The sequence below is a fragment of the Dermacentor albipictus genome, chromosome 1, assembly GCF_038994185.2.
Source record: "Dermacentor albipictus isolate Rhodes 1998 colony chromosome 1, USDA_Dalb.pri_finalv2, whole genome shotgun sequence".
NCBI classification, from domain to species: domain Eukaryota; kingdom Metazoa; phylum Arthropoda; class Arachnida; order Ixodida; family Ixodidae; genus Dermacentor; species Dermacentor albipictus.
The window spans coordinates 38,994,603-39,066,368 of NC_091821.1; the positions used below are offsets into that span (position 1 = coordinate 38,994,603).

General features: G+C 45.3%; 2 protein-coding genes across 5 annotated transcripts; one reads left to right on the top strand and one right to left on the bottom strand.

The window, feature by feature from the left end:
* Window positions 1–13,599: 13,599 nt before the first annotated feature.
* On the bottom strand, window positions 13,600–23,773 carry mRpS24 (mitochondrial ribosomal protein S24). Of its 2 annotated transcripts, XR_010564017.1 has the most exons (4): window positions 23,639–23,773; window positions 21,877–22,075; window positions 14,963–15,372; window positions 13,600–14,046 (listed from the first exon to the last, which is right to left on the bottom strand). XR_010564017.1 is itself a non-coding variant. In XM_065430762.1 (3 exons), exons 1-3 carry the CDS (start codon window positions 23,666–23,668, stop codon window positions 15,083–15,085), a joined length of 519 nt encoding a protein of 172 aa, XP_065286834.1. In that variant the 5' UTR covers window positions 23,669–23,773; the 3' UTR covers window positions 13,600–15,082. The 2 variants fall into 2 exon arrangements, 1 of the variants encoding a protein (XP_065286834.1); XM_065430762.1 differs by having other exon boundaries at window positions 13,600–15,372.
* A 325-nt stretch (window positions 23,774–24,098) lies between these two features.
* Sar1 (Secretion-associated Ras-related 1) lies at window positions 24,099–54,983 on the top strand. 3 transcript variants are annotated; one of them, XM_065430763.1, is made up of 7 exons: window positions 24,099–24,256; window positions 24,765–24,821; window positions 29,847–29,966; window positions 35,437–35,502; window positions 36,173–36,276; window positions 48,245–48,376; window positions 53,789–54,983. In XM_065430763.1, the coding sequence occupies exons 2-7, from the start codon at window positions 24,779–24,781 to the stop codon at window positions 53,900–53,902; spliced, it is 579 nt and encodes a 192-aa protein (XP_065286835.1). In that variant the 5' UTR covers window positions 24,099–24,256; window positions 24,765–24,778; the 3' UTR covers window positions 53,903–54,983. The 3 variants fall into 3 exon arrangements, with proteins under 3 accessions (XP_065286835.1, XP_065286837.1, XP_065286836.1); XM_065430765.1 differs by having other exon boundaries at window positions 24,136–24,310; XM_065430764.1 differs by lacking the exon at window positions 24,099–24,256 and adding an exon at window positions 24,338–24,459.
* Window positions 54,984–71,766: the final 16,783 nt, after the last annotated feature.

The following is a 71,766-nucleotide window of genomic DNA, read 5'->3' on the forward strand; positions in this document are numbered from 1 at the left end:
AAAAAAATAAGTAAATAAAGACTCGCAATAATGGCGTGCCACGCTGAACGGTGGCAGTGCACTGCTTATTCCGATTTCTTCCAGAAATGTTCGGGAGAGGAAACATCAACTGAATTGGTCACATGGGAAACAACAATGAACAAAGTGAAGCAAGAAATGCAAGAATTATTTCTGAGAATGCCAAATAACCAATTGGTTTACATTTGTCTGCTAACAGTTTCCACATCATTTATAGGCCCACTGCCGGTATAATACAACGATCTGTCTCGTTCGATACAATTTCATTCGATTATTCATCTCTGGCGACATGTCGGTTCCGTCAAAAGCGCAGGCGGGGCACCACCACTCGACCCACAGACGAAGCGCACAGAGGGATGAAATTGAAATAAAATTGTTCATTTTAATCAGGCACAAGTCCGATCCCCGATGATGTTCCTTCTGCCTGTTTGTTCACTTGTTCGTTTATTTGTGATGACACTATTGCCATGACAACATCATCGGCTACATATCACTTAGTTGAACAGACCCACCAAATGCAAAACGAAGAAAGTCACTGAGTTGGGCTTCTCCACATAAATGCCCTTATCGCGGATCAGCTATCTTTTCAGGGCTTTTTTGGGTGGTACGTATGCATTGTTAGATACGGACCCTTTTCCTGGCATCTTTCGAGTTCACCACACCACATCGATTCGCCGTCGCACCCAATTAATGTGCGCAGAAGCGCGTCTAACACGTTCCCGGTCCTGTCAGACAAGTTGGCGAACCGTCACCCGAGGCGCCGCACGTCCAGACCAGTTGGCGGCCCCCACCTCTATTGTCCCACTGCTTGACTTTTCCCGAAAGTGCAATGGGAGCCTGGCACGCTTCCAGGTAATCTGGCTCCCGAGATAAGTTGTTTTGCAGCTCTGAAAGGTCGCTCGAAAACAAACCGTCTCCCCTCCCCCCGCTGAGCGCTTGCAAACCCGGAGGCAACGTCATGGCAAGTCATCCCTCGCACAATGAAGCCCTTGGAGCGACCCCCTGAGCCGAATGTGACTGCACTCGTACGGGCGCCTACCATTTGAAGAAAATGACGACACCTGAGCGGGCTCGACGATTGGCCGAAAATGACGTGACCCCGAGACACCGAAGGGGTTAAAAGCCAGAGACAGGGAGCAGAGAGAAGGATTCCTTCATTCATTCATCTCTTTTGGGCTTCTTGCCACGGGCCGCAGCGTCCGACTTGCTGCCCGCCATTAAATGACTGAGAAATGAATGAGAATTAAATGACCAGTTTGTACCGGTGGCTTGGCGCAACATAATACAGTAAAATTTCGATAGGTCTGTTTTCCCGCAGATAGTACCGCAATGAATTATGCTCACAGCAGCTGGAGGTATTCGTAGCCGCCGCTTATGTTTGAGTATGTCATAAAACATGTGAACGTCGGCTTGAAGACTTAATAAAAGCCGAAACAACTGCAGATATGTATTGCTACAGTTGCCACCAGTTGTTACGAGCTGGTACCAGTTGTTACGGGGACGGGGTTTCGGCGACCTTCAATAACATCTGCTTGGAGCTCGAACTAGGTTGGCCATAGGAGTGGGTTCGGCAGGGAAGACGGGATGATGTAAAAACAAATGACAGAAGTTCAATGCATCGTTACGGGTTATCAGTGCGCTCAAAGACAAAAAAGTACAGAAACGTTAGGCGTGGGTGCTCCTGCACGCAAGGGCAGAGAAGATCTGTCCGTGACGTCTCGTTGGCCTTCTTATGCCCTACACCATCCGGGCAACCTCATTCTCGCTTGCTCCCTGGTAGAGGGCCTTGTCAGCACACTGGTCAGCCCACACAGGCGAATACGGAGAAAAAGTAAAGCCAGTTCCACGCAGTGAAAGCTGTCAAAATAGCGAAGCTGGCGGTCTTTTTCTGAAGTTTTAACTCGTATTTAGCGCGAGTTTCATGAAATCCCTTTGTCTCGTTGTCGTCATTTTGCTAGATTCGAGCTTCGGTTCTGGATTGCGCACACTCTTCAGTTGCGGGAGGTTGTGATCAAACCACAGTCTAATACACACCTCGCAGCTGTGGCCACACTCACGGTCGAGGAATTCTCTCTTAAACCGTTCATCGGCACCCTCCGTGAAAAGAATCTCCTGCGTCGACGTCTCTGTTTGGCCTACTTTCAAATTTGGGGTTAGCTTGCCTCCACCGGCGCTTGGCTTGCGCTTCTCGCTCTCGAAGCTCAGGATTTGTACGACGTCGGCACTGCCGCTCTCGTGCGAGTAAAGCCCCTTTACGTGTGAGCTCCCGCTGCCGCACGCGCCGAGCGCAATCCATGAGGCGAAAGGGCGCACGCCGGCGAAACACCTGCTCCTATACACCTCTCCTCCCACTCCCTCGGCGTCAATGCGTCAAACAGTAGTTTGGGTGCTATGTTTGTTACCACGTAGGTTCTGTTTTCCTTTTTGTAAATATTGTTTAAATATTGTATAATCTTGTTTTGTTTCCGTTTGTTCTTGTTCATTATTATATAACTGTTGTTACACTGTGCAATTACCTTTGTTTTAAAAGTCTTGCTGTGAAGATGCTGCCAAGCGAAAGGGGGCTGCGGCTTTGTCAAGCTGTATCTGACAGCTTTTTCTGCGACTCCGCTGTCTGCACCTTTACCAAGGCAGAAATAACTAATTTGAATTTCAATAAATATTCATATTCAATGCAGCGCGTCTATATTTGCACGGAGTTCGATATGTGCGTGCATGCATGCGCAGTTAATACGCCTTCCAGGGAGCTTTGCACGAAAATGGTAGATATGCCCCACAGGAGACGGAGCTTGAAAAAACACCCCCGATGTACCATAAATTTATTAATTCTCAACTGCTTGATTGTTGAATGTCATTAGTTCATTGTGCAAAGGTTGTAATAATTCAATCTAACTCTAGTTCTTCCCAGTCAAATACACGCCAATAGCAGAAATGCTCCATTTGTATGACTGACATTGATTGGCATACAGCTTGAATTATTCTTAGACGAATTCACAATAGGTACAAAAATTGCAGATTATGACATTTCTTAGCTTCGTATAATCACTTCTTTCACACTCCCCAGAGAAAACATCCAACCGAAATGTTTTCCTGAACTGTACAGTCCGCGAGTCGCCTGTGCTTATATCGTCTGGCGATTTTTGCTGTGATGTGACAGGGCCGTTTACAATTAACACGCCGTTCGCGAACAATTTTGCTTGACTCTTTCCGCTGTGCTATTACTACTGTCTAACCCAATATCCACTTGATTAAATTTTGTTCCCCGTTAAATAGTCATTTTCTCGCTAGTTTACCTACAAAAAAAAGAAAGCAATAATGAACGATACAATAGTGTTACAAACATATCCGTTTTTGAAGTATTGAAATATTGTGCTTTTTGGCAAAGTAAATGTAATACTTATGCGATATGTCTTCTTCTTGCGACTTGCACACTGGTCTCCACGTACTCTTTCTCTCATAATAGGGGTCTTTGCATGCGCACCCGTATATATGACGAAAATAAATTTGATTCTGATTTCATAATTCGCTCTAATTACTAGAGTTCGATCAGTCCAGAACAAAGCACGTCTGTATGTCATGGTTGCGGTTTTTCCCCGTGTGATGAACCGCCGTCATCGCTTTTGTATAGCTGGTCTATATTCCGTCCTTACATATATATATATTCGTCCGTCAACCTTTGATACGCAAAATCAATAACAATAAAAAATTGCTGCCTCTCACTTCTTCAAAGCACTACGCAGCCTGTCGGAACGCACTGGCGCGTGTGAACGCATGGCCTGAAGGCTCAATTTCAAAGTGTTCTTCAATTGCTGCTTGAACCACTCGTGAAGACTTTTCGAGCCACGTTACTTTATTATGCTCGCTTTTCTTGTGACCGATGACGAGACATTAAATTTGGCGGCCTCTGCAAGACAAAGCTGCACCTACGCAGCTTCTTAAATGTAAGAATCGCCTCAGCGGCTGTCGGACTGTGTGCATGGTCAAGTGTAACACGTCACTCAGAAACCAATTAAACAACGCATATGCACGTATATGACGCGAACACGAATATAACGTGAGAAGGGACTTTCGGTTTCAGAAAAAAAACGATACATATATATATATATATATATATATATATATATATATATATATATATATATATATATATATATATATATATATGTATCGTTTTTGTATCGTTATATATATATATATATATATATATATATATATATATATATATATATATATATATATATATATATATATATATATATATATATATATATATATTACGCGAAGTGATGCCGCAAGGAAACAGGAAACGACGCATAAAAGCGGGTGCTCGCAAGACGCAATTTTTTCTTCGTTACTGCGAACTGCCGTCGCAAAATACAGTGAAAGGACGAGTGCCCCCATAATTACTCGTTATTACTGCTGACTTCTTTGTCACCGTCGGCGAGAACGGTTTCTGCCCGCCATGTGACCAAAATTATTCCACAGGCAGCACTTCAGAAATAGAATCGAACACGGCAAAGCCTTTCATGCAGTGTGCGACGAAGGCCGCTCGCTTGGCGCGTTTACACATCACCGCCGATCGTCTTGCACAAGGTTTCGAGTAATATGCCGTATTTATGCGGCACTAAGAACCTTTTAAAGTGGGGAGTATAAAGGTGGCGCGAAATGCACAGTGGCAACTCCCAGCTCGCGCGCTCTTGCGCACGGTGAAATCTCAGCGCTAGACAAAGTAAAAGAAAAATAGAACACGTTATGTTCATGTCGCGAAGCCGAATATAATGCGAGGTGCGTTCCGAGGCTGGAAATTTCGGGGGGAAACCTCGCGCTATATTAGCGCAAATATATTAAGTGCGCATCTCTCGTGTGTCGCCTCTTCTGTGGGTCACGTGCTCTCACGCTGCACAACCTCTCCTATAGCCGGTGTCACTGGTAGCAGCACGTAAATACGGCCTCCTTTTATAGTAGTTATTTTATATATTATTATTTTGTTTTTGTACAAAGTAAACACCAACAATGGCCAACTTACGCCAGCATCCAGGCACTCCGGCTACATGTGTCTCTGTGTGTGGTTGTACCCATTCGCTACAATATGTCATTAACTACAAATGCTCAATCAGGTTAGACTCCGTTTATGCATTATGGTATATGTTTTTAACAAGTAGACGTTATTTCGGACGTGCGGTTGTCTCAATTGGACATGTACCATGACGCTCAGTGCGAGCTACAAGGCGCGCAACCGCTTTACCTCGCGCATTTGCGTTGTAGCTCATATTGAGCAAGATTGGAGATCATAGCCCCATATACGAACCAGAAAACATATATTCTTACGCGGAAACTGAAAGTTCGATCACATTAAACGACTTTTTTTTTTCGTATATATGTGCCAGAAGAAGTGCAGGGTAATATTCTACGGGACGTCTTTCATATATAAAATATCCACAATGAGACTTCCGACGGATGCGGTTTCGTATACTGAGGCAGTACATGCATGAGTCGGATATTCTAATGACGAAGCTTTCTTTTACATGGTGCTATAGGTTGCGTGGGAGCTAGGTAACGTAGGCGTATACATGCAGCGCGCAGTCTGCCATTCGGGAAGTGGTGTCGTTCCTTCGTCTTCAGCGATGTATGAAAGCGCTATACGTACGTGAAAGCATATAAAGTTGACAGCAGCTTTGGTGGACAATAAAAAAGAAACCTATATAATAATGCCTATTGTAAGCCGTTCCATGGTTTCAGACAAATTTATAACTATATTAGGTAAAGCTGTATAGGTAAAAACTATACTGAATAAAAAAAGATATTCCAAATAGTCCGTACATTTATTGCGACGCACTATAGCGTATGCCTCCATGTTAATTTTTTCCGCGTGCAAGTGCTTTTGTGGTGCTGCCTCGGGCGTGTTTCTGAATTTCTCATCTTGGGCTCAGATAGATCGCACCGTTTATTCAAAATTTACTGACGACAGACACCGCTGGCTTCCCTTCCGCAAGCGCAGTGTACAACTCCGGGCCATGTCACCCAGCTGCAGAGACTAGTCGAAAACATGGAGGGAAAAGAAAAACGGTCCAAAAGAAAAGTTTCCCGCGCTTCTCCGCCTGCCTGCCCTGGTGGCGCACGTTTCTTTTTCTTTGTTCCCCTCGCAGCTCCATACTGCGATTACCCAGCCATTCTGGCCGGCCTTGGGCTCGGTTCTCCCCTCTTGCCCGCATTCTTCCCCGCCGCTGGACTGTTTTACTTTACTTCCTTTCTTTTTCGCTTAGTCCGAGTCACCAAAGGGTATATGAGCTTGTCGTTGGAAGTAGGTATGCACGTTTGCTCTAACAAGCTTTAAAGGAATCCTTTACACTGCTTGTTCGTTTGCACTCAAATTTCGCAATGAGGTTGTATTCTTTCTTCTTGCATTTTTCACAGACTGTTTAATTAGTATTTCTGCTCCCCATGGTTCATGCGAAAAGGCACCTCCTACCCAGTCAAACCGGACCAGCTGCGAACAAGCTAGTTTAACAGCAATCCAAAGCGTTTTACCAATGCGGACAAATAAAAAAATGCGGCCTTTTAGCGAAACGTGAGTTGAAACCAAGCAGCAGCTCGAGCAAAGTTAAAGTCCAGAGTCGCAGTCTGGTGCTTCTGCAGTGTGCATCAGCTGTGGCAGCATGCAAAATGCTTGTTATCATTTTAGTTATGCACTTAGTGCAATATATTTTATGCTGTCTAACAAAAAAATACGTGGACCCAAAGCTCAATGGGCAACTAAAGCCGGCCCGATGCATTGCCGGCTTGTCGCACCGACAAGCGTTTGGCGCGCTCGGCGTCCAGTCGTGCTCTGACGGAGGCCCAGCCCGTGTGGCCGGCCGCGTGCCGATGCAGCTGGAAGTGGACGTCGGGCCGACTGTTTTCGGAAGTCGGGTGGCCAGTGAAGCCGGCTGCCGACCATTTCCCAACAATCGGCCAAGCATCGGCAGTCGGCTAGGGTTGCTTGGGTACGTATACAACGCTGGCTCGATGAGGAATGCCGGCAGCGGCGTTACCGGCGTCGCACCTGAATGCTGCCCGAGTTGAGGCTGACGGAATACCGTCGGCGTTTGCCAGCGCCCAATGAAAGGATTAGATACATTTAGCTTGACGTTTACTCTCCGTTTCGCTTAGCCCAGTGTATTCAATCCGGTGTGGTATGGCCACTGCTGCTCACCAGGGAGGCCATAAGGTGCGTGCGCACAACGTTCATGCCAGCAGCCGACTGAGCGGAGCGCGACGGTGCGCCTGCTCTGCTTCGTCGCTTATGCAGCACTGCGCGTCTCTGCAGACCTTCTAAGCCTCCACGCGCGGACCGCGCATTCGACGTCGATACCATGACAGCACCACAGCACGAACGCGCCTAGAGTGTCCGTATAATTGCTATCGCAAGCAAACATATGCGTATACATAGCATTAGAGGAGGACCGCGACACCACCTTGAACTGTGGACAGGGGAGGCAAGAGTCTGCGTTCCATATTACGGGTATGCTTTGCCGCAATACATAATTTTATTGCGGCAAAGCATTTTGCATAATCTGTGTTTTGCGGTGAAGCATGCCGGAAATGACAACGTAGCGCGCGCCGAGAAACAGCTCATTCACGAGGAAGATACAGACAATGGTACAGCGAAGGTGCTGGACCAAGGGTGGCCAAATTACGGCTCTAACTTGCACCTGCGAGGAGCCGCAGCCCCTCGCAGGTCCAAGTGCCGCTCGCAATCACTGCCATTTGAACCCCACTCCCCCATATTTCTGCCTCTAAAAACTAGCTTCCTTATTTATTTATCAATACCCACGGCGCCCGTAGGCATAACAGCAGGGGGGAAAGCAAACAAAGAACAAATAAATAATGCAGGTAAAACAAAATATGTACCCGGGGCACTTTCATACTCGCACATGCACTCACCCACACACACAAAACACTATCTTACTTCAGTGGGCTTATTGAATTCGAAAATACCTCGTTTGCGGGAATCGTTGCGACATCAGATGGTAACTTGTTCCACTGACTTATGGTTCTGGGAAAAAAATGACATTTTAAACGCGTCAGTTTTGCAAGCTATTTCTTTAATCTTATTTTCATGGTACAGCCATTGTAAATGTAATCAGGCTTGCAAAAATATTTCCCAGTGTTTGAGAGTGGAATATGCTGTGGAAAAGTTTCCTTCGGAGATATTCCCTGCGTTGCTGTAGTGGTTCCCAACCGAGGCTTTCTTTTGCTCTTGAAACACTGAAATTCCTGGTAAATCTCGTCGCCGTCATTCTCGCAACTTATTTCCCTATTCACCTCGCACAAACATTTTCAACATTCATTTTTTCCATGCACAGTCCAGAAGTGAAATGCCTTGCCTGCCAGTGTCTTCTTATCAGATACGGTCACAACATTTGAGCAGGCTGTGTCCACCCCTTAAATATACTAGTGTGGTGTCTGTTCTACCTTGTTATTGTAATGTGTTCATCCATTCTTGTTCTATGCGAGTGTCATTTTGTTTTTGATATGTTTGGACAATGAAAAACTAATATTTTATTGTCTGTGCAGAATCCCATCTGCTCGGTCTTATTTAAGACAGCCAGTGTACCTGTAGATAACAAAAATTTGAACAAACAAAACGAATGGCTATACTTTGAATTCTTTCTAAACTGTTCACGTCACGTACCGACCGTGGATCCCACACAGCACAAGCATTATTCTAGAAGAGACATGCAGGTGCCAGAAGCTAGTTGTCTCCACCTCAAGCATGTGGCCAAGAATCCTCTGCCAATATTTGGATCCATCTACTGCTGTGAGGCACTCTTCTCAACAACGAAGGTGGTAACATCAAAACAGCATGCGAACTTTATGGACAAACATCTAACTGAGCTGCCCCGAATTACAACCACGTCATTCGAGCCAAACTTCAAGGTGCTTGCTTTAGGAATGAGAAAGCACAACGCAGAGGCACAATGAGCAAACGCTGCATGAGTGGGTTTCTCCGTTCTTACTTTTTTTTTTTCATTGAACATATCACTATCGAGGGTGATAACTACCCGATTAAGCAACCCTTTGGCATTTTTATCACAAGAGGAAAGCCACTCAGAAAATAAAACTTTGTCAATGTATTCCTCAAGATTTCCCTAGTTTCATTCCTGTTGGCTGGCAATCCTCTTTTCAAATAACCGAGAAATAGCACATTGCGCTGAAGCATACCAATAGTAGCAAGGACAAGCCACCATGCAGTAAGGCACCTTGTGTATTGCAGTGAAACATAATGAGTGGCAAATGCAAACAGGGGATGCAGGGTCAAGCACTTGCATTCTGCAATTCTCTTCACTTACTTGTGTGTATTGAATTGACATGAGTCACCATGACTAGCGGTTCAATTCGGCCCCCTGCATCTACTCGTAAGCCTCCTCCGTTTGTTCTTTCCTCCTTTATGCTCTACTGCTCCCTATAGGGGGCCCTCAAGGGTCTGGTGTGCGTTCAATTATACATGCGCACACACGTCTATTTGGAAAGGCCAAGTATTTATATAATATTTATAATGCTGCATCATTTGCTGAAATGTCTGTGGTGACAAGTTTTTCTGAGACCCTTTAAAAATGGGTCAATTTCCCATGATAAAGGAAGAGGTGAATAGCCCTCAAATGGAAATAGTTTTTCATTCATCTGGTTTTCTTCAAGCACACAAAATTCTCAAGAACCACCTTATTTCCAAAGCCTCAAGGCTTGTTAACATAAACCAGCCGCAGAAAAAGAAGTTTGTGCTCTCATTAGATTTTTGCCGCTTCTTTGGCATAAGATTCATGTTTGTGCAGACAGGACTTCTGGAGAATTCTGCCCGAAGTAGTCATACTCCAAAGTAACGTTGCAGATTTTCAAGGCGCATCTCTTCTGGAACTTTAACTAACATAGTGTCCCCAGAGTAATTGTTGCTGGACTCTTGGTCTTCATCACACTGACACACTCAACTTCGATACCCTGTAATATTGTGTCACTCACAAGTGCTTTGACCACTATTGCCCACCAAGATCCATGATGAACAAATTAATCAGCAGGGTGCATTGATATCACAGTGGCACAATTGTCTGGCATATTGCATTTTCTTCACAATTTACCATTCTAGTGGGGCAATCACGCGAGTTTCACATTCTGTACAACACAGCCATAGTAATTCAGCTCCATTTAACTTAAAAATGTTACCATTGCACTTATAGGTAATGAACCAAAATTACAGCCTCATTCTTTTCATCTAGCCATTCCACTAAAGTGATTTTTGTGTATTTTGAGACTTCGGTACTTGCAAAATGAGGAGGGAAAGGCTACTGTGGTTCTCAGGCACGTACCCAGGGGGGGGCCCGGGGGGGCCCGGGCCCCCCCCGAAATCCAGTGGCATACCCCCCCCCCCCCTCCTCACCCACGCCACCACTCCTCACACATTCCTAAAGCGCCGCCAGATCAATGTTGAGACTTCGCAGCTGTTCATCGGTCAGCATTATGCTGCCTTTTTCACTCCTTTTAGATGGCGGTATAGTTAACGGCATATCTTGTAATGTGAAGGACAGTTTTCTCGTAGATTCCGCACCCGCGCGATTAACTCGAGATGCGTTCAGTTGTCACCATCTATTCAACCGTCACGCGCATAGCTGTTGCTTTTGCTAGTTCAACCTTCTTTGTTTAGGCTGATCCTGGGACCATGAGAGGGATGTGGCTATTACTCAGCTGGTCTGTACTCTCATGGAACGAGTTGCGGCCGGAGAAAACGTCAATGGCGTTTAACTTATCCCTTTGCTTCATTGTTTCCTTGAGTTACGGCTCACCCCGACGCTGACAGATGCCCGGAACCATATACACGTGATATGGGTTAGATAAGGTGAGAAATAAAATAATGTGAAAGAGCGTCCATCATGAAACCCTGCAATAACCCTTAAACCCATAAGCAAGATGACTGTCACCCGTTACCTCGTCTGTTTTTCCCTAACTGTATAGCACTTTTCGTGCAAAATTGGCAACTGGAAACAAAAATCGCAAGGAGTTGAGAAATTAAGCGATCTACTAAGGGAGAGAGCCAAGGCAACAACCAAACTGCAAGCAAAAGCGAATAATTAAAAAGTTAACCGTTGTTTATGAGAGTATTTATGGATCAACATCTTTTTATTTAAAAAGGAAGTAGAGAAAACGCCGCCGGAAGTGGAGAACAATTACTTGTTTTGAATGACGCTTCTACAGTTATTGGTCGAACCACCTCACGTAGCGACTTTTCTGCTGTGCTTATGTGGGTGTTTTTCTAACCTTTCGCAGTGAGCGCAGTACGTCTAGAACCGGAGAGTCCTGCGCTCTACGCGGTTGTATGGGACTGGCGGCCGCACAGTGCTACGCAATTCGCGGAACTGTCAAAACTGATCAACAAGGCGAAAATAATTGATATTCGAAACTATAACATGAGAAAGACTGAAGAATCCGTAAAAAAATGGACGCAGCCTGAAATCAGTAAAAAAGAAACCTGGCATACGACAAACCATGATGTATGCACTAAAAGATAAGGAGGATATTATCATCAGCAATCTCGAAGATATAGTAAAAGCAACGGAAAATTCTAAGCTGACCTGTATACAGTACCCACAGGAGTCACGATAGTTCAGTTAGAAACAGTAATGAACAGGATACAGAAACTCTCCTATAACTAGCGATGAGGTCAGAAGGGCCCTGCAAGACATGAAACGATGAAGAGCGGGAGGATAAGATGGAATAACAGTCGATTTAATCAAAGATGGAGGAGACATAATGCTTGGAAAACTGGCAGCTCTTTATACGACGTGTCTATCGACTGCAAGGGTCCTAGAAAACTGGAAGAATGCAGACATTATACTACTCCACAAAAAAAGGAGACGTTAAAAAATTGAACAATTATGGGACCATTAGCTTGTTCCCAGTATTATATAAAATCTTTACCAGAATAATCTCCAGTAGAATAAGGTTAACACAGGATTTTGTCAACCAAGGGAACAGGCTGGCTTCAGGAAGAGATAGTTTACAATGGATCACATCCATGTCATCAACCAGGTTACCGCGAAATCTGCAGAGTACAATAAGCCTCTCTATGTGGCTTATATAGATTACGAAAAGGCATTTGATTCAGTAGAGATACCAGCAATCGTAGAGGCACTACGTAATCAAGGAGTACAGAACGCTTACGTAAAAAGCTTGGAAAATATTGCTACATGCGTGAGGTATTTGTTTGTTTGAACGGGGCGCGAAGGCGCCATCACTCCAGAAAAGAGGAGGAAGAACGAACTGGGCTCGCGCTGTGAATCTAACCGGTCAGCGCTGCAGCCGTTGTTGTAAATATAATCTGTAAATAGTTTCTCGTCTTACTGACTCGCCTTTCGCGTTAGAATATCTACGAGGTTCTACAGCTACCTTAATTCTACACAAGGAAAGCAGGGGTCCGACAGGGAGACACAATTTCTCCGAAGCTATTTTCTGTGTGCTTAGAAGAATTCAAGCTATTAAACTGGGAAGGCTTAGGAGTAAAAATCGACGGCAAATATCGCGGCAACCTTCGGTTTGCCGATGACATTGTTGTATTCGAAAACAATGCAGACGAGTTACAACAAATGATTGCAGACCTTAACAGAGAGACTGTAAGAGTGGGGTTGAATATTATTATGCAGAAGATGAAGATAATGATAAATAGCCGGGCAAAGGAACAAGAGATCAGGATGGCCAGTCGGCCACTAGAGACTGTGAAGGAGTACGTTTACCTAGGTCAATTAATCAGAAGGAACACTGATCATGAGAAGGAAATTCACAGAAGAATAAAAATAGGTTGGATCGCATACAGCTGAGATTGCCAGCTCCTGACTGGAAGCTTACCATTATTATTGAAAAGTAAAGTGTGCAATCAGTACATTTTGCCAGTGGAATATGTCCAGTGCGAATGCATTTGCCAGTGCATTTCCCAGTGCATTTTGCCAGTGCATATGGGGCAGAGACTTGAGAGCAAGTTAAGGACCACGCAAAGAGCGATCGAACGAAGATTGCTAGGCATAACGTTAAGAGCGAAAGAGAGTGGTTTGGATCAGAGAGCGAACGGGCATAGAATATTCTAATTGACATCAAGAGGAAAATATGTAGCTGGGCAGGTCATGTAATGCGCCATTTAGATAACCGTTGGACCATTAGGGTTACAGAATGGGTACCAAGAGAAGGGAAATGCAATCGAGGACGACAAAACACTAGGTGGAGCGATGAAATTAGGAAATTCGCGGTCGCTAGTTGGAATCGGTTGGCGCAGGTCAGGGGTAATTGGAGATCGCAGGGAGAGGCCTTCGTCCTGCAGTGGACATAAAACAGGCTGATGATGATGATGATGATGATGATGATGATGGAGGTGGTGGGCCCCCCCCCGAAAAAAAATCCTGGGTACGTGCCTGGTGGTTCTTAATGCAAGCTCAGAGTGGCTTCATTCTGATCATGTTAAGCAAACAAGGAAAAGTTGTAACAACCAAAGCCTTCATTACACAAATGAGAGAAAAACACAAACCCATTTGTGCTTCTCATTATCAAAGATAAAAATGCCGCTGATCATGTAAACAATGGTAAGATTTTATTTATATATACAAAGGCCTTCATTCACTGCATGTTTGTTAATAATCTTATGCTACTCACAATGTACACACCAACAGTATTGAATGACTGTACACATAATCCTGCACTCACTGGTCACAGCAGAAGCATAAACATTTGCAGTCTGTAGAATACTAACAATCAACAGCTACAAGCAAGCATTCTAAGTGCACCCACACAGAGATGTTACACTACAGTTGTTCCTGGCTGCTGCAACAATAGACGAATTTATTTAACCTAGGACAGAATGAGAGATTAACTTTATTTTACATACAGTTCTTAGTCCAAGCAATCGTCACAAATAGCACGTCAAGTGCTGCTGTAGGGCTGGGAAGTTCCCGGGATGTGCTACACCAGCTACCCAGAAATTTGACGAAGTTAGATTAAGCATTATTTGTACATCCCCTGAAAACACATAAGGAAATATCAGCTTCCAAGATCTGATGAACTGCACTAAACACACTAATAAATTTCACGATTAATTGCAAGTTTTTAAAAATTTTTGAGCCTTTCTGGGGACGAAAAAAGTATGCCTTTCGACAAACTAAAAACGCAACACTACAAGTACTGCATGCGAGAATCTAGGTCCCTTCTAGAAAATACTCATTATTTCTAAATAATTAAGGCTGCAATACCACTGCTTAAGTATGAAGTTTTCACAGAGTAGCAAACACTTTCGACTCCCTGGTGACACCTTTAGGCCAGCAGAAGGTGTTTGCATACGATACGCACAGGCATGAACTTATAATGTGCTAATTTTATATTTGCCAAGTATGTCACTTGATGCAAAATGGTCTCATCTAAAATTCTATCACAGTTAGTGTGAAAAAATGATTAGCCTTTGTAAAGCACTGAACGCAACAAAGCACACGTAATGCCAGAAATCCAGAAATGGCCCCTTTTTAGTCTATCTGATTTCAAATCCAGTACACAAAATTAAATCTAACTCTAGCAACTCATTATTTATTTATACTAGTTCATTTGTAATGCACAAAGGTGCATTAAATTAAACGTGTCAACGGTTATGTAGTTAGAAATTACTGTACAGAGAATCTGGTGTGCGTGCCTTGGTTTTAATACTCTTCTCTGAACAACTGCCCCATTTTGAATGCTAGCTGTTGTTGAATGCATGTGACGTATTTTTTTTTTTTATATGTAATCCAGAAAAGTTGCCACTACCCAAAAACTTCCTTGCAGGATAGTCTAGAGTAAATCCTAGTTCACTTTAATGAAATGCAATGACCTGAAGTATTCAACATGTTTTTCAGAGTGCAAGCATACGCCACAATAGAAGACCTGCTCCAACAAGGGTCAAGGGTACCTGTTGGCAGCATGGCACAAACGCAAGGTAGTCATCAGTGCTTGGGTTCTGGTCACATCCAGGGCAATTCTTTTTCTACGTTCTCACACAATGCAACCACTGGATACAAAAGCACACCTCCTAAATGTATTTGAAGATCATCTCCTTGCGGTCAGCAACTGACTGTAGTTCCAGTTTGACAGGGCACTTGAGGATGTAGCTGAGGATCTCCTCAGTGTAGCCGATAAGGAAGTACATTTTACGTGGAATCACCACCCTTTGCACAATGCCTCCAATAAAGATCATGTTGGCTCGACGCTTGATGAGGATCTCCGAAACAAACATTCGGTGCCATGTGCCAGTCATGAATTTGCGAATGAACATGTCTTCCACAAGTGTCTCGGAACGCCGCAAGCCCCCTTGCAGGTTGCCTAGAAGTGACAAACAATATAGGATAAGACATAAAAATGGCAAACTTTCACAACACTTCACATGCAGTGGTTTCTTTAAGACAACAAACACCACACAATCTGCATTTTTATACAGATGAAAGCTAGTTTCATGTCAAGTCTCTCATATGCAGGTGGCAGATGCCTGACAATATGTAAGACTGTGGCTAAAGGTATGTATGGCATCTCCTTTTAACTTTGTTACAGTTACGTCAGACGGATTCGGCAGTGCTTTAATGAAAATATGTCTAACGTCTTTTGTTGGTTCTTGCATTTTCACTTAAGATACGTCTGGCATAAGAACTCTAAACAGCTAAATACATGCTTCCCTCGCATCATCGCTCATTCTGTGTTTGTCGCAGTACAGCGTGCCTGACTTGGTGCAGCCAGCTCAGGGCATGCTCATTCCTAATGGGATGCCAAAGTACTAATGGGACGTAGTACTAATTGGACGCCAAAGGTAAATATTACGTAAGTAGCAGGAGTGACAGATTATGGCCACAAAAATGTCCTGGCATTTGTTCTGTGCCAGAAAATGGCCTAGCCACCGAGGAAACTGGAAGTCAAGACAACAAATCACCACAGGAAACAGGTGCAAACTCGTATGTCACACAGTGCTGCACCAATGATCTAGGAGCTGATGCTCCACTAAGTATTTGGGGGCCTCACGACTAGGATGCCATGGTCCCTCAAATAGTGCTCATGGAGTAGCGTAAAGAGGTAGCAACAAGACGTTTTGTAGAAATACAGCACACACTTTTGTTAGATATTTACCACCCTGATTGATTGGCATTTACTAATTTCAAACACGGTATAATGCACCATCGAGGGTCAGTTTTATATTTTCAAAGTTGGGATGTCCATCCAGTCTTATGTACATATCCCTTTGTCACCTAAGAAAGCTCCATCCTCTGAAAAATGGATGCTTCAGTCACTTTCGAAGCCTAATCTATCACTTCAGCTTAACTTGACATATGCCTTTCACCCAAGTATTCACAAGCAGGCGTCGGCTATAGGCTTTTCTTCGACTGCCCCTAGCAGAGTACAGCACAGCCGCTGGACCAAATGAAACACTGAGCGTCAATAATGCTCCTTGCCATTTCTTACAATGATGAGAAGATGCTTGATAAGTGCACCTTTAAGCACGCCAATACTGCTCTTTTTAGCACTCGCACATGGATTTGTGCCAAAACGCGTTTTAAGCATGCATACGCATCTTTTGGTAGACGCGGATGCAGTTTTCTGCAAAACCACACGATATGCATGCAAATGGTGCTTTTGGCAGAACGCGCGTGTGGATTTCTACCAAACGACGCTCTAGTGAATTCAAGTAGATGCCAGGATCATTTGTTTAGAATATTTTCGCTCAGTGGCCACTGCAAGGTGTCACAAACAAGCAGTGACCAGTTCAGTTAAGAGGCAGTGCTGCTGTCAACTTTCTTACCAACCTACCAGAATATGTAGATAAGTGTCCCTTTAAGCTTTTCTTATAGCCAACATAAACTGTTTAACAAGTGCCGCTTTAAACAAGTGCTATCAATCAAGCACTTCAGAATAGTAATGGACAATAATTAGCCTCGGCACACCACGCTAACACTTAAGGTTTACTCTGTTCCTGATAAAGTGCGCTTTGGGAGGTAGTGCATTTTGAAATTTCTAAATGTTATTCGCTTAATGGTCTGTCAATAGCTAATTCTGAATGCAGTGACGAGATGTTTTTGAGTCATTGAAGAGCTTATTTGTTTTGTATTTCATGATGCCATTTGCAAAAACAAAAGCAGTATATATCCAAGTACCGTTATAGTAGAAAATGGCAACTGAATAAATTAAGGTCAGTATTCTATATTTCAGTGTCACCTGACTTGTAGCTGCCATTTGGTTTTTGCTCAATTGGTTTGCCAGATAGCATAATGTGGGAATGAAGCTATACGAAAGCATGGAGGCCCATTTCGTGTCGATACTGCTGCAAGTCACTTAGGATATTTACTTGCTCTATAGTCGGATACAACTTTAGAAAAAAGGGGAGGCCCCGCCCAGATGACCGAAGCGCGACAGCCGATAGCCTCCGCGTCTAAAATAGTCCCGCTCGAAACATCGTGCTCCTGAAACGCGTAATTCTCGGTATAAATAAAGACTTTTGCATTTTGATGACTGGTTTATTAGAGTTCTCATGTGCTGCAGCGCAAGCCGAATAGCGGCAGAAAAATAACCCCGTGCCTTTCACAACGCTGCCCGTCGTCTGCTCTTTAGCTTCATTGCAAGTGACAAAAGTAGAAAGAGCAGCTCTGCGACGCTTTTGCGCTTGTTCACTTGTACACGGCGTATCTACTGCTCGTTTCTCATGCTTAAAATGAATCAGTTGCTATAGAAAAAGTACTTATATAAAACAATGCATTTATCGCAACCATTAAAAACCGGGGCGAGAATACGGTCGAGGCAGGAAGGTGCAAAAATGCTTCATTCATCGTTTTAAATAAATACTCTTGGTTTCAAATAGCATAAAATTTATATTTTTTGGTTTTGTGTTTTCACAATTTCACAGCACGCATTCTACAGCTTGCGCGTGCAGTGAGAACTGGTGTACAGCAATCAATCGACGGTGCCACACAACACTCGAACACCGTCGCTAGACGCTCGGCTATCTCACTGCTGAGGTTTAGCTTGTCCGGTATTCCAGTAAAACGCAGGCGGACGGGGCATTGGGGCGTTGGGGCTGCAACACGATTATGCCAGTGCCGAAAATTTACACCAGCAGCGAAGAAGAATACGCTCGGTTAATGCAATATTAACTGTTTCTGTCTGTTTGAGCACTGCGCCACCAGGTGGCTGCACCGTGCAGACCGCTCGACCGCTCACGTTTACGCCTCCGCCCCCACGCCCCAACGCGCCAGGCGTCCGCCTGCATTTTACCGGAATACCGGAAAAGCTAAAACCTTTCTATTGATAGTTTACGCTAAGTTGACGGCGACAAATCTTTGCGTTGAAGGCTTCTTCTGCAAATAGTTTCTGTTGCGCGAACTTTTCTGATTTCTCCTGAGAATGGTTTTGCTCCATCATTTCACCCCATCCGACAAAAAACACACCCGCCGCTACCGTAGGCACCAGTCTTTGGAAAACTTTCTCGCCGTAACTTCACTCGGGAGCGAAATAAAACAACATGGAACAAGTACGCAGGATGTGTGTTCGCAGCGGTCGCCGCGGATCCTGTTTACAGGCAAAGCGTAGCACAGCGCCAGCGATGCTCGCTGCAATGTTCCTTCAACAGATCACGGCTCAGAATAAATGCACACGGCATAAATGGCGCATCGTAAGTTCGTAGTAATATTTCCGGCATGATAGACCCTCACAAACACTACTGGAATTCACTCTGACGAGGGGCTGAAGCAGACAGCTGTCGCGACCTCGCCCAGTTCGAAGCGCGGGCGGCCATCTTCTCCGTCGGCGGGGTCACAAGCCGTCTCGCTCATGATGTTTGTCCAGAGCGCGCGCATTGGTGGATGCTCGTCTGCCTCCGCCTCGGAGGAGTAAACGCCCCCTTTTTTCTAAAGTTGTATCCGACTATATTTATTTTTGATACCACAAGCCCTGTCAGGCTACTTAGCATATAGCATCACTGAGCTCCAGGAAAAGAGCCCTGTGCTTAACACTGTCACGCGTATATTTCAGAGAATGAGCCATGTCTACTACCCTTGTAGCTTACTGTTGAAATAATGGTCGCCAGTAATTTATATTTGTTCACTGTTAGAAAAATCTCTTCATTAGGTCTAACAGAAACTACCTATGTTTACTAAAATGCTGCATTTTTCTAATCTTAAATAGTTCTTTATTTTTCTAGTTTCTGGCTCAACAGTTTGTTGAGCAATGCCAGCAACATATAGGTACTAACCCAACTTCAATGAAATTTCAGTTTGGCTAAAATGGCCATAATCATAAACGGGTAGTACACACAGCGGAAATAATTTGCAAAGCCACAGGACTGGCTAATTAAAATTTTTTTTATTCAACAGCCACTAGATAGCACTTCAGAACACGACGTGTGCACCTGGTTGTCCCAGAATCGTGCATGCTTACTGATCTCGTTGCCATGCCTAGGCACCTCGGTAGGCAAGGACTTCAAATGCTCTCGGCTCTGCTTTGTTTCCGATAAGCTGTAATGGCAGCACTTTGACTTTCAGTATCAAGAGCAACAATTGTAACTAGCTTTTTGTGAAGTAGCCACTCATATTATAAATGTGAAATTTGGTACAGAGTCTACTCTATCTACACTGTTAGAAAGGAACCTTTTTAGGGAACAAAAAATTCCACTACGGTTGGCCTATTTAAGGGACAGTAAACAGAAACATTAAATCAGCTTCGACATGTATTAACAGACTAGACAATGAAGGCTAAACTTTCATTCTTTGAACTTTGCACCGAAACCCCAGCACCAGTAGCCTCCTCCAAATGTAAGAGTGGCCCTTTCAGTAGTGTAGGAGTGTAACTTACTCAACAGTTTGACTTAACTTTCTCTTTAGCACATATATGCCAACCTGTGAACCTTAAAATTCGTAAAGGTCCAGTGGAAACGATACCAAGGGTGTCAATACGGTGTGCAGGTGTGTGTGTGTTGGGGGGGGTTAAGCATGCACTTTGTTTTAGAGCTTGCATTGAGCCCGTGCCTATTGTGCAATACCTGCACACTTTCTTAACAATGATATACATTTAGGCACAGCACACCTTCAGGAACTTGCCTGTATATATTCACTCAAAGCAAGTATGCTCCTCAGAAAACTTCCAATGGTAGGGTCAAACTCTCTTTCACAAACTTTTTTTTTTTTGTAAGTCCTAATGCAACAATTGTAGACTGAGCCCAAATTCGTAAACTTTATGGAAAATTCAAGAATGTTGGCAGTTAATGTCTCTTTAAAAGGCCCCTCACCAGGCCACATGGCAAATTTTGGTTATGCACTAGAAGTTGTTGCATGCCCTCTAAAGAGTGTTCTACAGAAAGAATTTTTCAAATTACTTCATTAATAGCTGAGATAAAAATATTTGAAGTGCCGCGAACCCATGATTTTAGGAGATAAGTGTCACCGCCAACATAGACCCTCTCTCCAATTTCCCCGTTTAGACTCCGCAAGTGAAATTCGTTCTCTGTGTTCTCCCATACCGGAGCCAGGGGATTGCATGACAAATGTCATGGGTCCCGCCTTCTTTTTTTTTCTCTCCCGCATTTTTGCCGAGTGGGGCACTTCTAGTGACAGACTTGTGCGCAAGCTATTGCGTTTGTCTTGTTCTGTGCAGCAGACGGTTTTGCGTCAGTGCCATAGACACGAGCAGTGAGGCGGACGCGAGAGGATGAAAGAGCATTATCGCAGCGCTGGAAAACACGGTAAAAAATGACATAGTTTCAATCTCTGTGCACAAGCTTAAGAAGAACCAGACAAAACTGAGGTACATCTATCTACAGTACGAAGAGAAACAAAAACAGGCAGACATTCAACTGGTATGTTTTATTATTTCTCTAAACTTTAATTGGTCTACTGAAGCAACAGATTAAACAAATAACTAATGCTGCTTTGAATAACTCTACAAGTCAAGTGTCACAGTAAGTGGCGCACTTGTATGATTGTCGACTCTGACTGGGATTGTGGTGCCCATGAGAAGGGCAAACAGTGTTTGGTTTGAAATGGATGTAATATTCAGCAGACATGAGCGTAGGTGCACATTTTATGCACTGTGCTTGTCAGCTCAAAATGGTCAGACCTAGCGAGGGGCCCTTGGGACCCTTTAAAGGACCCCTAAACCACCTCCGACATTTTTTTACACATTTCAAAGAAACGCACGTATCGCATAGAGAATGTGGCGACCATCATCTCTGGTAAGTGTGGCAGCGCTACGCACCACGAGAACCCCACAAATTCAAGAACCAAATCCATGCTCCTCTCCTGCCCTTTTCGGTGCCTCCTTCGCACATTGTGATGTCAACAGGGTGCTCCAGCTGACGTTACCAGATATAAAAACTGTTGATTTGTTAGTCATTGAGGAATGACAACACCAACATGACTATAGATACGACTGTGTGTTTCGAGAATGGAGAGAGGTTCGTCCATTGTACGCCACTGAACCTTTTATGAAACTTCCTTTCAGTCAGCTTCATGTGGAGGGCAATTAGGGGCGGACAATAGAGGAGCATTTTTTCTGCTGTGCAGATGTGACATGTAGCTTTTGCTACACTGTGTAGAGTTGGTGAGCGTACATGGCAAGTGGGGAGAGAGCACGAGTAGGCAGCGTAGAGAAGGAGAGCAAGAAACAGCGTTGGCCACGTTTTCATTAATCGAACACCTTTAAGTATGCTATTATTTTGCACCATTTTAAAATATTCTTAAGGCTATATGTTCATAGTAGACTAGTACCTATCACCAACTATCTAACTAATATTCAAGCTAAGGGTGATTTAGGGGCCCTTTAAGGAAAAAAAAAATCTTGGATGACAATGACACATACTAGTGTTCCACGAGTTCCATGCTTTACGGTGGGCAATCTGGTGAGGTGGGTTGGACATCTCATAGGTCAGTGGCTTGTTGTGATTGCGTGTCACCTTGTAGCGACCTGCTCGGTTCTTCTGCAGGGCTGCCGTTGTGTGCAAAGCTGCAACACGGCCAGGTGGTGGCAGAACCTGAGAGTGGCATAGCCTCCCAAATGCCTGATGGCAAAAGAAAAAGCCAATTAATGTGCCTCTGCAGATGTCACAAAGTCATTGTTGTATTATGTCACTCTTTAGCTGACCAACAGTGCCTGAAATGGTGTGCAAGATGACAACATAGAGGACTATGAAAAACAGGTGCAAAATATGTGTCGTAGGGGCACTAGAAAAACTGACTAGGGAACATGACCTTTAGGAGAACTTCATTGCACCCTACTTCTCCAGCAAATTCAGCTTTGCATTTGTTCCAGAATAGAATCACAAAGCCTGCTGAAAGCAAAACAACTGATTTGAAATAGTTGCGCATTTGTATCACACCTCCTATTTGGCTTCGCAACACATTTTAAGGAATTTTCAGTCTGGTAACAGTTCTTGCTGTAAGTGGTCCTTCATTCACATTCTTATGCACAACCCTGCTTAAAGTCTCAACGGGGATAGCTTAAGCATGCATGACTCAGATTAACAACAGTATGGTTCTTCATGTATGGGGAAAGTTTCCACTGTTACCGAGAATAAATGCATGTCCCCTTTCTGACAGACAGTACATCTTTATCGCCAAATAGCTCCATGACAGTATTTAGGAAGGTGCAGAAATGTTCAAGTCATTACGTATGTTCACCAAATTTGATTTCAAACTGTTTGCCAACTATTCTATGCCTATTTTGCTGCAAATGTTTAATCTCCTATTCAAGTGAAGGAGAAAACTATAAGCAATGGGCTGCACTTGCTGAACCAGTTTAGGAAGTGCAGGTGGATAGCAAAGAGTTTAGATGGCGCTGCTGCAGTACAGATGATTACAGAAATTCTGCAATCTTGTTCTTTCGCTCACCAAAACGCGTTTCCTACCGCCATTCGTGCCTTATTAACGTGTCTGCTTGATATGTCGTAATTCCCACTCGACATAACACACGAGCATTCACGTTCTCTAAGGCGCTGCAATGGATTACTGTTGGTTTAATAGGAAGAAGCAAGCAAAGACAAATACACAAGCTGAAATGTGGACATAGCAAGGAGGTACTTGTATATAACCACATCCCAACGAGATAAACACTGAACAGTTAAGTACTTTAAGCAGTATGTGGCGAAGTCCGTCTTATATAAAGATACTAGATTTCGGAGCAAAATAAAGTTTAAGTGTGGTTCAGTTACAGAAGAACGGTGTCGGTGAAATGGAGGTTAAGTAAACGCCTATTAGTCGAGCTGTTACGGCGCCAATTCGTTAAGAGCGTGATGCTTTCAGATTTTCCTTAAGATCAATAAAATAAAACAAACATATGTTTCACATGGCCCAAAACTAAGAAAAGTGGGCTTTTCAATGATCCCAGACGCCGCACGAGCTGGAGACATGCATAAAGAGCTCGTTGAAGTTTTATCATGCAGGCGCGATCGTTGCCCTTCATAACTCGTGCATTAACAACTTCAGACGCAGCGAAATATGCAGCAACTGTCATTTGTGTGCAGCAAAAAAATAAAAAATCCTGGCTGCTTGCTAGGCGTCTCGCGCATGGCTGAAATAAGTGATAATCAAAAGCAGAGAGATTTAAATCCGGCAATATTATTTACCTTGCACAAACTTCCCATGGGGACCGCCATACTTTTTCAGCTTTGCTATGACCGAACCGCAGGTAATGTTATTAATAATGTAACAACTAATTATAAAATTAACTTTTTCTGCACTTATAAAATAAAGTATTTATATTTATTATGTTGTTATTATTTTTTGTTTATAACGTTTAATTTTTCTGCGTGGCTGTATGACGTAGATTTTGCCATGTGTTAGAGAATATGTTTGAAAGGGTAGCACAGCACTCTACAAAAAAAAATCTTTGAGAAATTTATTTTTGTTTAACAGTAGCAAAGCATATAACTATTTAATATAAAATATTTTGAACAAAAATAAATTATTAAATGTTTTTATCACTAATGTAAATTTATGTTTACGTTATAGACGAGTTGTAATCATAGTGTCTCACTCAGCCGCCTAAAAGCGCTAGAGTCGACCTTTTTAATTCAACCAATCATCGTCTGCCTCATCTGAAGTAAAGAAATTTGGTACCCTTTATCGTTGCCGTCATCCTTCCTAAAGCCAGTGCGGAAAAATCTGGCGGTGAAAAGTCCCCATCTGATACCGAAGAGCCCAGACTCGTATTTATTTCCAGCTCCTCTGCTGAATACATAAAGGTAACGCTTATTTCGTGCACTTTCTGCCGTAGGGCAAAGTCTGTTTGTGCTGTGGTAAGTTTAAACCACGTAGGCTTAGAAGCTGTTAGCGGTGAACACGGTGGTCATCTTTTTTTGTGTATGTGTGTGTTATCCTTCAAGAACGAACGGAGGCCAATGACGCCGCTCAAACACGTCCTATTAAATCCCTGGTTAAGGACGTGGTAAGCTCTGACAGTTTATGCCTATATTATGACCTTTGCGAACCCCACTACTGTTTTGTATGCTTATGCGAGTTGTGGCTCATTTCCTCGTCAACAGCGAGTGGTCTGAGCAAGCCGTCGTTATTCACTGCTCTGTCTTTCGTTACATAACCTGCGGCCGTTATCCTTGCCCAGGAAAGCGTGTCGGTGAAACATGTATTAGTCATTCGTTTTACTTGCCTTTCTTTTCGTGCCTAAAGTTTACTGCGGCTCGGCCAGTGTAAGCTGCGGCAGACTGTTTACTGTGTTTTTTTTTTGTTCCTCAGCTCACCGCCCAAAAATGTTCCTCCTCGAATGGCTTGGCGGTGTTCTAGGCTACTTGGGTAAGTTTCTGTTTAATCTTTTCCCTGGATCGACTTGGAATTAACCACTGCAATCCTTCAGATGTTTGACACGACCGTACCGCGTCATCGAGGTGGAGCTGTGCTGTGTTGTGTTCGTTCGTCAATCGATCGGGGAATTCGCGAGTTTAGCCGCGAATCCCATGCGTGTAGAACGAAAACTCGCATGAACATCGCGACCTTTTCCTGTAGTTCTGTATTTTCAAGTGTATCGGATGGACTGTCATTGCCCGCATTCCCTGCTGCCGACTGTTTGTGCTGTACTCCTGCGGAAACCAAAAGCCGCGAATGCAGTAAGCTTTCGGAAACGTGTGAGCGGGGCGTAGACTCCGAAACGACACTTACCCGTTTGTCTAAACCGATCTTCGGGCGATCGCCCTCTTGCAGCGAGATTGTTCGCACCCCTTCAAAGCTTATCTGTGCCCCCGGCCCCGTGCGTGCGACCTGCGGCCACTTTCGCAATTCTTCCGTGTTTTTGGTGGTCGTGCATCGCCGGCACTGTGAATCGCGCAGTACACGACGACTGCTCTTTTCTCAATGATGCTGTCAATTGCGTATGTAGTCCGTGAAGTCCCACCATCCCCCGTGGCGCTGTTTTTACCCTGCGATGATCGCAGAACCTTGAACCACGATAACCTGGCCTTGAACCACGATAACGTAGGACATTTGCACGGAACACTTTTACGCCGACTGTTCGCTGCAGAGGCTCGACACTAAAGGACACATCACACTAATAACCCGCCGTGGTTGCTCAGTGGCTATGGTGTTGGGCTGCTGAGCACGAGGTCGCGGAATCGAATCCCGGCCACGGCGGCCGCATTTCGATGGGGGCGAAATGCGAAAACACCCGTGTGCTTAGATTTAGGTGCACGTTAAAGAACCCCAGGTGGTCAAAATTTCCGGAGTCCTCCACTACGGCGTGCCTCATAATCAGAAAGTGGTTTTGGCATGTAAAACCCCAAATATTATTATTATTATTACATCACACTAATAAGCGCCGTGGCTGCCTTGTGGGCTGTGTGCATTGTGCTGCACACATACCACATTGGCGGGTGTTGGCTCTGGACGCTGCACACTGCATTAAAAACTGCTATCAAGCTTTTGGCTAATTTTTTATAAAACCACTTAGCGCTGGCTTGAGATGTATGTCTGGCTAGAAAGCAGTTTCTCTTGTTGGCTCCCTTCGGTTTAATGGAAGGTACTTTGCGCATTCGAATTATAGTGACACATGCGCTTCTGCAAAACTTTAAATGTAGGAGTGCATATGAGTAGCTCCGTTTTCGGCAGGCTACTACGATTCTGCACGAGGCCTCGTGCAGAAATGTGCTCCTGTGAATTTTGTACTGCTTCATAAGGCCTATTATAGGCCACTTGTGAGGCATGCAAGGCTGCCTCTACTGTAGACATAACCACGGCCGTTGGATTAAAAAAAAAGGTGTGGCTTGCCGCATGCATCGAAAATGGTGTAACCCCGGAACTGTTGTCTGGGATCAACATAGAAAATGCGTTGGAAATGCTCTTCGAAAGCCATAGCCCGACACGTCCCATCCCCGCCAGCTAGCGCCGTTCGGCCCAGCCAAGCGGCCAAGAATGCAACTACGGTGGCTATGTTTGCTCCCATTGTAGCCCACCTCATGCGGCAGGCCGTCCCTTTTTTTGTCCAGTGGCTGTAACACAACTTTCAGTGTAAGTGACATGACGAGTTAAACTGGTGAGACTCGTTTGAATTTGGTGGTATTATAATCATCGTTAATAAGCAATACAGGGTGAGCCTTCTTTTTGTACCTGCTGTAGTGGCGGAGTTGCTATATCATTCTGCTACTGAGCACGAAGACACTGGTTTGATTCCCGGTGTTGGTTGTCGCATTTTCATGGTAGCGTAATGCAAGAACACTCATGTACTTAGATTTAGTTGCATGTTAAAGAGCCAAAGATGGTCAAGATTAATCCATAGCACTGCCTCTGTCTGTTTCTTTCTACGTCCTCGTTCAGTCGCGCTTATACACTCCATCATGGATTCTAATCAACTAGCCCGCCAATGTGTGTTAACCAGAGCATCAGACTGCTGTGCTGCGGGACAGGAGTCCAAAATCCCACCATTCAGCGTGCAATTAAATTTATTTTTAAGTTTGAGTAATTCGGCAAGGCAGCAGCAGCAGCTTTGGTTGGGAAAGTCTGGTAGGGTTCTGAAAGAAAGCTTTGCTTAAAAAAAAAAGGCTACAAAACTATTTAAAGTTGAGCATGCAGCACCATTGGGTGTGCCAGTACATTTTGCTAAATGGTTCATTATTTAGCACTGTTTGTAATGTTCGCATCTAAAAGGCATGCATTCACTGAGCTGCATGGCTTAGTGTGTGTTGTTCTGCGGCTGTGAATGTCGTGTGCACAGGCTACTCTTCACAGTTGGCTAACTTTATACCCTTGAATAGTCCTCAACATAGTACACAACCTCAACTTCTCCTTATGGAAGGAGGGTGATCGTGCCTGTCAACTGACATGGGCACTATGCTTCAGTATCACTTTTTGGCTATTCGTGAGCTGTAATTTTGTAAGACACGAAGCTAAACCAAGGCAATGCTGCACGTAAACCTAGTACAGATAGCTACGTTCTAGCCTCGTCTCCCGTCTGCTTCTTCACCTGTTCTGAAATTCTCACTTCAATTGTCATTAAAGATTAGATCACTGTTTTAATGCATGGGAATAAATAAGATTTTTTTAAGCTCTGCTAATTGCCAGGTTGAGATTGGTCTTTAGTCTATAATGAAGGCAAAAAGTATGTTAAGGCTTTGATGCATATTGTGCGACTTTTGCAGATTGCACTGCTGTGAAGTTGTCCATGTAGCTGTTCTGGAATGTAAAATTGCATATTTAGCATGTTAATCCTGCATGATGTGCATGTTTGGAGTAACTTGCATAACTGTTCAATGAAGTGCTTCAATGTTTTCATGCTCTGATAGGTGAAATTGAGCTCCACTTTAAATGTCAGTTGAAATCTGGCTTACAGCTGCTCTTAGGGGTGTGTGTGTGTGTGTGCGAGGTCTAGCAGCTGCAGTGTTAACTATGCTGTATTTAATTTGGTGTGTGGCACCTTCAAATATGCTCAATAGATAGTAGTAGCCCTTCCTGTTGGTACAGCTGGTGGCAAGCTTCCCGGGTAAAGGTGATAATGCAATGATCAGAAAATGAATAAGCTGCATCTCCCTTTCATAACCTCATTTGCTTTGCTCAATAAATACACATGCTGTTTTGAGATTCATTTTGTGCAGAAATTATTTTTGAGGGGCAGTAACTTGGACTTGCATGATGAGGACGGTAATCGGATTGGAAAATGCTCGTCATTTTCTGCATTTTTGAAGTTTGAAATTGTTTATTGTAACACCATGGCTTGTGAAAATGGTCATTATTTTGTGCTCTGTGGTGCGTGTGTCGTCCAAATGTTGTGCAATCAAACCTCTAATATGCTATACCAACACGCCCAGTCTTCAACCTTGGCAAGTCATTATTTTAGCATACTAGTACCCTTTAACTGATCCTTGCCCTGTTACAGCACATGTGCAGCACAGACAGCTAACATGGGCAGAGCTGACATGAGTAAGATCAGCGACTGTGGCATACTACAGTGATCCTTTTCTGTGCACTGCTGAACAAGGAATGAAAGGGCTCAGTAAGCTGGTTATGGAATTTTCACGAGCACACCTGTAACATTTGTGTGCAGTTGTCTCTAGCATGAGTACAATAAGCTCTTGAACTAGAAACTATAGAAGTGTGGAAGCTTGGCCAAGTTTGTACAACTTCGTGATGTAGCTGCACAGCACGAGAAAACATCGGCACAGGTGAAGGAAAGATGGGGCAAGCATCCTATAGAGTATAGATACATGATGTATACACAATATGTGAAGTGCATATGGAAAGTGTATGATTGACATCGGAGCTCAGTGAAAACTGAAGCGTTGACTAGCTAAGAAGCGGACGAGGGTTTAGGACAGCATGTGAGCGAGAGTTCATTTGAGCAAAGTCAACTGATAAATGGCAGGAGAGGCGTGCATCTTCACTGATTTGCCCAAAACTTTTCTTGCACATGCCAGTTCTGTACCTCTTTCATCACCCGTGCAGCTGGGTACTGGTCTTGGCAAAATGCTTTTGCCACATGTTGGTAGTCATGGCTGTAAGTTGAAAAGACATAGTTTACTGTTGGTCGTTTGCTTGGCAGTTTGTACCGCAAGGGCTTAAGTTGCATTCATGTGTTGAAGTGACTGTCCATTTTGCCACTTCAGATAGTTTGCACTAAGAGTCCAATTTTTCAGTTTGTGTCCAAGATTTATTCTTACACCTCCACACAGGGGACCTCAAACTATAGTATGCATGTATATTGGGTGCTACATCAGTACTGAGACACAATTGCCATAGTTGTCAGCATGTTCTGATAGTGCCAAGTACCCTTGTCTGCAGACAAAACAAGGGGCATGTGTATACCTATGTACCCATGTGCTAGCCTTTAGGAATGCTACTGCATCTTTGGTAAATTTTTCTTCTTTTGTTTTGGAAAGTGAAATTTGGACCTGTGCTCTTGATGTACATGACTGGAGGTCAGTCATCCGCTGAAATGTTCAGCTATATATGCCTGTGGAAATTTCGTGCCATCTACTGTGCTGTCCTGTAAAGGTTACTGCATTATTTATGAAAATAACTGCTGTCAGGGTTGTGTGGGCCGTCCATACAATTTATTTTTCATTTCACATGTAAACCACAGAGGGCATTCATAATTGCTAGGGTACAGTGCTCTATAGACTTAATAAGTGTAGTACAGGTGTCTTCTACAGTGTGGAAGGACTTGCCAAGTCAATTGTGAAGTTCGGTCTCTGGCTAATTGGCTAGGTTTCAAACTGAAAATGGTGTCGTGTCATCTTCCTCATTGGTGTTATCAGTATAGAATCAACTGCAGCAAGCATGTGATCTGCATTGGAAGCTCTTGTCACTAGGCATGCTTATAAATTTATTTCCTTGCAGGCCTGTGGAAGAAGAGTGGCAAGCTGCTCTTCCTCGGCCTGGACAATGCTGGCAAGACAACATTGCTGCACATGCTCAAAGATGACCGGATGGCCCAGCATGTGCCCACGCTGCACCCAAGTAAATGTCTTGCATGTTTGCTTGCTGCACCAGTACTGTGTGGTGCACACTTTGCAAACTAGGGATACTGGACAGCTGCTAAGCTGCATACACCTCCAAAACTGTAGCCTGCCGTCTATAAAAGCAGCTCTTGCTCCAGTCTCGGCACTCCTCTTCATCCTACTTGATTTTGCGTTGATGTACACTCAATCTGTTCAAGAGAACATGTAAACTGGGAGGAGTCAGCGGATTTCCTTCTATGGGGAGTCGGATAACACAAAATCATTCAAGCAAGTTTGCACTATAAAAGTGGAAAAAAAAATGAAAAGGGATGAACATAAGTGCTATGTCAGCTCTTCATTAGCAAAAGAAGATTCAGGTACTTCTCCACTAATCAACAGCTGACTGTAGCACTTGCGTTCATACCGTTATGCTTGTCCATTTGTAGTAGTGTTACCTTAATAATTATGCGTGACTAACTAGCTCAAGAAATTGTCCTCAAAAGTTCTTAACATTTGAGCAGTTTACTTGTAGCAGGTGGTATTTATTCCACCAGCAGCTGCTGCTGGAGCACACCCAGTGTGAGCCAAAACTCTATTTCCTTCAACAGTAGAGCACATTATACAGTCTTCAACAAACGAAAAAACATAATCTGAGACTTCATTGCAATTGGCACTTTATTGGCAAGGGTGACATTTCACACACTTTAATCTCATTCTTTGGCGTACATGTATTTGCAATGGAATGAGAGGACGGGTAAGTAGTACGGGAATGCAGCTGGGGGAAAATTGTCATATTATTACACAACTCTTTTTTTCTGTCCCTGCTGCTGCCACAGCTTTGTTTCGTATTTCTCACTTTGATGATTTCTATATGTATAGTATTCTGCATTGACTCATGCATGATTCACCGTCCTAACCTTGACTTTTTGCATTTCTTGTAGCAGTAAGGCTGTCTTCTAACACTATGTACTGCTCCACGACTCCTACACTGAATATGAATCCACTGGTTGACATACTAAGAAAACTTTATTCACAATTTTCACTGACACAGAAATTGGCCTCCTCTGGTGCTCCTAAGTTAGGCATGTATGCAGGAGCTACACAATAAATATGATACATTTGATAGATAGTTTGCATACGGGAAATTACTGTCGGCAGGTTCTTGCAGCCGCTTCAAGGCTGTTGCAAGTTGAAATACATTTTGTAACCTTTCTGTTGTGCTATAAATAAGAGGGTACTAAGTCATGAATTGGTACTTCAGCTGCCTAAAACTGTTGCAGCCAATGCTTTGTGTTATCCCAAATTATATAGTATATGGCTAAGCTCCTTGATAGTCGGTAATGTTCATATTTACTTCAAAATTTAAGCAGTGCCATGCTTACTAATTTAACAGATGATACAGTAAAACCTTGTTAAACTGTACCCACTTTAACAGTAGTTTCGTTTTAAAAGTAGTAAGTAAAATTCCCCAGTCAGCGGCCATTGAACATAATGTGTTTGGTATCCGCATAAACCGTACCAGCTTATTGTGTACACATCGGTTAAAATGTAGCGTTTCCACTTTTTGTCGCGCAAACATGGCGGTGCGTCGTCTCCATCAGGCGGCCCGGCAGAACAAGCCTCAGAGATCGGAACAACGGCCTCCAAGCACCCTGTGCGTTTGTGCGGGAGGCAACATCATCATTTCAACGCCGTGCCAGAGAGCGTTGTGGCGTCGTGAAAGTGAGGATTCGCATCATGCTGAAGCTCGGATAAAGACGATGCTGGGTGCTGAGCATAGAAGAAAAATTAGACATCGTCCGTGCTATCAAACGTGACACGAAGAGGTCGGTGCTGGCACGCGACAGGGATCTGCTGTTGACTACTGTATGTGGCATTTGGAATGCGAAGTTGCTCGGCAGCGCTGCTGCGACCGCGAAGAGATGTCGGCTACGAGGTTAGACTTTTCGCCATCATTGCCTCTGTTGTTGGCGAAGTGTCGACTAGCGACAGTGATGACAACACGGAAAGCGACAGCACGGGTGATTCAGGCCCGACAGTGGCAGAAGCTGCGCGTCATCAGCCTCATGAATGCAATCGTCGCAACGAGAACAGGGGCGCAATAACGTAACTATTCCAAACGAAAAGTATTCCAAACTTTAGCACCCAGCAATGAAAAAGGTGCACCGGAACTTATGCAGCACTACTGCGCGCGTGCACGGAGAATACGCAACACCGAGGAATCTGCCATGCGAGTGTTTGCCAAGAAGAGGGGGCTGGCTGGAAAGCTGGCACACAGCTTCAGTATGTTTGAGGCCGCTGTCGTCGTGCTAGGCCACCGCGGCATCAAACGAAAATAACACTTTTGTTGCGCGAAGTGAATAAATACTGCATGTTTCTTCCCCCTTTCATTGTACTCTCTCAGAGTTCCGTTTTCGACAGGTAAGCGGGTGAGCTCATGCTATTTTGGTTAAACAGTACTACCGTTTAGTACATACTTTTCCCGAGCTCCGGCCAACTACGGTTTAACGAGGTTTCACTGTACCAGCATGCAAGTGTTTCTCTAGCAAAATGCAATCTTTCCCAAAAAAATCTCTGAAGCCTTGTGAAAGCTCTTTGTGCATGTAGGGCTTAACACTTTTGCTTTGGCTGCATTGTTTATCAAGTGCTTACCGTATTTACACGATTGTAAGTCGACCCCTTTTTTAAAAATTTGAAAGTCTGAAGTTGGGGGGTCGACTTACAATCGAAACCGAAACATGGCTCCGCCCAAAAAAAAGCGATACCAACGGGAGCTACAGCGTAGTTAGAATTTTATGTTTGCTCTATGGCCCTACCCGTATCTTTTCAATATCCCGCTGTTTGGTCGCTTTTCAGAAGAGTTTTTCAACATTTCTTAGAGTTTTACAGTACATGCGACACTCATGGGGGGGGGGGGGGGGTGTCGATAGTTGATGGAAGCGCCGCTGTTCCCATTTGCGGCGGCACCCTCAGAACGGCGGCGCTTGCGGGGAGTATCGGTAGTTCATGGAAGAGCAGACACTGCTCGCTGGTTTTTTCTGTTTGAAGGCATTGGTATTGACATGGTATTGGTTTGACGCGTTCTACTTTACTGCCGGCTACGTGCTACTTCTATGCTTCCCCAGTCGTCATGAGTGCACTAGGCCCAGTAATTGTTCGGCACTCGTTCACAGCAGCGTTCAAGAGGGCTGCCATCCTTTACGTTGAAGAAACAAATCACTGCACAGCGATGTTTCTAAACGGGTGGTGCGAGAGTGGCAACTGCAGCGAAGCGAAATTTTCACCTGAGATGACAAGTGAGAAATTTCCGACGTGCCAAAATCTGGACGCTTTCCGGAGCTGCGTACGTCGCTGAAATGCGTGATCGGTCCCTGCCAGTGAAGTGCGACGTGGTCATGAAACAAGCCCAGACCTTCGCCTTAAATTTAAGGTTCTGCTCCGCCGTGAGTACAACGAGTGGCTGGCGGCAGAAGACTGCGAAATTACGCCAACCGGACCTGTCAAAAGAGCCTCCCTGACGGCTGCGTGTGGTTGAGTGCATTTGGCGTGGGCGGCTGTTCTGCAAAATGTCCTGGTGCGGTCGTTTGCCAAATGTGAAATTTCGCTGGACCACGACGCGCTGTGGGACCGCAGCAACGATGACGATGGCAACACTAGTGAAGACGAGTAGTCCAGTGACCATGTCAGCTACTAATAAATTTTCGTTATCGAATGCGCCTTCGGGTATGCTCTCTTATTTTTTATTTTTTTCGGTCACGCGATATGGGGGGGTCGACTTACATTCGAGTCGACTTACAATCGTGTAAATACGGTAGTTTTTTTTTTTTGTACATCTTCCGCTATTTTGTCAGAAAATTGTCGCCTCTAGCTTGTTTAGACAGTTCATGTCGTGAAGCAATTGCCCATGTAGCTCATCCTTAACGTAGGTTGAAGAGAACTTTGAATTTCTTTTCTTTCTGGGCTTCGGTATGTTATTTGGTGCCAGTGGCGGCATGCTGTGGAGCACGAGGTCCCTAGTGTGATCTTCATCCACTGTGGCCACATACTCACAGGCACACGACACAATAAAGCCCTTGTGTTCACATTTTAGTGCATTGCAGCTTTCATAGCGCAAGTGTTGCTTCTAAATGTAAAACCTCCTCAGTTGTATAGATGTCACATGTGCATATTTAAAGACCATTGAAGTCCATGAGCCTGAAGGGCTCCCTTCTGTGAGCTTCACACAGGAACCAGTAAGGCACACAAAATTCAATTGCATTTAGTTTTGAATTGAAAGTGAGCGTAAGAAAGGAATGTTGAGCTTGCATACATGCCAGTGGCATTGAATAACTAGCACAATTGCTTTGATTTCAATTTCTGAAATAGGCTTCGGATTGCATTCCTGTGAATGTTATCAGTGGCTAAGATAGGAGTGAGGATTTAGTTTGGCATCCAGAGCTCAAATTCTTGTTCAATATACCTTTGCAGTTCAGCTTTCTGCATGCTGACGTCACTTCAAAGGGACACTAAAGCCAAATGTTAAGTCGGGCTAAAGGGATAGATCAATGCCTGAGGACGGCCAAGGCATCAATATTACCACAAATAGTGTTTTAGTAATAGAAAGATTGAGGTAAGTGCAGGACACAATTTGCGACTCGCCAGGGCCATTCAAGTGCTAGCCCAATGACGAATGCACTCCTAATTTTATTTCTGTTGCCAGTACTCAACTTCTCGTTAGAAAAAGATAATTGCATTCCATTATGAGATGGAGAAAATGCTACTTGTGCAGTTCTATTCAGTGTTTAGAAAAAGTAACTCATTAACGTTACCCTTGCTAACGATGCAGGCGGACTGAAGGTTTCATTGTCGCACAGTGCTGTGCTGGTTTTGATGGCTCGCAAAACTCCCACAAAATGCAAGTAAGAGATTTCCACGTCTGTGTGATGTTGCAAGATGCCTGAACGGTCCACGCCACTTAAGCAAAAGCAGCTGGAGCGGTGAATCCAACGCTCTGTTCTGGCTCGGTTTCTCCATGGCCGCACGTTTGCATTTTGCACGAAAAACCCTAGCGCCATCTGTCAGGTGCCGTTTTGCTCAAAGGTGGCTGTAAAGGGCGTAGATAGCGTATCCAACATCAACAGTTCCCCACTCGGGAGTGTGTGATTTGAATTGTGCTAAAGGTATCCTCGCCCTTCAGACGCGATTTTCTTTTAAAACGAAGTCTCTTTCCTTTTGCTTTTTCTTTTTGCACGAAACAAGCGCAGCGAGGTTTCTGGAATGGTATTTTAACAGTGCACACTAACTTAATATTTGCCTTTAGCGTCCCTTTAAGGCCTTTTGTTAGATTCATGGTCGGAGTTGCAGAACAAAATGTGTGGAGCACATGTACCAGGTACTTTGCATGCATTGACTGCTCTGGAACTACTGATGAATTTCCCAGTGTACTAAAACAAATATATTGTGGTTAGTTTGTGTTTGTGATGTCCATTGTGTTTTTATCATTTCTGCAGCCTCTGAAGAGCTGTCCATAGGCAACATGCGTTTCACCACTTTTGACTTGGGTGGCCATCACCAAGGTGACTGACTTTACTATCCCTGCACCTCTGAGTATCATTTTCCGAGTGCAATAAAAAGGAATGTTGGAATGTCAGTGTCAAAATTTTACTGTCATTGTTTTTGTAAATCATTTTATTTTTTGTTACTTGACAGACCATAATCAAACAAAAAACAACCCTACCATGCTCCTCCACATTGCAGCTTGTTGCATTCTGCTTTCTTTTACGTGTCTGCCATCACATCATTTGTAGGATTTCAAAGTTGTGATGTACTGTTGGTGAATAATGTGCCAGTATAAGCTCGCTACCAGCAAAAGGCGTCTGCATGCACAGCTTTTAGGAAGCACCAGCCACTTCAGCATACTATGGTATGAGGATGTGGCCTTTCGTTTCGCTGTCTTGAATATTGAAGTGCATTTTCAAAGTGTAACATAATTTTGTGTGCACTTCTTCAGGAAAGGGGCAAAATGTTACTTGCCTCATGGGGCACATGTCGCACAGGTTGCCTTTTGTCTTAGCATTGGCGTACAGCTTATTGCTTGTATGCTCATTTTCTTGTCCTCACCTTTATGCCAGTGCCCCTTAAACTAGTGCATTTGTTATCCAACTTCTTTTTCTCATTAAGTATTATAATTGCCTCTATGAAACATGCCAGTTGCAAAAGCTGTCTTCTTTCTTTACATGTGCACAGCTCGAAGAGTGTGGAAAGACTACTTCCCTGCTGTGGATGCCATAGTTTTCCTCATCGATGCCCATGACAGGGAGCGTTTCCCAGAGTCCAAAGCAGAGCTGGACGTGAGTTTTGATGTTCCCTACCATTGTCCAAGTTAGCAGCCCCCAACATCTTGTCAGCATTCTACAGTTTAACTAAATAGGCACTGCTAAGTGCCACAAGTCCGTTCTGGTAGCTCCACATATAGTGCCCACGAATATTGTGAAGATTTGGCACTCCCTCAACACTGCCAAAACTTCTGTGCATTACATGTTGTCTTGCAAGGGGCTGCGCATCCTGCAGCCAGGCACACTACCATTGTGTAGCATGCTGTACCTTGCCAAGGTTGAGCATTCTCTGCACATAACCAGATAACTTACTGTATTCTGTTTCATACATAGCAGGCGATGCCATGAAGGCTAGAGGCACTTCTCACATTGCTCGCATTCGTGACTAAAACATAGTGCACCACATATTAATGAAATATGTAGGTATATATCATCTACTTGGGTGTAAGAGTAAGTCTTGTACTTTTACGTTGCCAAATATGACGTAATTACAGTAGAAGCTCATTTATACATTTTGGAAAATGTGACAAAGCGTAATAACCAGGAACGCGTTAGATCCGAAGCTGCAATCTACGTGCCTGCCATAGTTGCTCCGTGGCTATGGTGTTGGGCTGCTGAGCACAAGGTCGCGGGATCGAATCCCGGCCACGGCGGCCGCATTTCGATGAGGGTGAAATGCGAAAACACCCGGGCACGTTAAAGAACCCCAGGTGGTCGAAATTTCCGGAGTCCTCCGCTACGGCGTGCCTCATAATCAGAAAGTGGTTTTGGCACGTAAAACCCCATAATTTAATTCAATTTTTTTGCAATCTATGTAACACAAAACGTTGCACAACTAAGTATGGCACATTTGGGTTATCGCCTATTAAAAGCATGCTCTAAAACAGGTAGATGAACATGCTTATCGCAATAGTGTTGGCAGTGATAGCTGTAAATGTGACTAGCGATGTCTCATGAAATTTGCTAGTACTAGGAGAGAAAAGTGAGTATGGGTGGGTGAGTACTATGGGGAATCTGCCATGGGAGGTGCCTACTGTTCTGGATCACACGTGCCTTGTGCCTTTTCTTGTTAACGTGGGATCTGGCGGCCAGAAAGCGTATAATAGGTTCTCAGTTTGCGATGTACTGGATATTGGTGTAGAAAGGTATAGTTTTCTGGGAACATATTAACCGCTCAAAAACTGCAACTGTATTGGGTCAAAACATGTTGGTGGGCTAGTTGGTAAAGAATCCATGATAGTGTATAAGCGGGACTGCACGAGGACATAGAAAGAAGCGGATACAGAGACTGTGTATCTGTTTCTTTCTACGTCCTTGTTCAGTCGCGCTTATACACTCTATCATGTGTTGGATCAATTTTTCTGTTCACGAACATTGGCCATGGAAAATCATGTGAAACTGGGTCGCATCATTGAGATTCTACTGTATTACATAGAATATGTTGCAGATCTGAACCTGTTTACCACTAAACAAGTGGAGTGACTTGCTTCTGCAACCACAGCTTTGGCATTACCACTTGTGCTTGCAACCAAACAATGCATGTTGCACACTGGAAGACCTAAGGGGATCGAGTAAAGCGATTTAATGTCGCCTTTTGTCCACAAGGTTGTAGTTTTAATATAATGTAGTTATTCCGTAGAAGGAATTAAGATTACAAATAACTGCACATGTGAAGTGAGACTCGTATCCACATACTACTTGCATAGCTTCCGCAGCGTTGCCTCCTATGTATAAAACTTGGTCTAGTAGATGCCTCTGTGCATGGGGTGCTATGCACGGGTTACCAAGGCAGGACATGCTTTAGGTTTGACAATGTGGGGCTTCATTAGTTTTCATTAAGCAACAAAAGGAATGCACCAGACAATAACCAGGAACTTAAAAAAAAATTGTCATTTACCACGAACCCTCATTCAACTTCTCCGCAGTGACAGTCTCGCACGCTGCTGAACGACATATGCCTACTGCGACACTACTGTGGTGTGCATGAAAAGGGTTGGGCGCCCTGGCATCGCATCCACTTCTCGGAAAGTGCTCAGACAAAAAAAAACATCACAAAAGGGTTGCTGATGGGTTCCTAAACTTTCTGGCCTTGGGGGAACCCATCAGCAATACTTGGGAACTTTGTGTCCTTGTCACTTCCCTACCTCAATTCTACTTATGCACAGCCTTCTGTTAAATGTTCAGTGAATCAAATGGCTACACATAGTGCAAGTCAAAATCATGGTTTGGGTGAGTTGGTTATGCTTTGCAAAATGTTCTTTGCACTAAAAGACGTGGACAAGGGCTTGAGGTACAGGATGTGTGTCCTGTATCCCCCTTTTTTTTTTGTCCGTATCTTGTTGCGCAAAAACCATTTCACATTGTATATACCATATTTACACGATTGTAAATCGACCCCCCATATAGCGTGTGACAGGAAAAAACAAAACAAAAGAGCATATTCGAGGGTGCATTCGACAACGAAAATTTATTAGTAGCTGACCTGGTCACTGGTCTACTCGTCTTCACTAGTGCTGCCATCGTCATCGTTGATACGGTCCCGTAGTGCGTCGTCATCCAGTGAAATTCCACATTTGGCAAACAACTGCACCACATCTTATGGAGCAGCAGCCCACGCCGAATGCACCCAACCACGTGCAGCTGTCAGGGAGGCTCTTTTGACAGGTCCGGTTGGCGTAAGTTTGCAGTCTTCTGCCGCCAGCCACTCTTTGTACTCATGGTGGAGCAAGTCCTTAAAATTTAATGCGAAGATCTGGGCTTGTTTCATGACCATGTCGCACTTCACTGGCAGTGACCGATCACACATTTCAGCGACGTATGTACGCCGCAAGCTCGGCCTACAGCTCCGAAAAGCGTCCGGACTTTGGCACGTGGGAAATTCCTCACTTGCCATCACATGTGAAAATTTCGCTTCGCTGCAGTCGCCACTCTCTCACCACCCGTTCAGAAACGTCAAACTTGCGGCCCGCTGCGCAGTGATTTGTTTCTTTGGCGTAAAGGATGACAGCCCTCTTGAATGCTGCTGTGAACTAGTGCTGAATGATTAGTGGGCCTGGAGCCCTCATGACGACTGAGGAAGCATGGAATTAGCACGTAGCCGGCAGTCAAGTCGAACGCTTCAAACCAATGCCTTTGGTCAAACTAAGAGCATAGAAAAAGCGAAGAGCTACAGGGAAAGAGAAACATGTGAGCGCTGTCTGCTTTTCCATGAGCTACCAATACTCCTTGCAAGCGCCGCCATTCTGAGGGTGCCGCCATGAATGGAACAGCGGCGCTTCCATCAACTATCGACATCCCCCCATGAGTGTTGTGTGCACTGTATAACTCTCAAAAATGTTGAAAAACCCTTCCGAAAAGCGAACACGCAGGATAGCGAAAAGCTACGGGTAGGGCCATAGAGCAAACATAAAATTGTAACTACGTTGTAGCTCCCGTTGGTCTCGCTTTTCTGGCAGCGCCATCTTTTGGTTTCGATTGTAAGTCGACCCTCCCCCCACACTTCAGGTTTTCAAATTAAAAAAAATAGGTTGACTTACAATCATGTAAATACGGTAGTAAATTTAGATGACTATTGTTGTACAAGTGAGCATGTTAGCGTGCTCTTCAGCAAAGAATTGATGCAAGGATCAGTGCTAATAAGGGTCACTTTGAAAAATTCTTTGCCGTGCAGCCTAGACTTGACCTCAGCCGAGAACTTCACTAGTAGACGTGTAATTTGTTAAACCTGTTTATTTTAGCAGTAAAAACAATCCATCGCAGTCCTACAACAGTCCTGTTGGTTACCTTGTTGCAAATTAATGTAATTGAGTCACTAATTAAGGGAACAAGGTGACACTTGCTGACTAGAGAAAACCAAAGCTGCGCCATTGCTGGTCTGCTGGTGAGCATGGGCTCCAGGGCTTGTCCAAGCTTATCATTAATTCGAGAGGGCATCATCGCTTTAAACTGAGAAAGGTGCAATGATATACCGTAACAAAAAGCTCTAGCTTTCTTTTTTTCCTTGCACGCACATTGACATGCAGCAATTGTTGACGAGTTCCTATGACTGTGATGAGAACACAAATGTTGATGGAAACAAACTGCCGTATGCTGGACAGTAATATAATTTTGCTGTTTAAAAAATGTCTCGAAGTGCACCTTGCACTCATCAAAGTGTTTGTAGCGTGTTTCTGTTCCTGATAAAGTGGAAATGGATGGAGGTGCAATAACATGCCCACCTACCGTATTGACTCGCATAATGATCGCACTTTTTTGTAAAAAAAATTGATGCAAATTCAGGGGTGTGATTGTAACGTGGAGTAAATCTTCTGCGAAAAAAAAATTTTTTTCATCCCGCATTTGCTGTGGGATGACAACAGGTCAACAAACAGGCGGCTGCTTCTGTAACAGTGCGCACCGCCAAAATAAAAATGCCGGCCAGCGGAGCATGCTGAATGCGTTTTTTTTTTCTTCTCGTGAGTATATTACCTGCATAGAAACAGTTCCTTCCGTATCGGTCATGAATAATATAGTTAAGATCAGCATGTTTGTGGCAATAGCGTAGCCATGTCCACTTGTAGGGGACAAAAACGGAGATCGGCATGCTTAGCTGCCAGTGACATAGAAACAAATTGCGGGCATACTGCGAAAACTGCGGCATTTGTCTTGACTACAATCCTTATACGGCACATTTCCGCTAATGGTGGGCAAATATCATAGCTGTGTTACAAGCGTTCGCTTATGAATAGGGTATACTTCTAACGTATCAATGTGACCGTGGCTACTATCGTCGCCGCTTGTGATTTGTTGCGGGTCCACAAGTGCAGACGAAAGGAATCAAAAGGCACCTTTTTTTGTTGTTGTTGATCACAACCATTATAAAGCCTACAAATAATAAAGCCAAGGCAAGTTTGGTTGTAGTTTCCCTTTTTTTTTTTATGGAAGTGCGGAAAGCGATGAAAGAAATGAAATGGGGCATCTGCTTAAGAATCTGTTTGGTGCATGCCTACCGCATGGTATGTCTTGAAGAGTCGTTCGCGTAGCATTCGACAGATGGTAAGCATGGTCATCATTAGCTAGACTTGGCACACGACATATCGCTGCGGCAAGTCCGGGGTGCGATCATTATGCAGGAAAAAAAAGGCGAATTTTGATGACAAAATTTGGGGGTGCGATCATTATGCAAGTAAATACGGTACAGTAAAACCTCATTAAACCGTACTCGCTTAAACAGTAGTTTCGTTTTAAAAGTAGTAAAGTCAAATCCCCGACTCAGCGGCCATCGAACATGATGTGTTTTGTATCCACATAAATCGTACCAGCTTATTGCATACCTATCGGTTAACACCTAGTGTTTCCACTTTTCGTCGTGCAAACACGGCGGTGCATCGTCTCCATCGGGCAGCCCAGCAGAACAAGCCTCAGAGATCGGAACAATGGCCTCCAAGCGCCCTGCGCGTTTGCGTGTGAAGCTCCATCAACATCATTTCGGCGGCATGCCAGAGAGCGTTGTGGCGTTGTGCAATCTAGGACTTGTGTCATGCCAAAGCTCGGATAAAGAAGACACCGGGTGCTCAGCATAGAAGAAAAATTGGACATCGTTGTGCTATCAAATGTGACACGAAGAAGTCGGCGCTGGCACGCGACACAGATCTGCTGTTGACTACGGTGCGTGGCATTTGGAATGCGAAGAAGTTGCTCTGCAGCGCAGCTGCCACCGCGAAGAGATGTCGGCTGCGAGGTTCAACTTTTCGCCATCGTTGCCTCTGTTGCTGCCGAAGTGTCGACTAGCGATGGTGATTAGGATGACATGGAAAGGGACAGCACGGGCGATTCAAGCCTGACAGTGGCAGAAGCTGCGTGTTATGTCAGCCTCATGAATACAGTTGGCACGATGTGAACAGCACCCCGAAATGCAAAAGGTGCACCGTGACTTCTAGCGCTACCGTACACGGAGAATATGCAACGCCAATGAGCAATCTGCCATGCGAGTGTTTGCCGGTAAGAGGGGGCTAGCTGAAAAGCTGGCTCGCAGCTTAAGTAAGTTTGAGGCCGCTGTCGTCGCTGCTAGGATGCTGCGGCATCAAACGAAAATAACTTTTGTCGCGTGAAGTGAATAAATGCTGCATGTCTTTTCCTCTTTCATCGCACACTCTCTGAGTTCCGGTTTTGACAGGTAACTGAGCGATCTCATACTATTTTGGTTGAACAGCGCTACCGTTTAGTATGTACTTTTTCTGAGCTCCAGCCAACTACGGTTTAACGAGGTTTCTCTGTACCTGAACACTGAGCTGCATTAACACCAATGTTTCAGAATTGCACACACACATATGCCCCATGTGTAGGTTCTGTGTGATCATTGTCTACCAGCCAGAAGTGTTGATTGGACAGGTACCACTATATTTTTTATTTCAATACCCTAATGGTCCAGAGAGCATTACAGAGGGGGAAATTATTGCACAATTTTAAGGTACAATGTGATTACAAACAGCAAGGAAAATAACAAAATATCATAAGTACAATAAAAATTGAGCAAATTTAGCTTTCGCTGTCAGCTAGTGGTTTTCACGCACAGTATGTGTCTTGGAGCATAGCCATGAGCACCAATGGCACATGCCAAGCGTTGGTAAATTTCACTGTGATGCACCTTCCAAATCCAGCACTGTTAACCCTAATTTCAGTGCAAACTAATTTGGGAACTAAACCTTTGCCTTACAGTATTAGCGTTGTGAGAATGTTTCTCGACAAAGGCACTTTTCTTTCTTTTACAAATAAATAATGATTTCATTTTCCTATTTCACTTTCTCGTTTCAACTGAGCAAGTAGAAATTGAGGACCCTTGCTGTACAGACTTGCCAATGTTGGGAGAACCACATCGGCCTTCAGAGTGTCGCAGAACAATCTGCAGTGCAGTCCACTTATAGTGGTACCACATAAAATGATATACAGTCGCCGACTGATTTTTCGGACTCCAAAAATTCGGACATGCGCGATTATTCGGTCTGCTTCGCGGCACCGCCATTCTCACCATAGACCATAATGTATAACAACTGCCGAAAGTTCGGACGCCTTGCAACCTCTCGTCTGATTTTTCGGACACTCTTTTAGCCAACTAGATCGAGAGCACCATGCACCGACCCTGACCGGGTGCTATTGCAAATCTCCGTTCATCATCATCGTTTCTGCCTGGTTCGTGGCTACAGCCATTGCTACAGCAGTTCCGGTCTCAGCTTAGTAAGCCATGTCAAGACAATCCAGCAATTGATTTGTTTCTTCGTGCACGATGTGTGAGTAGGCGATGTTTTTCGTTTGTGCGACTGGTGTCGGCGTGACAGCGCGGTGATGTTTCCTTTGTGTGCTGGGTCGAGGTTGCGGTGATCCAACGTGGCATACAGAAACATAGCGTCAAGTGTCTAACTGCGCCGACAGTGCTCGCGCAGACTGCGCTGGGGAATGCCGGCAAGCGGGTGCCAGGAGGCCTAGGATTTGTCGCCTTCCGATGTGCTCCCTACTGACGCCGAAAATGTTCGTCCGAGCATTGCGATTCCGGACACTGTCTCATTTGGCAGTTTCGCAGATGCTGACACTGCTGTACTGACGTGCAGAACTCAGCGACGGCGAGATCATTCGTCAGGTTTCTGCTGTGCCGCCAGACGATGACTCCGAGTCGAAAGATGACGCACCATGTGCTACGCTGCTGTCGCATGCGGAGCGTGTACAAGCTGTGACTGTGCTTTCAGCTGCTTATAGTGACCGTACGAACCTCTCCGAGATTCAAGCTTATCTGATTGCGCGTAAACGGAACAGCGTGCAACGGCGCATTCACGATTTCTTCAAGCCTACTGCCGAGCACGAATAAGTGCGTGAAAATAAAGGATTTTTTTTTTTTTCTTAATCTGCTTTTTCAGACACCTGTTTAGTCGGACATTTCCGCAGTCCACGTGAGGTCCGAATAAACGCTCGGTGACTGTATCTGTTATAACGATGAGCCGACTTAAGAGTGTCAACTTGTACATTAGGGCTATGAGAAAAAAACATATAACGATACGTTAGTCACTCAATATCGAATATAATGATCAGAATTTTGCCTTCTGGACGGCAGTTTCCATGCAGAATAATTGTGAAATTTGCATTCCTAAGTTTCTGTTAAACAAACGACCGAGGCAGCATAATACGTTTGCCTATGCGAGTTCGTTTCTGCCACCATGAACAGAATTTCGCGTGCGCACAGATGCCAAAAGCTACGGAGAGCATTGCTAGTTGGCGCAGTGCACCACAAGATGGTGCCAGCCGCCTCGCCCACAATCGAGCTTACACGTGTGGAGAGGAAACAAAAGAAAAGTGAAAATACAAGCAGCAGACAGCCTGGTTGATAAAAGAAGTCCAACAAAGCGCAATGTTGTATTACTTGAGACGAAGCAGCAAATTTTGCAAAGCTTAAAGTGTGAGCTCACAAAGTGCGCCTGGGTGAAACCCCTGGAACCAACATGGTGGAAGCTGCTGTTACAGAGTTCTGGAAGCATGCCGCTACTGTCAGTGAAACAGGTGGTGTTTTGATGGAAAAACTTGAGTGCAGATAGTGCTGCCTCATTATGCACAGAGATCTACAGGGCGATTGTTGTCGCGACAGACAGCGGCATTGTGCTAAGGGGGCAACGAGATTGACAATGACCCCTCTTTGACACCGACCCCGACGTTCATTTAACGTGAAGTGCACTGTCATTGATCGAGTCGCTCATTGATTTCATGTTTACTTAATTATTGCTGCTAGTGTTTTGCAGCACCTGGACACCGCAGTAGTGAATATGAAACTCCCGCGAAAGCTAGTGCGGATTTCTGACTATTTCAGGGCACCAAACGGTTGATGCACTGTTTAGAGGTTACTTTATACAGGCTACTTTATACGTCTATTTTTTAGCGCAAGTGGCAAATTTAGTTTCGAAGCTTCAAAGGTATGTTCAGCAGCTTTTTTTATGGCAGTCCAGACAGAGTGATGATCGGTTATAATAATCGGATTTTTCGTTCTTCTTGATATCGTTATAAGTGGACTGCAATGTGTGTGGTTATCCATGGCTTCATGATGAATCTCTCAATGAATCAACTCAGTAGCCAGACATGGTGCTGGGAAATGAGAAAAAGTGCAGATATTATTTGGTTAGGGAAATAAGTGTGTGGCTTATGCCACTTAGAGCCAGTCTGATTGCTTCTTGAGTTTTCATTTCGTTGTGCTTGCAGTCGGAAAAAGCACTGAGCTTTTGTGAAATTGAGGTGTCTGCATTTTAAAAGGGAAAATAATTCTCTGTGCTAATTAATCATCTTGTCGGTTATGTTGTGCATGAACACGTCCAAATTTCTGATGAAATTTAGACGTCACTTACATGAACATGGTAACCATGCGAGCTTGTGGCTTCTTGACATTAACTGTTTGGCATGTTTCTTTTAAACTTGTAGACTATTGCTGTTGGCTGAGAAACTTGCAGTACACAAACATGTGAAGCTTTCTTTTTTTCCCACGCCACTCCATACGCCAACCATATGGCTACTGTTCTAGGCACTGCATGCCATAAACAGTGTTGTGACACAAACAAATGTCACCAGTAACTGGTGCTGCAGGAATTGTCTTCAGTGTACTGATCGCAATGCTGAACCTCAAAACCCGAGTTGCCTGAGCAGATGCACTTTGCGAGTCAGAGTGCTTCTTGCAATTGTTTATTCCACATATGCTAGAAAACAGCTGGTATCAGAACTGTGGACACCAGTGCACCTGTGCTGTAATTACAATCGTAAATCGCAGGCGACCTTGCGATTTGTTTATAAATGCTTACTAAGGTATTATCCATCCGGAATGCCCTTGGAACTTGTGAAGTTGTTTTTAATGCTGAAACTTTAAAACCTTGAATTAACAAAATTTGCGATTTAACGGAAGTTTTTCGCTGCAAGTACAACATCGTTATATTGAGGTACGTAGTTTGCTGCACCAAGGGTCATCCCTTCTAGCTCTCTAATCTTTCATGGCATCTCGGTCACCACCGCCACACTTAATATAACGGCAGACTACGTTCAGAGACTCGATAACTGTCGCTAAAATGCGTGCACGAGTGAGCTTATTGTCCCCGCCGTCGCCTGCTGGCACATTGTCGGTGACTTTGACTTCCACGTTAGCATACAATGTCTACACATCTTTTCTCTGTACCAAGTAGCTGGCAACGCCTAGTCTGGCACTGTTGTCGCAGTCTTCTTACACTTAGCGGAACCATGCACAGGGCCAAGATTGCCCATGTGGTCGGCAGACGCACACGCACAACACACCAGCAGTGGCGAAAATGTGATAAAACATCCAACGCAGTTGGCATTTGCACAAGAAAAACTGGAAAAACAAAGCTGCCACGTTGACTGATGCGCTGACTTGCTTCTTTGTAGCGGGCGGGTAGCCTGCCAGGCAGGTCAGAATAAACACATAAATTGAGCACTCACCACCACACAACGTAGGCACTTGGCACAGCTGTGCTGCCTATCAGTGGCCACATCACTAAACATATCGCTTGCTCAATCGGTCGTGTCCGAATTGCAGCCCCAGCGACAGCTCTGTTGGAGTCCGATCTCAAAGGCCATGTATGTATGTACTGCAAGCGCCAGAAGTAAGCTGGAAACACGTCATGGCCACCATATTTGTGAGATCACACCCGTGATATGCGAAGCCGGAAGAGCAATGCTGCATGCTGGTCTGAGGGCACAGTTAGAAACTACAAATTAATCTATTAATCTCTAATAAGTTGCATTGCATGTTACAGGACTGCAAAAATTCTACAAATTAACTGAATTTTCAAATAAACCTAGATTGAATTATCAAGGTTTTACTCTATGCACTGCACAGACACCAAGGGCATGCAAATTGCTCTGCAAGGAGTTTGTGTGCCAGTGCCGCAATGGTCTGTTTTGGAAAGTCTTATAAAGATGCAGATGTGGCTTGCTGTGGTTTCAATAAATCCGAAATGCAATGCAAAATTCCTTGTCTATATCGCAAGATAGTGGGAAGCAATGAGGTTGGATTCATACCCATCACCGTAGCTTAGTGGCTATGGCATTGCAGTGCTGAACTCGAGATCGCAGATTAGATTCTAACTACGACATCTGTGTTTGATCACAGTGAAATGCTAGAACGCTTATGTATTTAGATGTGGTACACATTAAAAACCCCCAGGTGGTCAAAATAAATCTGGGGCCTCCCACTACAGCGTGCCTCATAATCATATCATGGTTATGCCCCATAAAACCCATGGTTCATTCTGCCCTCACGTGAAACACAGTTTAAGAACCTCTGGTTCTTAAACTGGGTTTTTAATTTAAGTTCTTAATGTATAATTTGGAACTCTGGATGCTTGCTTTTTCATTTTTGATGGTTTTGTAGCTGCTGCATTGCCTAAGTGCTGCAACCAGACACATCTTCCTATTGCTTAGTCATGTATGAGCAAGGTAGCAGTGGTGGCTTTAGTGGGCAGGTCACATTACCTGTTTGATTGATATTTTGTTTTGCAGCATCAGTCGTGTCGCACAGAGCGCCATATTGAGAAAATATGAAAACTCCTTGCCACATGCACGTGTTGGGAAACTTGAGTCAAAAAAGGGAGACATGTAGCATCCCTGCTACACCTTCTGTGGAGTGCTATTCTACTAGACACTCTACCTGCACTTTCTTTACCAGTGATAGTCACAACTATGCATACACTGCCACTTCCAGCTTTCTTTTAGTATGCTGTGGCTTTGGTTTCATTTGGATGTGTGCACTGCTTTTGCCTCGCTGATTCACTTCACAACATTTGCAGTGCTCTGTGTTTACAAAATACTAGTTGCTGTATAGGCCCACAAACAGCTGTACACAGTCTTGCTGCTGTACTTCCAAGCTTGTCTAAGATAAACAGTTCAAGGCCACATGCTTCAGAAGTAATTAGCTTTTGGCAATGAGTGGTGAATCTAAGCATGTTCTGATTTTTCACTTGATGTGCAGAGCCTGCTGACTGACGAGCAGTTGGCAAACTGCCCAGTGTTGATTTTGGGCAACAAGATTGACAAGCCAGGAGCAGCTAGTGAGGATGAGCTTCGCACCTACTTCTGTCTTTACTCTCAGACAACTGGAAAGGTTAGTACACATAAATGTGCATTGCACTGGTATTATCTTTTATGCTTTTGTTGTAATTTGTCAGTGTAATGATTTCATGTGGTTACAGCACTAATTGGGTGTGGTCATGGGAAGCTACCAGCGAAATGGAACTGTCTTAGCAAATACAGCCTGCGCACGTTACAACGGATTCGCATACAACAGACTTTCGGATATAATAAACCATAGTTCAGCCTTAGTTTGTTCTACATATTTAATTAATGCAACGAAGTTCGCTTTTAATTGACCGTGCTACAGCGGATGAAATTAGTGGTAATTTTTTTTTTTCAAAATTGGCCATATAAAACGGATTTTTGCCGTGTCGACATGGGCTGACCACTGACTTGCGAGGGTCAGCCAAGGTTCATGGCTTGATATCGTGCATGCAAGGGAGGGAGGGAGGGAGGGAGGGAGGGAAGGGAAGGGAAGGGTGGGGTGGGGTGGGTGAGTCAAAAACGCAGTCTTCTTTTGCGCATGAGGCACAGGGAGGGGAGGGGAGAGAGAGGGATTCTACTCTGGCGGGTGCTGCTTTAAGGCGCAGCCACCGTATCTTGAAAGCGATCTGCCACGCTTGCTTAATTTGCTATCACAGTCTATCCTTCGCCTTTCAAGTGAAACTGCAACTTTTTTTCTTTCTTTTTTACTTTGGATGTTCGTCACTCACCCTTTGTAATAAAGTTAGACATCGCGACGAAAGTTTCTGAAGTGAGACGTTTCGGACATTACGAACTTCGGATGAAAACGGACGGTTCTTGTAGGATTATCGGGGTCCGTTCTAACAAGTCTACTGTTCTGTCAAACAACAAATTGAATCTGAAGGGCAGTACCTGCCATTGAGAAAAGAAATGATCAGAGGACGTGTCTCAGTTTTGCTGTACATGTAGATCGCTTTTGCGAATTGCGGCTGTTCAATATCAGCAAGATTGCGACTCTGTGTCCAGAACATAAAAGGCCTCCTGGTCCGATACTGCACATTTGCAAGAAACCATAAATGACTGTCGAATCTTTTCTCTGAGTGACTCCATGCATGGAATGTGAATTGAAAATGGTTGCCAGGTTTGTCTTGCATAGACAGGGGCTTTCCATTTCGTGAAGGCAATTTTAGGGTCCTGCGAGTGGCCAAAATGAATGCAACCCCCATCCACACTTACCGGATTTGTTCATTACTGTTTAGATTTAACCCTTTGAAGGTTTTCGCCGTACATGTACGGCGGCAGTTTTCTGTCCCACAAGGTCTTTGCTGTACGGGTACGGTTCCGACCCTCCGTTCGAAATTTCACGCCATAATGACGACGGATGCTCACCGGGAGGTGCTGCCACCTCTTAGCACCTAGAAGATGCGTTTGAAATTGGTGCTAGCTTCTTGGGGAGATAAACAGAGCTGATTGCTAGCTTGAGCACGTCGCTCAGACTGCGGCAATGCCCCTTTGGCGGTTTCGGTTTCGCCGCGTGATCGCAACGCCAGCGCGCGAAACGTCATTTTTTTCTTTGTCGGCACTCTCTCGCAGGGTGGTAAAAGTTAATTTCTTGATTTCTATCTTGATTGGCGCTGCTCTTAGCTTGCTTATCAGCGCCGTTCGCGAGGTATTCTCGCTCTCAGTGGCAGCATGGTTTCGGTTCCGCCGCGTGATCGCAACGAAGGCGCGCGAAACGTGGTTTTTCTCTTTGTCGCCACTCTCTCGCAGGGGCGGCGGAAGTTGATTTCTATCTTGATTGGCACTGCTCTTAGCTTGTTTATCACCACCACTCACGAGGTATTCTCGCTCTCCGCGGCAACGCGCTTACGTGAAAGGGTGCCTCAGACCTCTGCCCAAGGCAGCCACACGCAGAGATGTCATGTGTGCGCCAACACAACTCCTCACTCCAAGAGAACACACGCATTTTAGGTGTGCAGACTGCGATAAGGCGCTGTGCGTAGACCTGTGTTACAAGGAGTACCACGCTTGGAAATACTATTGAACATTTTGCAGTTCTGAGTGATGCCGACATCAAAATATTGTTCCTAATTATTTTTACTATTTATTCCGGACTTTAAACATTTTGTACATTCAAGATCCGCAATAAAGTAATTTGACCACCTGGAAAAGTTTTTTTCAAAATAATTCGACCCTCAAAGGGTTTTAACAAAACCACCACTCACTATCTCTACACCTTGCAGCCTTCCTCCCCTCTCTCCCTTTTCCCTCTATTGTGGCACAAGATTTCACTGTAGGATTCGCAGGTCTGCACTGAACATTGTTTCATTCATGCTCGCAGGGTTACACGTGATTGGGAATGGACTCGGATGTTTTGCAAGCTGAAAGCTAGTTTTAAATCTAAACGTCTGTGTAGTGTCCAGTCGCTGACGCAATGTAAGGGCCAAGAAACAAACGAATGAACCGTCAGACATCCAAGCAGCACACAAGGTTTAAACGGGTGGACTTGGGGCAGTCGAAAGGAGGGCGCAACTGGTTGCAACAAGAAGTTGGTTACAAAATCCAACGCAGTCTGCCTGGTCAATTCGTTGCCGACGTGTGACAATTAGCATTTTAACCACATATTGTAACGGACATGCTGCCAGGCATGTTCACGTGCAATTCACAGTACAAGTGCATTGATGGCAGCACAGTGCATATCTGGATGCACAGGCTGGTTGGCTTCTGCGCTACGCCCATTTCTACCTTACCCGGAATAAAAACGTGCAACAAGCACTTTGACCTGCACGAGGCACACTGCAGTCTCGTGTCGGGGCGACGCAGGCTTTTAGGGTTAGCATAATGATGAAAAACCACTCCACTGTGCAAGCAATTTGCAACGTTCAAGTGGGAAAAACAAAAATCTTTTGTGCGTGTTAATGTGTCCTTCGCAAATCAGTGAATCGGTCAATTCCCACTTTTCACAATCCTGGCAAACTGTCCAAGACTTATGGAAGATTCAAATAGGCATATTTTATTATGTTTCTAATTATCTATATATCAAACTATTTCATGATTGTCTTCTGAGTTTGATATTTGATCTTTGATATATCAGGGATCGACCGTGTATAGCAAAATATATTATAATCAGCTGCATTAAGTTGCATCAGACTTTGGAAATGACAATGCCTGTTACAGTGCACCATGCTACCCACCGTGGTGGCTCAGTGGCTATGGCATTGTGCTGCTGAGCACAAGGTCATGGTTTTGCTTCTTGGCCACGGTGGCTACAATCCCGCAGGGGCAGCCTGTACCACGCTTTGGGTACACCTTGAAGAACTCTAGGTGGTCAAAGTTAATCTGGTCCCTCCGCTGCAACATTGTGCAAGTTCTGGACGTCAGAATCTGATTTAATGCCCCATGCTGGTGGCTTCCTATTCGAAAGAAGGGCCTTTGATAAACCAAATTCAGTTTTTTGTGACTGGAATAAAATGCTTCATGAGGTTCCATTGCAACTATCAGTTATAAAGTAAAAGCTTGTTCATTCGAATTCTGCGGGGATGCTACCAAAATTCGAACTAATGAAAGTCCGAGAAAAGAAATTGCTCGCTTAAGCAGTCCGACGTGGCGGAAGCATGTGCGGACGCGCACTAGTACATCACTTTGGCGTGAACAACAATGTCTATACTTCGAAGCACTGGCGCAGCCAATGTAACCGGACGCGGCCAACGCGGTCCGACGTGCCCGGCATCAAGATGGCTCTTGCTCCATCTGTGCATCGATTGCGATAGCAAATTAGTAGATAGCTATACGAAGTAAGGATAGTAGTTTTATCACCCGTATAAACTTATAAGCATTCGCTTACTAAATTAACAAATACGGTGTCACACACACACTGGTAAACTGAACACATCTCACTTGATGACTGCAGAAGCTTGCTGAAAAACGCTGAAGTGGGGAATCCCGGCATTAGCAGCGAGCGAATTGACCTTCGTACAGCTCCTCGCTTCAACGTGAGCGAAACATAGAAAGCACATCGCATACAAAGCTACCGACACTACACGCACTCTGCAAACATCGCAGATCGCTTTCAAGATGCGGCGGCCGCATGGCCGTGCCATAAGCAGCAGCCACCGGAGAACATCCAGGCCCCCCTCGATCCCTCAAGCCAATGTGCTCCCGCGCACTAGCACTCTGCCCATCCACGATGGCACGGAGTTAGAATTACCGAGGACAGTGCGGATTTCAGTGTGAATTAGTGGGATGTATTACATACTGCTTTCAATATATTGCTGGAAGGACCGCGCCAGCTACTTCGAATTATCTGAAATTTTGAATTTATGAGTTGTGAGTTAATGAGCTTTTACTGCATACTGGAAGTTGCTGGGCGCTGTTGAAAGAGCGTTTCACCGCAGTAGTTTTTCACATTGCTTCATTATTATAGGAGATAGGTGAAATTGAAATGTCACTTGCCCGTGCTGGTCGGGACACGACTAGCATCTGTAAGCGTCATTCCTTCCCTTCCTTCTTCCATACTGTTGTTGAGGGACTGCATCACATGTCACGAGCCGTGCCTTTTTTTGTTGTTGTTCTTGTTTTCTCTTCCTTTTTTTATTGCTGCATGGAGCACATCCAGTGGCTGTATTGCGCGTTCTGCATTGGATGGTTTACCGAAGTCACATGCCATAATCAGTGATGTTGCAGGTAGTGTCTTATGTAAAGGCAGTTGTGTGTGTGTGTGTGTGTGACCTTGACTCTCTGGCTTGGAAGCAGGCTCCTTCGAGAGGAAGGGCATGCAGGCTTCCGTTTAAAATTTCAACAGTCTTCGTACCATGCAGCCATTTCAATATTTCTCAGACATGATTGTCACTGCCTGATCTATGCACCTGTCCGTTTGCAATGCCTAAACCTTGTGAGGGGCCCTTTATAGATTTTTTTGGATAGTACACTGTCGTGCATTGTTTCATAGTATTGTTATAAAAGCATCATACTATGCAGATGTATCTCTGGTTGCTTAGCAAACTGCACTGCTCTGCTAAAGGGACTTTGAATGTTCAGATATGTCTCTTTTTTTTTCTTTTACTCATCTTTTGTGGTTGTCGGGTCAGGGTTGCTAGCATACATACTGCGAAACCTTAGGCAAGCATTTTGCGATTATTTTACTGCCTTAAGCGTGCCTCAAAAGACAGAGGTGGCAGGCGAACAAGCTGTGTACCCGGCGCAAATCTTAACTAAGGAGACGTCGCAGAACAGTTCCACCGCATAACCGTTGTGTAATACAGTGAAGCATGCAAAGTACATTGTTGTGAAAATCATAGACAGCCCCTGGCTCACCCTGGCATTGCCAATCCGCAAGGCTTTCTGAAAAGGTCCGATGAATTTCATGTGTCTTCATTTGTCACACAGCAAGAGTTTACTGCTGACAACTTCTTACTCATTTCTCCATGAGCAGAGATACAAGTGCTTTAGTTTCTTACTGTCTTTCTCATGTGATGTGCAGGGCAAAGTCCCGAGGTCAGAAATGACGGCGCGCCCCCTGGAGATGTTTATGTGCAGTGTCCTCAAGAGGCAGGGCTATGGCGAAGGGTTCCGCTGGCTGGCCCAGTACATCTAGGCATCGCAAGCCCAAATGGCGAATGAACGAGAGAAAAAAAAAGCAATTGTGTTGGGGACACCTTGTGACTGGAAGAGAGTGTGGTGGACAACTGCTGTTGGAAGTACACTTCCCCCTCCCTTTCCTCACCTGCGACCTTAGCCTCCTGACACACAACGACCTCACCATCCTCCCCCACCATATGACAAGTGGTGGGATATCTAGGAAACCTTCTTTTTTTATATATATATATGTATAGGCTTCATTCCAAACCTTAGCTTCAGTCCAAACATAAAAACACACTTACATACGTCCTGTATAAAGAGCGCTGTACAGATGTGAAGGAGAGACTTTAGGCAAAGTGATCTTGCCAAAGTTTTTGTTTTGACTTGGTATGCTTAAGAAGGGAGAGGTAGGGAAAATGTGGATCGTTTTGAGTGTTGGTGCAAGACAATGTGGGTGACGGGTTCCTGTGGGCAAAAACAAATAGTTGCAGACGCTGACATGCTACTTTTTTTCTGTGTGGATAATTTGTTGAATACGCCTCGCATGTCACAAGAACTTGCCCTTTGAGACTTTGAGTACATACTTTGTAGGTTTTCATATGACTGCAGTGTTGACAGTAACATTTTAACCATTTTTTATGAACTGGTGTACTGCTTTGGAGAAGCATCACTGTGATGCTATTGCAATTCTCCAGAGGCATTTACGAAAGCGGCTTTGCCATTGGAGCGAAAGTCACCTTGCACATTGTTCTAATGTTATCTTCAGAGGCCTCATTTAGTTCTTTTTATTGTTAAGAGTTCTCTCAAGCATGGTGGCCAAAGGTTTATACAAAATGCTTTAGAGATTCAAAGTTGCTTGTCAGTGTCACTGCCCTTTTTAGAGCTCAAAGTTCTAGAGGTGAAACATGCTGAAGCAATGGTGTTGTCATGAACATTTTACAATAGTTTCTGCTCACTTTTTTTTTTTCTATTGAAGTGCTTTCCTCCCCCTCTTTTTTTCTTTTTTTTTAAGGACTGTCTACTGTGTACATAATTGCAGTCCCAGAAATGTGAAAGCTTGACTTGCTAGATAAAGAAAACCATTGCCAATGCTACAACTTTTGTCTTTCTTTCTTGTCACACACTGCATGTAGTAACTTTTGGAGCAGTTTCATCTGGTTATCTGCAACATTTGGCTGGTTCAGCATACTGATTGTTTTTGTTGTGCCACATATCTCCTTTCATGTTTACAAAAACATTATTCTGTTAGGCCAACTATGGTGTTGCACTGCTAATTGCCAGGTTGAGGGATCAAATCCCTGCCATGGTAGCGCATTTCTATGTGGGCTAAATGCAAAAACTCGTTTAGCGTACATTCGGTGCCTGTTTTTATTGAGCACCTGGTGGTCAAAAATAATCTGGATTCTACGTCGTTCCTTGTAATTAAATTGTGGTCAAGGCATGTAAAGCTTCAGCATTTAGTTATAGTATTTGTTCTGTTGTGCATGCTGCAGTGCATACGGCGCCCAGAATAGTTGGCCATTCATTTTTTACTGTGCTGCTGCTCCCTTGCCTATGAGGCTGTGAATGTGCTTCTCTCAACAGTTAAGATAAAGTTGCCAGTGGTGGCATAGTATTTCACATACAACATTCATTTAATGTGCAATTTCTGGTAAAAATTACAATTGTCCATCACCATCTTTTGAAAGCAGTAAAAGTTGCATTTAGTGACGGCTGCCAGTTCTTTTTTTCCCTCGTTTTTAAGGCATTGAACCGTCCCTAAAATTGTGTATGGAAATTTAACATGTGAAGTTGGCTGCGTTCTGATTGACATGGTAAAGGATTGGGATCGAAATTTTTGCCGGGCACCTGGAAAGGTTGAAACAGTTACCTACTTTTGTAAGACTATTGCTTGAGAGGTGGAACCAAGTTTGAAATACAAGTCTATAAAGTTCAATAAAGAGTAATCTTTTATTTATTAAAGGCTAAATAGAGTTCACACTAGTGACCTTTTAATACAAACATATGTTATAATATGGCACTAGTAAATTCCTGTACAGTACACTTGAACAAGAAATAAGAAACAAAAGTGAAAGGTGAAGTACAACTAAGATATGGAAGAAATTGCATTATGCACAGGGAAAAAAAGCTATTGATTTAATATTGCTAGCCACTTGCTCTTTTCTACAGAGCAAAAGAATGTGAATTGCGAGGAAATAAATGTACTGCATGAAATTCAGTGCAGGGATGTAGTAAGGGACATGGACAAGCGCTTATTCTTATTGAATGTCAATTGGCTCGGATGCTTGGGTGAAACCGGCACCACCTTTGAATGGCCACACAACCAGCATGCGAGAATAGACTCGGAAGATATAGGTTTGCTGAAATTGACATGAACTACATCGCTATGTCAAATACATGCTAAAAACCTGCGTGCATGCTGTGCCAAGTCTTCAATGGACGGAGTGACAAGACTATCAACCACTGGATTTCTATATGCCTTGAATTGCAAGGGCATTTCAAGCCTGTTTCGGGTGGCGTGTGGGGGAACCGTGGGAAAGCACCCGGCTCAGCATCACTGGGAACAGCTGCCGGACAGTCGCTGCTTGCGTGCTGGCATTCCAGTGCGATATCAATTTTTGCGCCACCCCTGGCGAATTCTCAAATGATTAATCGAACAGGGCTAATAGATTAAGTTGATTAAATGAAAGGTGGCCATCAGTGAAGATTGTTTTGCAGGATACTTTTAATCTATTAGTTGTTCATCAATATTGGCAACCTTAGTGCAGGATAATGTGTGTATTTGGTGCACTTTCAACCACAAATAGTTGTATTTAATTCAGTTCATTTCATAGCAGTGTAGCATCCCTCGGTCTACTACGATTGTTTGCGATGCCAAACTTTAGTTATTGATACAAATGGTGTTTTAGTCAACGAAGCTGGCTCTATTTTGCTTCCTCCTCATGTCGTGCTAAAGTATTATACAGTTTAGTTTCTATAAAATGCAAAAGTAATTTAAACAAAAATCTGGTTGAAACTGCACTGGGCAACTTGTAAAGGCAGCTGCTTGGAATGTCAGTAAGGACTTTAGGCATTTGCTTGGAAATAGGAAGGAAATGGCAACGCGTTGAGACAAGGTGTTCTGTTGCAATTAAATTTGAATGTACCTTTGCTGTGCCAATTTTATTTGCATGAAAACCTGAAAACATTACTTGATAGGATTGCTGCCAAATTCTTTATGCCAGTAGATCAACTGAACACAAGCATTCTTGTTAATGCGAGAAACGTTTGAATAGTTGGAAGGGCTAAGGTGAGAGTTTCGTGCACTGTAAAGATAGCCCAACAAGGTGTCAACGACGTTGCTACTACTCTCTTGCCAAAGTCATGACTGGCAAGTGCACATCGACCTCTGGAAGGAATCTGAGGACATAGACAGATCACGGTTGCACATGTCACTCTTCAAAATTTTCTAAGGAAAATTGCACTACTTTGTCCTACTGTTTAGTGCCTGTAACCAAATTGCCTAGGAGGACATATAGTATAAACTTATTTGAGATTTGCTAGCCTCAATAAATCGTCAGTTACCCTTAAGTCAGATTTCTAAGAATTTGATTTGTATCTTGATTCCGAAGACTTGTGCAGATGTAGCACTTGCCTTGCTGGTATGGTAACTAGAAAAGTGTCGTAGCTGTTGTACCAGAAGCAGAATGGCGAGCTGGGCACAAAGGGGCCTAAGTGCAGTAAGGCTGATGCTGTGAATTCCATCTGTGTTCCCTCTTTGTACTGTCGCGGCAACCTGTGCGAACTTCCTACGTTGCCCACTGGGACAAGGTAAGTAGATAAGCTTTAGGTAGTGCTCGCAACTGGACTACTGTGCTGGTATGCGTACGTTGATCTGTTCTGCAGTGCAAGTGCTGCAGAAAGCGGCACCGAGAATTCACAGCTGTGCTGCCTTGCTTCCTGTCGACAAGGCATGTTGGAATTTGCTGCTGTCGCACCATGTGGTTAATAGGAAGTAGAGTTCTGATTGAGATTTTATGAAAGCCCACTGCAATCGATTTCCGTTCATTTGATCCTGACACGACCGACGAAATTGAATTATCTGGTGGGTCGAATTAAAGAAAGAAAAAATTCCAAAACATGCCGTTGATTCATTGGCAGCGTATTTTCCAGATTCTAACACGGCCGCGAGTCAAAAATTTGGGCTAGGATCTAGTGCATATAACACGACTGGTTTTCTAAAGTTAGCTTCGCCGCAATACAGCAGTGCTTTGCGGTAAAGCATTAAAACGCGGTTTTTGTTTCGTATTCGATTGTGTAGTGCAGGCAATTTTGGGCCAAGTTTTCTTTGACAAAAAAAAAAAACGATCGCGTGCATTAAAACCTGTTAAACGCCGTAATCATTCATTGGGAACTGCCATTAGTGCTTGAAAAATCGCAGGCGAGGCCGCAAATGGACGTTTCGACGGTAGATGGCGTGTGTTCAACCACGGTTCAACGCACTGTCCTCTAGCTCCGCCGAGAGAGACGCTGACATGACGAGATCATTATTTGGGGCACCTTATGGATCAGGCGCGTGTGTGCCGATTGGTCAAGTTCGAATTATGCGGCGAAGGCCAATTTTAGGATCAAAGTAACGAAAGTTTGGGGCCATAGAAATTCATGGGTGCCAGCAGGAACTTCGGTTGTAATCGAATGAACCGAAATGTACTGTGGTAGACTACGTGTTGTTTGATGAGTTAGTGAAGTCTGCTTGCTATTTGATGCCAATACACGAAAAATTGCATCGCGACTGGACGCTTGAGGCACTTTGCGTTTATTCGCGGGTTTCTTGCTTGCTTGGGCGAAATGCGAAAACACCCGTGTGCTAAGATTTAGGTGCACGTTAAGGAACCCCAGGTGGTCGAAATTTCCGGAGCCCCCCATTACGGCGTGCCTCATATTCAGAAAGTGGTTTTGGCACGGAAAAGCCCATATATATATATTTTTCTTGCTTGCTTGGAAAAGCACTTTTATGTAGCACGTACTGAGCAACAGAAAGCTGTAGCGGGAGCTTTTCATGTTGTTCTGCAATTTTCTCATTCACGCTTTTCGTATATTTCATTTCATTTATTTCATTTCATTTATTTACCCTCAAGGTACATAGTACATTATAGAGGGGAGGGGCTAAGGGAATACAAAGTAAACATCGGTAAAAGTAACTCAAACAAGAAAATAATTATAACAGCAGTAATAATTGCTAATTGAGTTGACATCCGATGATAATAAACAGAGGTACAAAAGATACAAATACAAATGTGATGTACACAATGGTAAAAAGATTTAAAAAAAACATAATATGTACAGTAGATTTACAAAATGCATTGTTAACTTTTTGATCATGATGCTCATGAAAACTGATGAAAACGCTGCAATAGAGAAAGGTACATACACATAGGCAAGACAAATGGTAAGTATATTACAAAAGTTCGTTTTCAAGTGCGTTTCTAAACATAAGTGGATTAATTATACCTGTTAATGAAGGGGATAAGCTGTTCCAGTCTTTGCTAGTCATTGGTAAGAATGAATTTGCGCCCATGATAGTATTGAAATGAGATATGCTAACCTTCTGATTATGATAGTTATATAGTTATACTTTAAAAGTGATTATTAATTGAGGCTAGTTATGTAATTAAGCGAAATGCAAAAGAAAATTAGAGTCCCTCCAAGCGACGACTGTAATATGAGGATTTATTATAAGACTCTATAGCACAGTCTAGTTGCACCGGCGGTACACGGAACACTGATCGCGCGCACAGCCAACACAAGGGCGTTTTCTTCGTCGTCCTCTTCACTACAATGGCCCCCGGGAGAGAAGAGGAGCCATCCTGGCGACTTACGGCGTAGGTAGGATGAGGGGGTCATAGTACGGCTTAAGTCGGTTTACATGAACCGTGTCACGCCCGCGATGCCTATAGGGTCGGGTGATGGCGTCACAGGTTCTACAACGTGGGTGACAGTGGAGGTACGGTCTATGACGCGGTAGGGGCCATCATAGCGTGCAAGGAGTTTGGTTGAAAGGCCAGGGCTGTGAGGCGGGACCCACAACCAAACAAGGGAACCAGTCGGGAAAAGTGCTGTAAGCGTGCCACTGTCATGCCGCAGCTTTTGAGGACCTTGAGAAGCGGTCGTAAGGGTTCGCGCGAGCTGCCCACAGTCCTCGGCGTATTTGGCGGCTTCAGACACAGGCGTGCATTCGGAAGCGTCGGGTTGGTGTGAGATCAGTGTGTCCATAGTACACGAGGGCTCTCGTACATACAGCATAAAAAAGGGCGAAAAGACAATGGTAGCTTCTGTGGCCGTATTATAGGCATACTTGACGAACGGCAAAACAGTGTCCCAGTTACTGTGGTCCGAGGCGACGCACATAGTCAACATGTCGCCGAGTGTGCGGTTGAACCTCTCTGTCAAGCCGTTTATTTGTGTGTAATAGGCTGTAGACTTGCGGTGAACGATGCTGCATGCAGCGAGAAGGGCTTGGATTACTTCGGATAGGAAGACACGCCCCCTGTCGCTGAGCAATTCGCGTGGTGCGCTATGTCGAAGAACGAAGTTCCGCAAGATTAAAAACGCAACTTCGCGCGCATAGGCTGCCGGGAGTGCGGCAGTCTCGGCGTAGCGCGTCAAGTAGTCGACACCTACAATTATCCATCGGTTACCCGAGGAGCTGCACGGAAGTGGCCCGTATAGGTCTATGCCGACGCGATCGAAGGGCCGAGCCGGGCAGGGCAGCGGCTGTAGCTCACCAGAAGAGCGCTGTGGAATTTTACACCGTTGGCACACCGTGTAAGCGCGCACGTACTGGCACACGAAGTGATACATGCCGTGTCCGTAGAAACGCTGCCTTAGCCGAGTATACGTTTTCAGAACGCCGTGTGACCATTATGAGCAGCAGCATGAAAATAAGCGCATATGTCAGAACGCATGTGTCGTGGTACCACAAGGAGCCATTTGCGACCATCAGGCAAATAATTTCTCCGGTAAAGGACGTTGTCGCGTTCAGCAAAGCGAGCGGCTTGGCGACGAAGTGTTCGAGAAGAGGGTGTGATGGATGGGGGGGTCGTGGAGGAAATTGAGCATAGTTGAAAGCAGGGGATCCTTACTCGTCCGGCATATCAGCGACGTTCAAGGCTGACATGGATGCGAAGAGCGGAGACACTGAAGCCACATCAGAAGGTATCGGTGATCGGGAAAGCGCATCGGCGTCGGAGTGCTTTGTGCCCGATCGGTAGACAACGCGGATGTCATATTCTTGTAAGCGAAGTGCCCATCGGCCTAGGCGACCTGACGGATCCCTCAACGAGGACAGCCAGCAAAGGGAATGGTGGTCGGTGACAACGTCAAAAGGGCGACCTTATATAGGTATGGACGAAATTTGACGAGAGCCCAAATAATGGCCAAGCACTCCTTTTCTGTTGCAGAGTGGTTGGCTTCTGCCTTCTTTAAGCTACGGCTCGCATACGCGACGATGTACTCGTCATAGCCGTCTTTCCGTTGTGCGAGGACTGCACCAAGTACGATGCCGCTGGCGTCGGTGTGCACCTCTGTAGGCACTATGGGATCATAGTGTCGAATAATCGGTGGCGAAGTAAGTAGGCGACGTAGTTGCTTGAAGGCTTCGTCACAGGAAGTTGACCACGCGGAGATGCCGTTGGTAGCGGTAAGCAAATTGGTCAGTAGTGCAATGATTGTTGCAAAATTGCGCACAAAACGCCGAAAGTAAGAGCAGAGCCCTATAAAACTGCGGAGCGAGTAGTGGGCATCGGAAACTCGAATGGCATCGGTAATTTCGTACAAGCCATCGGGCGTGACGAAAGCTGTCTTTTCACAGTCATCTTCTGGCATCGGCACTTGCCAATAGCCGGAGCGAAGATTGAAAGATGAGAAGTACTCCGCGCCTTGTAACGACTTGAGAGCGCCATCTATCCGAGGCAGCGGATAAACATCTTTACGAGTGATCTTATTGAGTCGACGGTAATCCACACAGAAGCGTATTAATTGACCCGTCCTTCTTGCATACTAATACTACAGGAGACGCCCAAGGACTGTGGGAAGGGCGAATGACGCCACGGTGCAGCATATGGTCGACTTGCTCGTTAATAATCTGTAGCTCGGCTGCCGACACGCGGTATGGACGCTGGTGTAAATGAGGATGGGAACCAGTGTGCATGGACGCTGTGGGTGACGGTTGCCGTGCGCCCCAGTGATAGTTGTTCACAATCAAACGACGAGCGAAAATTCCGAAGAAGCGCGAGGACTTGCTGGCGATACGGAGGCGGCTGATCGGCGTCTACGACAGATTCGAGACTTGCAGACTTGCACAGTTTATTCAAAGGTAGATAAAAGGAAATGAGCATGAAGTCAAAAAAGTACATTTCGGAGCCCCTTAAATAGGCTCTCTACAATCGAGGGCGGGATCTTGCTTCCGTCGATGCCACGTGACCGTCACGGAAAGACTGCCCCTCCTCCTCTGGTTATACCGAGCCTGCTGAAAGGAAGAAGTCGTCCCGCCTCCCGGAATTTTAGACGCCTGTCCGCCTCTTCTGCGCTTTGCGGGTTCGTGGAAGTTCTCTTTTAGGTACAATTCGAGAACAGGGCCTCTCTAAACTAGCGCGCGCGCGCGAGTTTAGACACACACACACACACACACACACACACACACACACACACACACACACACACACACACACACACACACACACACACACACACACACACGCGCGCGCGCACACACACACGCACACACACACAAGAAGAGTTAAGTGCTGGGCAAGTTGGTGATCTTGCATACTGAAAAGATTTTGCGCCAAAAAACAACACACACAAGAAAGAGCGCCCGTGGTGTCGTCGTCTTTCTTGTGTGTGTTGTTTTTTGGCGCAAAATCTTTTCAACACACAAAAGAGGTTGTACACTGCGGGGCTTCCGGCAGACAGGTAGACACTCGAAACGGTCATGGCGAATTAAGAAGTCAGGTTACATTTCGACGAGGCCTGGTGGAAGAAGGTCGGGTGAGAGAAAGTTCTTTGTGCACGATGTGCGGGACTCCAACCATCGCCGGAGAAGTCACACCTCATTTCGACGAAGATGGTCGGATGAAATTCCTTTCTCCACGTGGTGTCAGACGCCAACCCTAACAGTAGTGAGGCGGGTTACACAGAAGCATAGAGGATAATCCCGATACATTGGTGAGGACAGCAAACGGGAGAGGTAGCGCCTTGCGACGTGGTAAAAAGTACTGTAGCGTTTGGCGCGGTATAGCAAGAGACGGGCACAAGCACAGACATTTCGGGTGGTACGTCCGTATCGGACACAACGGTGAGCTTGGATGTTTTATCTTCAGAAGGGTCAGGCAGTGGGGCATCGGCAAGCGGGAAAAGCGCCACTTCCGCCCGGGCACAGTCGATGATGGCACGATGGTGAGACAAGAAGTCTCAGCCGAGAATGATGTCATGTGAACATGAAGACAACACGAACAATTCAACAACATAAACAATGCCGTCGATGACCACCCTTGCAGTACATTGAACAAGCGGGGCTATATGCTGCGCAGTCGCGGTGCGTAGAAGCCTACCAGACAACGGCGTTGTGACCTTGTGGGGTTTCGACAAAGCTTTTCGTCGATAATAGAAACTGCAGTCCCAGTATCAATAAGCGCAGTTGCGGCGGTTCCTTCGACCAAAACTTCCAATATATTTCGTGGCGACTGTGCAGGCCTTGTAGAAATTGCGAAGCTTGCAGTTTGTGCCTGCGGAACTGCAGTACCTAGTTTCCCTCGCTAGGTGACTGGTGGCGACGTAAGGGGGAAAGCGAGCGACGACGCGGTGGTGGCGAAAGATGGGTGCCGACAGGGCGTCGAGGAGGTGGCGAGAACTCTGGGTTGGAAAGCGTCGCATGCCCGGTAGCATCGTTGGAATAGTTATACCCAGGCGTTGCGACAGCAGCGTTAGTAAGTGGCATGCGACGATGGCAGAAGCACGCGACATGGCCGGCAACACCGCAAGCGAAGCACATGGGCCGGTTCTCGCGTGTGCGCCAAGGGTTCTGAACTGGGCTTCGAGACGGAATTGGAGGCGACGCGGGAGGAGATGCAGCTTGAAGACGCATTGGCGCAGGAAACGCGAACGTCGGCGGCGCAGGTCGCGCAGCGGCTTCGGCACAGGTCAGAGGTGCAGCCACGGGAGGGCAGGGTTGAACTAAAGGTAGCGACTCGGCAAGTTCCTCGCGAAGGGCCCGCCTTATGGGAGCAGCCAGAGATGTGTCAGGCTGGGGAGGTCGATCGTTGAGAGGCAGCATAGACAGTTGGCGCGCCACCTCCTCACGAATGAAATCCTTAATCTCAACAGAGAGCGATGATGCTGGCATGGAGTTGGAGCGAAGCGTGAGGCCCGATCGGGAGTCGCCAGTTGCAACAGCGCTGCGCGCAAGGACCCTTTGTCGACGCAGCTCATCGAAGCTCTGGCAAAGAGTGACGACAGCAGCGACAGAAGTAGGGTTTCGCGCCAGAAGCATTTGAAATGCGTCGTCTTCGATGCCTTTGAGGATGTGCTTCACCTTGTGCTCTTCACTCATGGTGGAATCGACGAGGGCTCAAATATCCAAGACATCCTCTATGTAGCTGGTGTAAGTCTCGCCGGGCTGTTGAGCGCGCTGGCGGAGGCGCTGTTCAGCACGAAGAGCTCCGCGAATGCTGTTATGAAAGCGGACCAGATTTGTAGGTCCCGTTCATGATTGTGGAACCAGAGGTTCGCAACGTCACCACGATAGAAGATGACGGTGCGTAGCTTCGTCGGGTCATCCAACTTAATTGTTGTGATCACTGACGCGCTCGTAGGTATAGAGCCAATCTTCCACGTCAGTACAGAGTTTTAGAATAGGAGTCCCAATCGTTTTGGGGCTGCTAGGATCGGCCTGCAGCTATTGCAGCCCGCTGCACGTGTTCCGATCCAATCGGGACGGTGGCGCACTTCAGAGAACTGCGGATAACCGGTAGCCACGCGGCGAGGGGTCAGCTCAGGGGAGTTCTCGAGGGGAGGTAATTGGCGGAACCTCCCCATGCGCTTTTCGAGACACCAGACAATGTGCTACTCGGGCGCGCTACCCGGGCGCGCTACCCGGGACGGCTCAGAGTTCTGCGAAGCCCCTCTGACGTCGGCTCCGGACCATTGCACCTGTGTGCGTGCGTGCGTGCGTGCGTGCGTGCGCGCGCGCGTTTGTGTGTAACCCGTCCCGGGGAGAGGGGGCCTGTTTACGATGAGCGGACGAACGTTTCCGCCCCTTGGAATCAAGGGGCGATCAAGTGCTTATAAGCAGCGATTGTCGGCTGCTAGAGGGTGCTCGTCGTTGTGCTCTGTGCTCGAAATGTACTCGTGAGCTGTATGCTCGTTTGCTATATATGCTTTGTCTTGCGGGCTCCATTTGGGAGTCACGCATAGCCTGTGAATGTATCTCATGTTCAAAATGTAATGTAAATACTGTAAATAAATCCTGCTCGCCTAAGTCCCGACGAAGAGTCAAGTTCATCCCTACGACTACGACCTCCAAATCTAATAGGGTCCCAAAGAAATAGCGTAGAAGCCACTGCACATGCGCGAGACGCGAACTCCGTTTGGGTTTTGCGTTGGGAACGCTATTTCACCGAGTTAGCGGCAGCCCAAATAGTGGCCCTAAATGCTTTGTGTCAGCAAACATGGCGGCACCCATAGAAGCGACGGCTCTAACCTAGAACCAAACTGGGTTCGATTCGTGGTAACGCGTGAGATTTGCAAGCTAGAAGAGACTGCGTTTATCGCTTTCTCTCAACTAGCATGTGTTATGAAGATTGATTCATTACACGCCGCTGATACCGAATTCGGTTGTGGATATTATGGCTCGTAGGTGTAACACGGCTAAGCTTGGCTGGTGAAGGCACATAAAGTTCGTTTGCTCAAAACTAAGCGCAACTAATTGTTTGCTGCTTACAGAATAACTTCTATATTGTAATTAAACGCGAATACACGCAAATTAAAATTACTATTTCTTTCATAAAATGGTATAATTTATTTAATTATTTCTACTAGCTTTTCTTTGACGCCGTAGTGGCGCTGTCAGCGCAAGACGCTATCCGCAAATGCAAATCCCTATTCTAAAGCTCTTCACTCCTGCGTGCCCCAACGCTAACACCCGCAAAGCTCTTTGGAACCCCAAACTATTGGGGCGCCTATTCTAAAACTCTTTAGACTCACCTGATCCGCTAAAAACAGGAGGGTCCCACTGCCGCTGTACGGCGCCGCACATGATAGGAGCGGCAGATGCTCCAGGCGGATTGTTGGGAGCCTCGTTCATGGTAGCGGCTGGAGCAGTTGTCAAAGTTCGGGTGCGAAGTTCCATGGGGTGAGGTCGGGGAGGGCAGCACCTTCCACCAAATGTAAAATGAGGAATTATTATAAGACACTAGGCACAGTCTAGTTGCACCGGCAGTACACGAACGTTGATCGCGCGCACAGCTGACACAAGAGCGTTATCTTCGTCCTCCTCTTCACTACACGACAAACAACATTACCTTGATTCTGTCCAGCTATGTGGCATTTGCGTGCTTTTGAAGTTTGGCATAAGTTACTTGGGACACTCGGTATTCAATGCGACCAGTTCAAAATGAGCGCCGAAAGTGCACAGGCTTCCTTCGTCTTCATTTTGACGCTTCGTCAGTGGTCAGAGCGATGCGTTGTCCCGCATAGTTACATAACAATCTACGTATACGTATCGCTGCCTTTCTCTAAATAACTCTCTCTCTCTCTTACATATACGTATGCCATTATAGGTCAGCATACTGGGTGCCTCAGCTAATGTTTAGCCAAGATTTAAAACTATGCTGAAGCATTCTTGAAGGACGCGGCCAAATGCATGCTGTTGGCCATTGTATGGAGCAACTCACAGTTTTTAAATGTGTAAGCATTTCTATGGCTACCCAACGAGAAATTTTTCCGCCCGTCACGAAAGTCGAATGCACTGGCTCATGCCCTCCTATACAATGTCTCATACACCCGTAAGCAAGCAAGCAAGCAAGCAAGCAAGCAAGCAAGCAAGCAAGCAAGCAAGCAAGCAAGCAAAACGGAATAGCTCATCACCACGTAAGGCAGAGGACATACAAGCGATCAGCAAAGTGAAGCGAACAGTGCATACATTCATTGAAATCGCCCGTACAATAGACAGAACAGCATGCGTTTCAATAAAGCATTGTATACCCACTTGAGCAACTCTAGTGATGGCTTTGCCACAGCTTTGAGGGACATCCAGGTTGATAGCGACCGATGAAGGTTGATAAGGGCTTATGCTGGCGGAATTATGTTTCATAACATTGATAATGACACTAGGCTACGTAGAGATGAACAATTGGCACAATGCTTACGCATACTTAGACAACTCCCAGAGGAGTTTCTGCGGGAATTCACTAAAACATATTGAAGTACATAGCTGGAGAGGAATACTTAACCAGCTTCGCAAGTATTATCTGTAGCCTAAAATTTTCAGTAACAATTATGGTTGTAGAGCGTTCTATAGAAAACGTCTACTTCAGCACCTTCGAACTTTCTACTTCTTAGGTATTAATATTTTTTTTCTGCGTCATAAAGATTAAAGCCGGCTAAGCCCTACTGATCCATGTGCGGACTTCTCTTAATTATGGCCGTTTTAAGATTTGCTTGAAAGCAGCGCTTACTTCAATGAGCCATATAAGTTGGTATTTGGGCATTCTCGAAATGTTCTGAATTTGTTATGCATTCTTGTAAAAGCAATACCTCAAGCAAATGATGAAATGATGGCTGTATCAGAATATATAGGCGGAGAAAAGCTGCGCGGAAAAAGCCTTCCACACAACCTGTGCCCGACCAACTGGAACGATTATAAATACATAGCGGCAACATTCAAGCACACCGTTTCTGAAGCGATTGAAGGATGATTATAACATCAGACATTTTGATTTCCTTCCCAAACAGGCAACATAGATGCCTTGTTTCGTTTTCTTGAATCACGGAAGATAATACAACCGTCCATTAATGCCAACTCGTCCTGTTCTCACGCCGAGGGAAATCGTCGAGTCGTTGGGAGAAATCGCTAAAGGGCTATCTGTTTCTCCTCTTGCCTTCCTTTTCGTTCTTTAGTGCTCAGCCCTGTGGTTGATTTCGAGGAAGTGTCACTACCTGAACTGTCGTCAGGGGTTATACGCTTTCCTGCTGCTGCCCTGGCTCCGTGTGGTGTCATCACGACAATGACAAACATATAATTGTATGAGGTGTATCCTGATGACGTATTGCCTATTAATTTGGTACTCATTCTATGTAAAGGTTTGCATATAATTTCAGTGGAAACTCGTCAAGGTAATATTATCGCTCAAAAATCAAGGGCGCGGATATATAATTTTGAGCAACATTCGGCCTATGTTGTTAGCGTCAAACCTTGTTAAAGGGCCCCTCACCAGGTCTGGCCATTTTGAATTGACAGGCACAGAGCATACAATGCACGCCAACGATCGGGTTTGCAAAGAATTGCATCGCTACGTGCCGCGGAAAGGTCTGAAATTTTAATCCGAACGCCGTTTTCCCTTCTCCTAGCGGCCGCTGCGCTCCAAGCCGGATGGTGACGTACTCGCGTCCCTGCGCCTACGTACTCGTGTCCTCAGTGTGACGTCGCTCGTGGTGACACGTGACTTCGAGAATTATTCAAAGCACCATCTGTTATTTGCGTGACCTGTTGCTTGAATTGACGAATTGAAGTTTAGAGAAAAAATAAAACACAAACGCAATGTCTGCGTGTTTTTTTTGTTTTACTTCGCACCGAAGCAAGAGAGATGTACTTCCGCTTCGTCTGCTTGTTCGCACGGTCGTGCAGTCACGTGCGCAGGTGCCCAAACTATGCCATCTTCTACCGTGTTCCAGTGCGTGATCACGCTTTGCAATCCGCTTGTTCTGCCTCAGTGTTCATGTAGCACTGAATACCGCTAGTAATGTGTCCTTATGCACAGCGCGCAAAATCGTGCGCTGCGCGAACGAGACAACAGCTCGCGCGCGATGCCGTCAGCGGCGCGCGCGAGCTGTAGCGCCGAAAAAAGAAGCGAGTAGTGAGTGAGTGAGTGAGTGAGTGAGTGAGTGAGTGAGTGAGTGAGTGAGTGAGTGAGTGAGTGAGTGAGTGAGTGAGTGAGTGAGTGAGTGAGTGAGTGAGTGAGTGAGTGAAACAACTTTATTCGGTCCACAATAGACGCGAGTAAACTCAACGTCACCTGGCTAGGCCCACTCGGGGACCATCAGATCTAACCTGACGGCCCTCTCGCGGGCCCTCTGGACTGCCAGGATTTGAAAGGTTTGGTCCTGGGCCTTAATAAGCTTCATCTTTTCCTCTTGGGTGAAAGGGAGACCAGCAGGGGCGCAGCCCCACAGGACATGCTCGAAGTCCACATAACCACCACACAGGGGGCAGCCCGGGCTTGGGAACCGTTCGACGTACATTGTGTGCAGTGCCGCGGTGCTCGGGTAAGTGCTTGTTCGTAGAAGTCTGAGAGTGACTGCCTGGGCCCTGCACAGCGAGGAGTGCGGCAAAGGCAGGTGTCTTCTTGAGAGATAATTATGCTTGCAGATCTCGTTGTACGAGCAGAGAGGCTCGGGTCGCCCAGGGGAGGACGCGTTAACCGGCGCACGGTCAGTCGAACCTCGTGCAGCCGAGTGTGCCTCCTCGTTGTGGTTGAGCGAGGCGCCCTAAATGGTTCCAAGGTGTGCAGGGAGCCACGCCAAGGAGTGATGCTTGAGGTCTTTAACATTTTTGGATGATACGTAGGGCCTGGGGAGCCACCATTCTCATCTGAAAGCCCCTGATAGCGCCCTTGGAGTCTGAATAAATCGTGTCATGTACACCGTCCGTCAATGCAAGAACAATTGCAACCTGCTCTGCAACGTTGGAAGAAGACGTGCTAATGGTAGTGCAGCTGAGGACTTTGCAATTACAGTCGATGACCACTGAGGAGAAGGCTTCTTCTTGAGCGTACGAAGCAGCACCTATGAAGCATGTTCGATCCTTGTCCAAGCGAGCACTGGCGAGCAGAGCTTTACCCCTGGCTCATCTTCGTCCTTCGTTGTAGGACGGATGCATATTGCGTGGCATCCGGTGTATGGAAATCTTGGATCTTACGTCGTTGGGCAGCTTCACAGCATCGGGACCGACGACCGTGGGGTTACGTACCAGCATGACAAGTATGGTTCGGCCCGCTGGGGTACCAGGGAGTCTGACAAACTGAGAGAACTATTGGGCTTCAACAATTTCTTCGAACGTTTTGTGGATTCCCAACTTGAGGAGGTATTCTGTGTGCGTTCAGACAAGAAGGCCGAGGGCAAGCTTGAAGACACTTCTGAATAGGGGATTGATCTTGTTGCACTCCGACACGAGCCAGTTGTGCATAGCCACCGAATAAGCGAAGTCACATAGCACGAATGCATGGATAATCCGGATCAGATTGTCCTTTCAGATTCCACGGTACCTGTTGGCGATTCTTCGGATCGGACTGAGGGCGCTTTCGGTCTTGGAACAAATGCGTTTGAGCGCGGCTCCATTAGCCCCGTTAGACTCGATAAACATTCCTAGGACCCTCATAGCGTCCACCCGCGGAACTGGGGAGCCGTTACCAGTGAATAACGTAATGTGGCTCTCCGTTGCTGGCTTGCAGGACTGGCGAGAATCGCCTCTGGGCCTCTTCTTGTAGAGCAAGAGCTCTGATTTAGCGGGCGAGCACCTTAGCTCGGTGGGGATGAGATACCGCTCCATCACATTGATGGCCTCTTGGAATGACCCCTCGACCTGACCCTCACATTCGCTGGGGCACCAGATGGTGATGTCGTCTGCGTAGATCGTGTGGTTAATGTTCGGGATCTTGTTCAAGGCTCTCGACATGTTGATCATGGAGATATTGAACAGGGTCGTGGAGATCACCGCCCCCTGAGGTGTTCCTATTGGCCCAAGCTGAATTTCGTGGGTCAAAAATTTGTCAATCTTGAGTCTAGTGGACCTCGAGGAAAGGAAGCGCACGAAATTGTACGCCCGCTTGCCGACGTCAAACTCTGTGTGCAGGCTCTTGAGAATAAAGGCGTGCAATATGTTAGCAAAAGCCTTTTCCAAATCCAAGCCGAGAATTTCCTTAATGGCGGCGGAGGTGGAGCCAATGATTTGGTGCTTGATTAGCCTCATGGCGTCCTGAGTCGAGAGCCCCGACCGAAAGCCAATCATGCTGTGAGTATAGCATTCGTTGGACTCGAGGTGGTCAGTGAGGCGGTTAAGCATAGCGTGCGTATGCGTGACGCGATCCTCGAGGTCCGGTATGGGAGAACGCAGGGAAGGAATTTCGCTTGCTGAGGCTAGACGGGGCGAGTGGAGAGTGTCTCACTATGCAGTGGAGCCCGCCTGCTGAAATCATGGGTTCGCGGCAGTGAAATATTTCTATCTCGGCTATTAATGAGCCGATTTGAAAACTTTTTGCGTCAGAACGCTCCCTAGAGGACATGTAACAACTTCCAGCTTATAACCAAAATTTGCTATGGGGCCTATGGGTGAGGGGCCCTTTAAGTCGGTAGAAATATTATTGCACGTCTGAGTCACGGATTTCGTGAACCCCAGAAAACTGCTAGCTGAGCCCTTTCCAAATTGGTTTTACACCAGACGTTTTGCTCATCTGGTGTGCGTACGCTTGCATATAGAAAGTCGAATCCATCTTTCACGGCGTCGTGGGCAATGCACTGGTCACTGGTCACGCTGGATCACGTTAGCAATGCACTGGTCACGCTGGATCTTGCTAACGCTTGCGATATGTCGAACATTCGTATTATTGGACAGAATTAATGTTCTAGGAC

What these genes read in the sequence shown, in the direction of transcription:
- Sar1 (XM_065430763.1), top strand. Translation starts at nt 24,779, where the DNA reads ATGTTCCTCCTCGAATGGCTTGGCGGTGTTCTAGGCTACTTGG. An exon ending in CTTGGGTGGCCATCACCAAG is followed by an intron (nt 35,503 to 36,172) that starts GTGACTGACTTT and finishes ACATGTGCACAG; the next exon opens with CTCGAAGAGTGTGGAAAGAC. An exon ending in ACTCTCAGACAACTGGAAAG is followed by an intron (nt 48,377 to 53,788) that starts GTTAGTACACAT and finishes TGTGATGTGCAG; the next exon opens with GGCAAAGTCCCGAGGTCAGA.
- mRpS24 (XM_065430762.1), bottom strand. Translation starts at nt 23,668, where the DNA reads ATGGCGGTCCCCATGGGAAGTTTGTGCAAG. An exon ending in CCATGGGAAGTTTGTGCAAG is followed by an intron (nt 22,076 to 23,638) that starts GTAAATAATATT and finishes TTTTGCCATCAG; the next exon opens with GCATTTGGGAGGCTATGCCA. An exon ending in ATGGAACTCGTGGAACACTA is followed by an intron (nt 15,373 to 21,876) that starts GTATGTGTCATT and finishes TGTCACTTCTAG; the next exon opens with GCAACCTGCAAGGGGGCTTG.